Consider the following 65,307-nt stretch of genomic DNA (forward strand, 5'->3'; position numbering starts at 1 on the left):
TTAAGGTCTAGGCCAGTGTTTCCTATAGCTTTGTTTTGGTTTTTTTTCCCCCACAGAACACCATGGTTTTTTTTGTGGTCAAATAAGTTTGGAAAACACAGCAGGGTTCCCTACGGTAAGACTCCTCAGAGCTGCTACTACATTAATGCACTTGGTGAATTGCACAGAGGACCCTCGACATGAAATATTTCCCACCTATTTTACTCTAGAACCCCTTTAACAAAAAGCATCTGAGTCCTATAAAACCTTTTCAGAAATGCTTGCCTGGGTTGTCAAACTTCTCTCCTCAAATTTATCTAAAGTTACCAGCCAGGGCACTGGAAGGAAACAGTAGTTAAGAGCCCAGGCTCTAGAATGCAACCGGATTCAAGTTCTGGCTCCAGCACTTACTGGCCATGACCTTGGATGAGTCACTGAGCGTCCAGCTTCACTTCCGTGCCTGAACATGCGGATTCTAACAGAGCCTCTCATCCAGGGTCCTCAGAAAGACTGAGTGAAAGGAGGCAGGTAGAGTGCCTACCTCACACAAGCACTCGATAAATGTCAGCTGATAGTATTGCCAGTGAGGAGGAAGGTCAAGTGGAAATCTATGTAAAAACAGGACAAAATGCCACAGGTTGGGCTGCACAGAAAGGAGACTCCAAAATGGAGTCTAGAGCGCAGGAGGTTTATTGAGTTCTCCTGAGGTTGACATCTGTGGAAGGGAGGGTGAAGGATTGGAGGGAACGTGGAACTGTGAGAGTGCCCAACAGCAGCCAACTCCAAGGGGAGAGATGCAGAGCTAAAATGACCCTTGGGAATTGTCCCCAGCTGGCTGAGAAGGCTGGGCCTTTAAAACCCCATATGGATCAAATGCTGGATATGGGTCACCCCAGGAAGGCCTCACCTTGGGCACGATGACTCTCTGCAACTCAGGCAGTCCCTCCAGGGGCCACCAAAAGCTGGAACAAGTCCTCCACCTCCTCAGAGGGGCGTCTGAGCAGGCTCACATTGACCTGTGCACAGCACAGCATCCACCGTGCAAAAGAAAAACAAAAATCAAAAACCAAAAGAAAGCAAAAGCTTCCTCTGATCCTCTGGGAAGGAAAAAGGGCAATCTGCAGACATCAACAAAATCTAGTCATTTATTCGTTCATCATTTATTAATGCCTACCATATGCCAGGCCCCAGGGCTTAGGGCTTATGAATCAGGTACTGATTCTATAGCAATAATAATAATAATGTTTTCTCCTGACTTTTTAAGGCATGAAAATAAAGACAGGGAAACACAGAAGGAAGAGCTATCAAATCACTTGAAGCCAGGAAGTATTCTCAGGTGATCAGTCACCTGTCAGCCTGGCATGAAAAGGTGTTAATTTGAATGAAGAAAGGGACATGGCAATTTTTTTCCCCACAGCAATACATCAAGTTGTTCTCCTGGTGACTTAGTGTGCTTGGCAAACTGTGTGCACTGCACAAAATTGAATTTCCAGGTTTGGGGAAGCCTGCGCAGGCTCGAGGTACATGAGGATTTATTGCTTTAGGTACTTAAAATGCCTCCCACTAAATTTGTTGTGACCTCCTCCCCCTGCCCATGACCCCAAGTTAAACACAGCCTGGGGCTGAGCAAAGGTTAACAGCACATCAAATCAAGAAAAAGCAGCCCCAACGAGACAGGTCCCTGTGTGGTGGAGGGACAGAGAAAGTCCTTTGTGTCCCTGGAAGGCTCAGCCGCCTTCCTCTCTTCCCTGGAGGCTCCAGTCCTCAGTGCCCACCCAGCACTCCAGCCTCCTCTCAAACTCTCCATCTTGTCACTTCACCATTCACCCTAGTGGCGCCATGAGCATTGTACTCCTTCGGCATCAGAGGGCTCTCGCTTTTCCCACTGAACATCTCACCTGTTTATGTCGAGTCTTCTCTAAAACCCAGCAAGATAGTCTGCAACTGACATTTCACATTTGCATAGCACGCTACCATTCTCAACCTGCTTCTGGGCCTCACCACCAGCCAAGAGGCAGGAATTGCCAAAACGATCACTCCTACTCCAGAAGTAAGGGCACTGAGGCCCCCAGAGGCACAGTGACTTGCCCAAGGTCACAGAGCAAAAAAAGGCAGGACATAAGCTAGGTCCTCTCTGCCACAAACCAGCCCCACTCACTGCCTCTCAGCCAAAGGGACCAGGCCATGCCTTGGCAATGTGCCTTACACTTAGTAGGACAACTGATACAGGTCATGCCCTGGGGGGATTACCTGGGACTCCACAGTGAGAATGGCCAGCCTCCCAGATGAGGCTCATGTCTACACTACTGTGCAAATGTATTATCCAAATTGAACACAGCTGGGGAAACCAAAGTGGGGATTTTCCCCCCTTTGTGTAACTATCGAGCCAACAGATTAAAATTTTGAAATAAAATAACAGATTTTTTTTTCCTTCACCATCCCAAGTGAATTTAGGGAATTATCATCCTCCAAGCTGGAATGTTTTTGTCAGTTAAATTTCTTGTCTTAAAATTTTCCCAAGCATAATCTTCAGGATGAGTTCTTGGCAGGTATTTATTCTACACGTTCTCTTTCACTCACACAAATACCCGCTGAGCACCTGCCATTGGCGGGGGGCACTGTGCTAAGTGCTGATGGCCAGGCTGGCGGATCCCTGTCCTCCTCGCTGGGTCTCACCCGTTTGGTATGGTTATTAAAGAGATAAGTACAATGCAGGATTTAGAAACATTGCTCTTTGTACCTCTGCTGGTGGGAGTTTAAAACAGTACAACCTTTAGGAAGAGCAATTCTGGCAGTAGCTATGGAAATTTTAAATGTGAGGAACAGGACCCAGCCGATGCAAAAGTAAAACACAGCAAACTATACTAAAACAACAGATACTAATGCAAGGGCAGAAAGTTAGAGGTATGAAAATATTTGTTCCAACATTGTTAGTAATTGCCAAAAAAAAAAAAAAAAGAGGAGGAAGAGGAGGAGAAAGGGAAGAGAGAGGGGAAGGGGAGGGGAGAAGAGAAGGCAAATGATGGTTTTAAAAATTTCGGTACATGGGGCGCCTGAGTGGCTCAGTCGTTAAGCGTCTGCCAGTGGGAAGCCTGCTTCTCCCTCTCCCACTCCCCTTGCTTGTGTTCCCTCTCTGTGTCAAATAAATAAAAATCTTTTTTAAAAATTGCAGTACATTTATACCAGAGATTGCTAAGGAGGCAATAAATATGAGGCATCTATCTGCACTGACTTGAGAAAATGTTCATAAAATATGCTAAGCGAAAACAAGCAAGTTGGAAAGCCATGCATGTGCCATACATAGCTGTGTTTGAGGACGTGCGGAGCTACCAGCACAGCCACGTATGTACGTGGGAGTGTGTACGCATTAAACTCAGAGGAAAACAAAAACAGGAAGTGTACAGACCAAACTGTTCCCGGTGGATCTCTCCACGGGGAGGAACAGGGATGGTTTAAATCGGCAAACTTCTGAACTATTTGCAAAGTAACATGACTTGTCATTTTGAAAACCCAGTTTAACAAAATAAAGAGCACTAGATGCTCTGCCGGAGGAAGAAGAGAGGGCCACTTCTGACCCCCAAGGAGGAGCGAGTCCCCCTCACTGCTGTCATTGCCATCGGCTTGTCCCACCATCTCCGACAAGCCCTCGCAAGACCCCGCGCATCCTGCGATTTCTAACCCCACCTAGTGGCAGACAGGTGCCAGGCAGGAGCCCACACCCGCAGGGAAATCCCGTTTGTAAGAGAAGGGCGATGGGTCGGACTTCGTAGCCGTTGGACTTCGTAGCTAAACGTCGCACAGTGACAAGTGACAAAAGGGGCCCTGGAGAGCCTCACTCACCTCACGGGTCGTTGAGCACAGCAAATGAGCCGAATCTGTGTAGAAACTACGATTCCCAGTCCACACACGCATTTGTGCAAGAAACACAATTTCTTTTACTCAGCTAAGCTTGTATTTTGAGTTCTTATTGTGCCAAGGGTACAGAAACTTCTTTTCAGTCATTATAGTACCCCCTGGGTCCCCATACACACGTTTACCCTCAAATACCGCGGAGATCGTGTCAAAGTTCACGTGGGGTCTCTGGGGGCCAGTGTGCCCGGGAGTGAGGTCAGGTCAGCACAGGATTCCCCCAGAGGCCCCTGTGGTTTCGCGCTGGCTTCTTCAGGCCCAGCACCCTCCCCTTGCTTCTGAGTGGGGCACTCTGTGCACAGCCTGCCCCGCCTCTCCAACAAGACTGGCTGCACCACATTGCTCTCCCGTGAGCCCAGGGAGCAGGACACAGGACATCTCTCTCCCAGACCCACCGCGTACATTGCTCTTATCACCTCTCCACACCACGACACAGCTTTCCAGTCCGAATAGGGCTGGGGGGAGTTGTAAATCCCTCTGTCTTACAACTCTGCCCGAAGTCAGTTGATGGGAGCACAGAAAGCCTAGAAGCTCTGCCTCAACCTTCCCTGAGGCGAGGAAGCTCAGTGCAGCGCAGAGTAGGGCACAATGCAGGGATGGGGAGAAGGAAAAACAGAAGGGGAAAAGAAGAAGCTAAGTGCCATGTGCAAATGTTGTAGCATTATAGTTCAAGGTTTGGTTATTGACATATAATTGTCTAGGTTAGAATCCCCATTTGAGCACTTGCTGGTCAAATAGTGGTCCAACTATTTCACTTTTCTTCAAGGATGATAGTATCTACCTTTGTGGGCCATTGTGGGAATTCAGTGAGATAAAGGGATGCAGATACTGAATTGGTATTTTCCTTCCCACGCCACTTACAAATAAAGGCTGAAATTTGACACTGGTCCATTATAATTCAATGCAGAGTGCTTTACACACCACCTCTGCCTGAAGGTGGAAAATGTCCACTGTCTCAGCATGAAGCTCAGGCTGACATCACTTATTCTTCTGAAAGATAAAAGACAGAGTAGTGTCACCTTCTCTAGCTGAGCCTCCAAAAGAGTTTCCGGGCCAATATCTCTTCAGGAGTTATAACTTTTTCCAAGGCTGAGAGAAGCAATCATTGGAACTTAATAGCAATATCTACTTAAAGCCTCCTGAGGGCTTAATCTCAAAGACTTTGCTCAGAAAAGCCTTCACAGAGATACATCCTATGAAGCCTTGAACCAAGGGACAAGCCTCTCCCTAAAGAGATGAAGGCAATGGTTTTCCCAGCTTCTAGATGCATGGGACTCACTGGGAGAGCTTCCATAGGCCTGGGGTGGTGGACATGAATCTGCATTTCTAACATGTTCCCAGGTAATTCTGATGTGGTTGGTAGGAGACCACTCTCTGAGAACCACTGGATTAATGAGAAACAGAGCTCAATAGAAGGGCCAAACTTATTTTAGAAGACTAAAATTGACAGGGATTTGCACATGTAACTCATTCTCCCTGGGGTAACATTACAGATATCTTACAGGAAAGAGTGCAATGATCTTTAGCACACCTTGCTCAAGAACGAAGGTCTTAAAGTTATTAACACTCATCATTCCCATTTAGAATGGAAAATGTTACAAGGCTAGTACCCAGGAAATTTCAGGCCTCGATGGGAAGAGTTTCTCCCAAATCCTCCCAAATACCACTCCATATAAACCACCCAGACAGGACCACGGAATCCATTTGTCCTATAATTCTACATACACACTTCTTTCTACCCATGCTCTGAAGTTAAAAATTATGCCCCCAGCTCACTCTCATCTCTTCTGTGGATGGGTCCCTTCTTTCAGACTCAGCAGGGCAAGGCAACCACTGAACCACCAGTCATCTGCCAGTTCACAAGAGCCAGCTCATCTAGGAACTTCCCCCCATCCATGGGAGGCGGGGTAGGAGCCATGTGGCCCTACTTTCTACATTTCTGACTAGACCAGGAATTAAGAGATCTGGCCCAAGCCAATCAGATCACTCCTGGGAATCTGAAAACAAGATTCAGAGACAGCTAGTCAGTATCCGAAATTAGCCTGACTGATCATTATGAGGTGGCCAGAATTCACCAGATAGCCTGCGGAGCAGAAGAAACTAATCTACAGGAGATAAAAGAACAAAGTGTGCACAGGTGGAAAGAGAATTGAGAAGCCTGTCCCTGTGGCATTCAAGACCCCAGCTTGTATCTCTTCCCGAGGCCTTCCTCGTCCCCACCCTTGGTTTCCATGACACTTGATATCCTCTACATTATTTTCCCTTTTCTACTTAAGTTAGCTCCAGTCAGAATCACTCACTGATTCAGTCACCAGCTCTTATTGAGCACCCAAGCTGAGTCAGGTGCTGCCCTTGGTTCTGGAGAAATGATGGTGAAACAGCAGACCCATTCCTGATCCCATGGAACTGAGCTGCACTTTCGTGATCTGCAACCCAGGACATTTAGTATAGCCGCTACACTTGCCCCAGTAGAGAGAAATGTGCACACAGGAAGAAAAGTTATCAGAAAATATACCGAGTTTATTGAACAGCTACTATGTGCCAGGCTCCCTGCTAAGTGCTTCACATGCACCTTCTCTCAATGAGGCAGGTACCATTATCATCTGCATTTTGCTCAAGGACTCACAGGATTCACACCTACATGGTCTGAATCATCAGAGCCATGAAGAGACAAGAGGGAGAGAAAGGTCCAGAACAAAAGCAGACACTGAGGGAAGACACATGCACACGCACACATATACAAACCCACATTCACACTCATATACACACCCACACACCGAATTGAGGCCAGCTACATCAGCACAGACTTGAGCATCCTCTTGTTCTTTATCAGGTGCTGGCCTCTCTGCTTCATCTCCACCCTATTAGGAGACAAAAACCAACCCCTCCCTCTTCAGAAATAACCTTGAGGAGTAGTTGGGTTCTGTAATACTTTAATTGGACAAGAGCCTTCCAAATGTGCCCTCCTGAGAACAGCAGGGATGCATTTCCACCTGCCTTTTAGAAAATGTGCCCTCCCTGGATTGCATATGAATGCTCTTAGAGAAATGCCAGAGAATCATTTTTGAATGCTTTCCACCAGCGGGTCAGCACTTACCTGGTGGATGCCTCCCTGGGACCCCATTCAGGATCCCTTTCACTTGTGACCCCATCTGCTCCTTGCAGACCCAGGAGAGCAGGGAGCAGCTCGGACTCAGGTGGGCAGAAGTATGGCTCTCTCTGCCAACAGTCCCTCCCTGCCCAGGGTGGTGAGCAAAGCACTCAAGCCTGGCCAAGGCTTTAGGATCTGCTGAGCCTGGAAAGGACACGGGATACTAAGAGGCAAGAGATGGGGGAAGCCACTGTGTGCACCTCATCTTCCTCCTCTGTAAAGCGGGGATCCTCCAATCTGCCCAGCCTAGAAACAGATACCATTCACTGAGCACAGGCACTGTGCTAAATACAGATGCACATTATTTTAAAAAACCCTAGTACGTACAGATGACTGTCCCATTTTTATAAGTGACAAAACTGAAGTTCCAAAAGATACAGATGCTTAAAAAAAAAAAAAAAAGAGCAGGTTCACACGGCTAGTCCTGGTTCACATAACTCCAAAGGAGAAACTGTAACTTTCCAAATTCCATACTCTTATCCACTAGCTGGCCTCCCTGGACTTGTGTTTAAGCGAATAAAACTGGCTGGTGAAAGAGGAAAGGGCCAAGCCACCGGCTCATCTTTGTCTTCATAATGTGCCAGCATTCGGTCTGATCAGCTGGAACCGGCCTGCCCTACCTCCCCCCACCCCTGCCCACCCCTGAATTATCTCCCCACCCAGCGGCAGACTTCTTGGGACCATTTTCAGAATCCTAAGACAGGAGGCTTAACCCCAGAACACCTCAGCTGCCACCCAGCCCGGCAAGTTCACAGAGCTCTGCAACAAATGTGCTGGTAAATCTATATCCCATCATCGTGGCTAGAGATTTTTAAAAAAAGAAATCTGAGATGTGCTGAGGGAATGGGGAAGTGGGGAGTGATATCAGAGTTTAGGCTTCCAATGTTCTTGAAGGAACAATAGGAAACCTCTGGGGATGCCTGGGTGGCTCAGTCCTTAAGCGTCTGCCTTCAGCTCAGGTCATGATCCCAGGTCCTGGGATGGAGCCCCGCATCAGGCTCCCTGCTCAGTGGGAAGCCTGCTTCTCCCTCTCCCTCTGCTTGTGTTCTCTCTCTGTGTCAAATAAATGAAAAGAAGGGCCACATGCACCCCAATGTTCATAACAGCAACGTCCACAATAGCCAAACTGTGGAAGGAGCTGAGATGCCCTTCACCAGACGAATGGATAAAGAAGATGGGGTCCATATATGCAGTGGAATATTACTCAGCCATCAGAAAGGATGAATGCCCAACTTTCGCATCAACATGGATGGGACTGGAGGAGATTATGCTAATTTTAAAAGTGAAATAAGTCAAGCAGAGAAAGTCAATGATCATATGGTTTCACTTATCTGTGGAACATGAGGAATAGCATGGAGGACATTAGGAGAAGGAAGGGAAAAATGAGGGGGGGAATTGGAGGGAGAGATGAACCATGAGAGACTATGGACTATGGGAAACAGACCGAGGGTTCTAGAGGGGAGGGGGTCGGGGGGATGGGTTAGCCTGGTGATGGGTATTAAGGAGGGCACATACTGCATGGAGCACTGGGTGTTATATGCAAACAATGAATCATGGATCACTACATCAAAAACTAATGATGTACTGTATGGTGACTAATATAACATAATAAAAATTATTATAAATAAATATTAAATAAAAATTTTTTAAAAAGGAAACCTCTGCCTTGAAGCCCCCTAGAGTGGAGCTTTGGGATAAATTTGGGGAAACCTCTTCAAAATCCTTTGTCTCCCATCCTCTGCTGACGAACTTACTCACACCTTCCATTTAGTGTTTCCCGCTTGGCTCTCAGGTAGCTTCAGGGTAAGCCCTCTCTCCACTTGTCTGTCCTGAATTCTCAAGGCTCTCAGAAAAAGAGAACAAAAACAAAAACAGCCAAATACTATCCAGTCCCCTATAGAAAAATGAATCCTCTCTGACACATGTCTCAGAAACAGAAAGATATGCTGTTTTTGGTTTGTTTTTGTTTTTTTGGGTTTTTTTGCTGAATATCTTCTTTATTTTCTTTCCACTTTTTATTGGGACATAATTGATATCCAACACAGTATACATGTAAGGTATACAGCATACTGATTTGACTTACATGCTGTGAAGCGATTACTGCAATAAGCTTAGTTAACATCCATCATCCTACATAGATAGAAAGAGAGACAGAAAAGAGAAAAACGTTTTTTCCCCTGTGATGAGAACTCCTAGGATTTACTCTAACAACTTGCAAATATACCACACAGAGTATTAACTGTAGTCCTCATGTTGTACATTACATTCGTAGTACTTATTTTTCTGATAACCAAAAATTTGCATCTTTGGGCAACCTTCATCCAATTCCTAATCCCAGCAGCTCTCTAGAAAGACATGTTTTTTTTTTAAAGATTTTATTTATTTATTTGAGAGAGAGAGAATGAGAGAGAGAGAGCACGAGAGGGAAGAGGGTCAGAGGGAGAAGCAGACTCCCTGCTGATCTGGGAGCCCAATGTGGGACTCAATCCCAGGACTCCAGGATCATGACCTGAGCCGAAGGCAGTCGCTCAACCAATTGAGCCACCCAGGCTCCCGAAAGACATGCTTTTATCTTATATCAGATAAGGCACATTTTTGGGCGCCTGAGTGTCTCAGTCAGTTAGGCATCTGCCTTCAGCTCAGGTCATGATCCAGGGTCCTGGGATGGAGTCCTGCGTCAGGCTCCCTGCTCAGCAGGGAATCTGCTTCTCCCTCTTCTTCTGCTCCACCCCTCTGCTCCTGCTCTCTCTCTCAAATAAATAAGTAAAATCTTAATATATATATATATATATATATATGGCATGTTTCCAGTTACAGAAGAGAACAATCAACATCTTAGAGCTAACTGTGACTCAGACATCAGCTAGCATCTCTCTGTACTCATCATCCAGAGAAGACAGAATGTAAGCTCTGGTAGGGCAGGCATTTTGCCTTTTTCCCCACTGCTGTATCCTGGAGTAGTGCATTATTACTGTGCATCACATTTATGTCTTCAATAAGTATTTTTGAATAAATATATAAGACTGACTTAACACACACACACACACACACACACACACACACACACACACATACACACATCCTATGAGACAGGCAGACTTATCAAATGGCCCCAGTGCTTCTCACTTCCTAGTATTCTAGCTCTTGAATAATTATGTAAATATGTGAGGTGATGGAAGCGTTAATGAACAAGATGCAGGGAACCTTTCACAATGTACATGAACAGGTTTATCAACTCATCACAATGTACACCTTAAATATCTTACAACTTCATGTGTTAAGTATACCTCAATAAAGCTGAAATTTAAAATTTTTTAAATTTACAGTTTTAACTTATAAAAGTACAGCTTATATTTGCCCTCCCTTTACTGCCTCACTACCCCCACTCCCCTACTGGTGTTCCTTAGAATCAGCTCCTAAATAAACTACGTGCTTTTTAAAATTCTTGTCTCAAGGCCTATTTCTGGGACAGTGCAAATTAAGATAACATCTTTGTTCTTAAAAGTCCTCATGCACTCCACTTCTAGAAAATTCTAACTCCAGCTTTGTGCCATCTCTTGGCTTTATTTCCTCTTCCCCCTCTGTGGCAGAGATGACTAGTTGCTCTCAATATTTGTTCTCCCCTCCTTCCTCACTTACAGAACCCCTGGTTTTCACCTGGGCACATGATCTGAGTACAGACACATTTTGGAGCCACCCTTGCAGTTAGGTGCAGCCATCTTCATTCTGGCCAATGAAATATAAGAGGAAATAGTTTGTGTTCATGGTCCCTGGGAAATGTCCATATGGGGAGGGACATGCTCTCCTCTGCCCTTCCTACTTCCCCCTGGCTAGAATGTGGGTATCATGACTGGATCATGACTGGATCACTGGAATAAGAGGTGACTTTGACATGAGATGGAAGGAGCATAGATCTCTGACAATACCACCTAACTGCAACAATTTACATATGAGAGAAATACCTTTCTACCTTATTTAAATGGCTGTTATTTTTATTTTCTATTACTTGCTGCTAATCCTAATCCAAACTGCTAGCAGCCTCTGAAATCTCATCTCCACACATTTCTATTAAATTTAAATGCAAAGCAGTTTACCCATTTTCTTTGGTGACCCATAACCTTAGAATCTCATGTCTCCCATCAAGTGGCTTTTTCAGGGTATTTCCCTAAAGTAAGATGAGGAACAATGGGTGCCAACTAATAAGATAACATTTCACTACCCTATGCAATCATAATAACTTTACCACTCTACATGAGATTTATTCTAGATACTGTGCCCAGTGCTTACAGGATTAACTCATCTTTAAGAATCCATATTTTCATTTTGTAAAAATAACAACTTAGTATGTCTTTCCTTTATAAGCTATATCTCAGTGTATTGAACGAGTTGATGAAGGAACATTTTCACCATACAAGAATTTCAGTTATTAAACTCTGAAGAAATTTGGAATTGGAATATCACCATTATTGCTCTCCCTAATGAATTATGGATCTAGGAAATAATTTTTCAATGGCTACTAAAATCATAGAAAAGCAAGCAAGCAAGAAAGAAACCACACTTACATACCTCCCAATGGAAGAACACAGCACCTATGAAAGAGTCTTGCAAAAACAAGTCCAATATGAATGTAATCATGCAACCCATTCTTGATTCACAGGAAATACAGGGACAGAAGAACATGTTAAATGACACCACAAAGATGCAATCAACAAAATCCAGAGTGGATAGAAAATAATCTGGTTGGGGCAGAGCAAGACGGCAGAGGAGTGGGAGACCTGGATTTCGTCTGGTCTCAGGAATTCAGCTGGATAGGGATCAAACCATTCTGAACACCTACAAACTCAACAGGAGATCGAAGAAAAGAATAGCAACAACCCTCTGAACAGAAAAGCAACCACTTTCTGGAAGGTAGGACATGCGAAGAAGTGAATCTGAGGCAATTTTCGGGAGGATAGACGGGGGAGGGGGGCCTCCGTCGGCCACTTCTGGCAAATGATAGAGTCACAGAGCACAAAATCAGAACTTTTAGAAGTTGGCCCCGCTGAGGGATGTCGCTCCAATGGCTAAGCGGGGGGTGGAAACCTTGTGGGACAGTGTGGTCTCAGGACCCCCGGGTCACAGAAAGACCAGGGGTGCCTGAGTGTGGCAGAACTCCCAGGTATCGGAGCAGGGAAGCCGGCTGCAGAGACAGAGCTGAAGACCAGGCTCTCAGCTCAGGGTTGCCATAAACTGTGATCCAGGCACAGTCGGGCCACTGTTCTTCCAGCAAGGACCAAACAAGTGGCCGATCTGGGGAGACTCCCCTTCCTCCCCTGGGAGGAACGGCGTGGGAGCGCACCACAGGGATTGGCTGGGTTTGGAGACTCCACACGGGGTTGTGTGCCAGAGATAGAAATCCTCAGTCATGGGCCAGGAGAGCATGGAGTGAGGCCGGAGACGGGGAGATGGGAGTGATCGACAGCTTTTCTCTGGCAGCTCACTAAGGAGTGGGGCCCTGAGTTCTCAGATCCTCTGGGGCAGAGACTGGGAGGCTACCATTTCTACTCTTGTCCTCCAAAGCTGTACGGAAAGCTTGCAGGGAACAAAAGCTCCAGAGAGCAAACCTGAGCAGATTACTTAGCCGGGACTGGCAAGTGTGGGGCAATTCCACCTCCAGCAAAGACATTTGGGAACCACGGCAACAGGCCCCTCCCCCAGAAGATCAACAAGAACTGCCAGCCAAGACCAAGTTTACCAATCAATGAGAACGGCAGAATTCCAGAGCTAGGGGAATACTGCACATAGAATCCATGGCTTTTTTACCATGATTCTTTAGTCTTTCGAAGTTAATTTTTTTTAACTTTCTTTTTCTTTTTTTTTTTGAGTTTTTCTTTTTCCCTTTTCAATCAACATCTTATCAATCCCTTTTTTAAAAAACATGTTTATTTTTCATTTTAGAGTCATATTCTATCCCTTCATAGAAGTTACCGTTATTTTTGGCATATATATAAGTTGTTCTCTCTTTAAAATTTTGAGATACGGTTTCTTCTAACAGATCAAAATATACCCTAAATCTCTAGTGTATGGCTTTGTTCTAGTCTCCAGCATGATTACATTCTCTCCCCTTTTTTTTAAAATCCTCTTCTTTCTTTTTTCAAACAACTTATCTTATCAATTCCTTTTATAAAATTTTTTATAATTTTCATCTTTACAGTCATCTTCCATCCCTTCATTGTATCAACCCTTATTTTTGTACATATATAAGTTTTTCTTTCTTTAAAATTTTGGGAGGCACTTTCTTCTAAAAGACCAAAATGCACCCCAAATCTAGTGTGTGGGACTGATCTATGCACCAGCCTGATCATATTTGATCATATTCTGTTTTTTTTGTTTTGTTTTGTTCTGTTTTTGTTTGTTTTTATTTTTTTTTCTTTTGTTTTCTTTTTCTTCATTCTTCCTTTCCCATTATTTTCCCATGGTTTCAGGTCTTTTCTGATTTGTTTAGAGTATATTTTCTGGGACGTTGTTACCCTGTTGGCATTTTGTTCTCTCATTCATCTATTCTCCACTGGACAAAATGACAGGACAGAAAAATCACCTCAACAAAAAGAATAAGAGGCAGTACCGAATGCCAGGGACCTACTCAATACGGACATTAGTACAATGTCGGACCTAGAGTTCAGAATCATGATTGTAAAGATACTAGCTGGGCTTGAAAAAAGCATGGAAGTTATTAGAGAAACCGTTTCTGGAGAAATAAAAGAACTAAAATCTAACCAAGTCAAAATCTAAAAGGCTATTAATGAGGTACAATCAAAAATGGGGGTGCTAATTGCTAGGATAAATGAGGCAGAAGACAGAATAAGTGATATAGAAGACCAAATGATGGAAAATAAAGAAGTTGAGAAAAAGAGAGATAAACAACTACTGGATCACGAGGGCAGAATTCGAGAGATAAGTGATACCATAAGACAAAACAACATTAGAATAATTGGGATCCCAGAAGAAGAAGAAAGAGAGAGAGGGGCAGAAGGTATATTGGAGCAAATTATAACAGAGAATTCCCTAATGTGGGAAAGGAAACAGACATCAAAATACAGGAGGCACAGAGAACCCCTCTCAAAATCAATAAAAAGAGGTCAAAACCCCAACATCTAATAGTAAAACTTACGACTCTCAGAGACAAAGAGAAAATCCTGAAAGCAGATCAGAAGAAGAGATATGTAACCTACAATGGTAAAAACATTAGATTGGAAACAGACCTATCCACAGAGACCTGGCAGGCCAGAAAGGACTAGCATGATATATTCAGAGCACTAAACAAGAAAAATATGCAGCCAAGAATACTATATCCAGCTAGGCTATCACTGAAAATAGAAGGAGAGATAAAAACCTTCCAGGACACACAAAAATTAAAGGAATTTGCAAACATGAAACCAGCCCTACAAGAAATATTGAAAGGGGTCCTCTAAGCAAAGAGAGAGCCTAAAAGCAACATAGACCAGAAAGGAACACAGACAATATACAGTCACAGTCACCTTACAGGCAATACAATGGCACTAAATTCATATCTTTCAATACTTACCGTGAATGTAAACGGGCTAAATGCCCCAATCAAAAGACACAGGCTATCAGATTGGATTAAAAAGAAAGACCCATCGATATGCTGTCTGCAAGAGACTCATTTTAGACCCAAAGACACCTCCAGATTGAAAGTGAGGGGTGGAAAACAATTTACCATGCTAATGGACACCAAAACAAAGCTGGACTGGCAATCCTTATATTAGACAAATTAGATTTTAAACCAAAGACTATAATAAGAGATGAGGAAGGACACTATATCCTACTTAAAGGGTCTATCCAACAAGAAGATCTAACAATTGTAAATATCTAGGCCCCTAATATGGGAGCAGCCAATTATATAAGCCAGTTAATAACAAAAGCAAAGAAACACATTGACAACAATACAATAATAGTGGGGGATTTTAACACCCCCCTCACAGAAATGGACAAATCATCTAAGCAAAAGATCAACAAGGAATAAAGACTTTAAATGACACACTGGACCAGATGGACTTCACAGATATATTCAGAACATTCCATCCCAAAGCAACGGAATGCACATTCTTCTCTAGTTCCCATGGAACATTCTCCAAAATAGATCACATCCTAGGTCACAAATCAGGTCTCAACCGGTACCAAAAGATTGGGATCATTCCCTGCATATTTTCAGACCACAGTGCTTCGAAACTAGAACTCAATCACAAGAGGAAAGTCAGAAAGAACTCAGATACAACGAGGCTAAAGAGCATCCTACTAAAGAATGAATGGGTCAACCAGGAAATTAAAGAAGAATTTAAAAAATTCATGGAAACCAATGAAAATGAAAACACAACTGTTCAAAATCTTTGGGATGCAGCAAAGGCAGTCCTAAGAGGAAAGTATATAGAAATACAAGCCTTTCTCAAGAAACAAGAAAGGTCTCAAATACACAACCTAACCCTACACCTAAAGGAGCTGGAGAAAGAACAGCAAATAAAGCCTAAACCCAGCAGGAGAAGAGAAATAATAAAGATCAGAGCAGAAATCAATGAACTAGAAACCAAAAGAACAGTAGAACAGATCAATGAAACTAGGAGCTGGTTCTTTGAAAGAATTAACAAGATTGATAAACCCCTGGCCAGACTTATCAAAAAGAAAAGGGAAATGACCCAAATCAACATTATCATGAATGAAGGAGGAAAGATCACAACCAACACCAAAGACATACAAACAATTATAAGAACATATTATGAGCAACTCTATCGCAGCAAATTAGATAATCTGGAAGAAATAGATGCATTCCTAGAGATGTATCAACTACCAAAACTGAACCAGGAAGAAATAGAAAACCTGAACAGACCTATAACCAGCAAGGAAATTGAAGCAGTCATCAAATATCTCCCAACAAACAAAAGCCCAGGGCCAGACGGCTTCCCAGGGGAATTTTACCAAACATTTAAAGAAGAATTAATACCTATTCTTCTGAAACCGTTCCAAAAAATGGAAATAGTGGAAAACTTCCAAACTCGTTTTATGCGGCCACCATTACCTTGATCCCCAAACCAGACAAAGACCCCATCAAAAAGGAGAATTACAGACCAATATCCTTGATGAACACGGATGGAAAAATTCTCACCAAAATACTAGCCAATAGGATCCAACAGTACATTGAAAGGATTATTCACCACGACCAAGTGGGATTTATCCCTGGGTGGCAAGGTTGGTTCAGCATCCACAAATCAATCAATGTCATACAATACATTACAAAAGAAAGAACAAGAATCATATGATGCTCTCAATACATGCAGAAAAAGCATTTGACAAAGTACAGCATCCTTTCTTGATCAAAACTCTTCAGAGTATAGGGATAAAAGCCATGATGAAAAACCTACAGCAAATATCATTCTCAATGGGGAAAAACTGAGAGCTTTCCCCCTAAGGTCAGAAACGGCAGGGATGTCCACTATCACCACTGCTATTCAACATAGTATTAGAAGTCCTAGCCATAGCAATCAGACAACAAAAAGAAATCAAAGGCATCCAGGTCAGCAAAGAAGAAGTCAAACTCTCACTCTTTGCAGATGATATGATACTTTATGTGGAAAACCCAAAAGACTCCACCCCAAAACTGCTAGAACTCATACAGGAATTCAGTAAAGTGGCAGGATATAAAATCAATGCACAGAAATCAGTGGCATTCCTATACACCAACAACAAGACAGAAGAAAAGAAATTAAGGAGTCGATCCTATTTACAATTGCACCCTAAACCATAAGATACCTAGGAATAAATCTAACCAAAGAGGCAAAGGATCTGTGCTCAGAAAACTATAAAGTACTCATGAAAGAAATTGAGGAAGACACAAAGAAATGGAAAAATGTTCCATGCTCATGGATTGGAAGAACAAATATTGTGAGGATGTCAATGCTACCTAGAGCAATCTACACATTCAATGCAATCCCTATTAAAATACTATCCACTTTTTTCAAAGAAATGGAGCCAATAATCCTAAAATTTGTATGGAACCAGAAGAGACCCCGAATAGTGAGAGGAATGTTGAAAAAGAAAAGCAAAGTTGGTGGCATCACAATTCCGCACGTCAAGCTCTATTACAAAGCTGTCATCATCAAGACAGTACGGTACTGGCACAAAAACAGACACATAAATCCGTGGAACAGAATAGAGAGCCCAGAAATAGACCCTCAACTCTATGGTCAACTAATCTTCAACAAAGCAGGAAGGAATGTCCAATGGAAAAAAAGACAGTCTCTTCAACAAATGCTGTTGGGAAAATTGGACAGCCTCATGCAGAAGAATGAAACTGGATCATTTCCTTACACCACACACAAAAGTAGACTCCAAATGGTTGAAAGACCTCAATGTGAGACAGGAGTCCATCAAAATCCGAAAGGAGAACATAGGCAGCAACCTCTTCGACCTCAGCCACAGCAACTTCTTCCTAACAACATCACCACAGGCAAGGGAAGCAAGGGCAAAAATGAACTATTGGAACTTCATCAAGATAAAAAGCTTTCACACAGCAAAAGAAACAGTCCACAAAACCAAAAGACAATCTACAGAATGGGAGAAGATATTTGCAAATGACATAACAGATAAAGGGCTCGTATCCAAAATGTATAAAGAACTTATCAAACTCAACACCCAAAGAACAAATGATCCAATGAAGAAATGGGCAGAAGACGTGAACAGACATTTTTCCAAAGAAGACATCCAAATGGCCAACAGACACATGAAAAAGTGCTCAACGTCACTCAGCATTAGGGAAATCCAAATCAAAACCTCAATGAGATACAACCTCACACCAGCAGAATGGCTAAAATTAACAAGTCAGCAAATGACAGATGTTGGTGAGGATGTGTTGGTGGGAATGCAAGTTGGTGCAGCCACTCTGGAAAACAGTATGGAGGTTCCTCAGAAAGTTGAAAATAGGGCACCTGGGTGGCTCAGTCGTTAAGCGTCTGCCTTCGGCTCAGGTCATGATCCCAGGGTCCTGGGATCAAGTCCCACATCAGGCTCCCTGCTCAGCGGGAGGCCTATTTCTCCCTCTCCCACTCCCCTGCTTGTGTTCCTGCTCTCGCTCTCTCTTTCTGTCAAATTAATAAATAAAATCTTTTTTAAAAAAAAGTTGAAAATAGAGCTACCATATTATCCAGCAATTGCACTACTGGGTATTTACCACAAAGATACAAATGTAGGGATCCGAAGGGGTACATGCACCCCAATGTTTATAGCAGCAATGTCCACAATAGCCAAACTATGGAAAGAGCCAAGATGTCCAACGACAGATGAATGGATAAAGAAGATGTGGTATATATGTACAATGAAATATTATGCAACCATCAAAAGGAATGAAATCTTGCCATTTGCAACAATGTGGATGGAACTGGAGGGTATTATGCTGAGCGAAATGAGTCAATCACAGAAAGACATGTATCATATTTTCTCACTGATATGAGGAATCCTTAATCTCAGGAAACAAACTGAGGGTTGCTGGAGTGGTGGGGGGTGGGAGGGATGGGGTGGCTGGGTCATAGACATTGGGGAGGGTATGTGCTATGGTGAGCACTGTGAATTGAGTAAGACTGTTGAATCACAGACCTGTACCTCTGAAACAAATAATACATTATATGTTAAAAAAAAAAAGAAGAAGAAGATAGCAGGAAGGGAAAAATGAGGGGGTGGGGAATCCGAGCAGGAGATGAACCATGAGAGACTATGCACTCTGAGAAACAAACTGAGGGTTCTAGAGGGGAGGGGGGTGGGGGGATGGGTTAGCCTGGTGATGGGTATTAAAGAGGGCACGTACTGCATGGAGCACTGGGTGTTGTACGCAAACAATGAATCATGGAACACTACATCAAAAACTAATGATGTAATGTATGGTGATTAACAGAACATAATAATAAGGAAAAAAATGGGGTAAGGATGAATAGACATTTCTCCAAAGAAGACATACAAATGGCCAACAGATGTGTGAAAAAATGCTCGATTTCACGTATTATTGGGGAAACGCAAATCAAAACCACAATGAGATATCATCAGCTTACGCCTGTCAAGATAGTTATTATTAAAAAAAAAGATAACAAGGTTGGTAGAGATGTGAAGAGATTGGAACCTTTGTACATTTTGTGGGAATGCAAAATGGTGCAGTCGCTTTGGAAAACAGTATGGAGTTTCCTCAAAATATTAAAATTAGACCATAAGCTCTAGCAATCCCACTTCTGGGTATTTATCCAAAAGAACTGAAATCAGGAGCTCAAAGAGATATTGGCCCTCCTATGTTCACTTGCAGCACTACTGATAATAGCCAAGATAAGGAAACAATCTAAACGTCCATTGACAGAGGAATGGATAAAGAAAATGTGGTATATACACACAATGGTTTATTTGGCCTTAAAAAAAAGTTCTAACACATGCTCCAACATGGATGAAACTTGAAGACGTTATGCTAAGTGAAATAAGCCAGTGACCGAAAGACAAATACTGCACAATTCCACTTAGATGTGGTATCTAAAAGAGTCAAACTCATAGAATCCAAGAGTGAAATGATGGTTGCCAGGGGCTGGGGAAAGGGAGGAATGGGGAGTTAATGCTAATCAACAAGCATAAAGTTTCAGTCAAGTAAGATAAAGAAATTCTAAAAATCTGCTGTACAACATTGTACCTATGGTCGACAATACTGTATTATACTTTTAAAATGTTGTTAAAAGAGCAGATCTCATGTTGTGTTTCTTAGTACAATAAAAAAATGTTTTAAAGATTTTATTTATTTATTCAAGAGTAAGAGCACAGGCACATTTGAAGGGGGGGTGAGGGAGGAGCAGAGGGGGAGGAAGAAGGACAAGCAGACTCCCCTCTGAGCTCAGAGGGGCTCCATTCCAAGACCCTGCAACCATGACCTCAGCCAAAACCAAGAGTTAGACACTTAACCGACTGAGCCACTCAGGCGTTCCACCACAATAAAAATTAAAAATTAAGAAATTATTATTAATAAATAAAAAATAATTTTTTAAAGAAAGGAGCTTTGGAACCAGAAGGCTGAGGAACTTTGGGGGGGTTTCTTCAGATATTTCTTCGTCTTACAAAAAAAGGATAATAGGTCCCACCTCCGCGGAGGTAGGGAGGACTGAATAGTGAGAAATTGCCATAGAGGTCGGCACAGCATTGGCGTTTCCCACGTAGCATTTCCAGGCCAAGGCTCCTCTCCACATCCCCCAGAAATGGCAGACTTCAGGCAAGCACAGCTTCTTCAAAACACCTCATAAAGTGCAGATCTATCAAACCAGGGGCTCTAAGGACCCAGCTGCTCAGTCTGGTCCCCACCTGGAGGGGAGGTACTCGCAATCCCGTTCAAAGTCCCTGAAAGGCTTCTTCCCACCTCTGTTCAAATCAAAACCTGCCCTCAGCCCCCATGGGCTCCTGCAGCTTCATTCCGTTTTACACTCTTTCCCGGTGACTCCGGAGTGAAAAGCTCTAGAAGCTGCTAATCCTTAGTTTGCATATAGACAAAGGAAATGCTTTTAGTTCAGACTAAAATCTCCGAAGAAACAAGCCAGGGGCTGACGTCGGAGAGCAGCCTGACTATCAGCGGGGCGAGCGAGTAAATAGCCTAACAGTATTAATAGAATGAGGAGAACAATAGAAGGCACCATAACTCTCCCACATGCCGAAGAATAAACAAAGCCCCAGACCAAGAGCACCACAGACTGGATGACAGCAGGTTGGAAAATGCTGCCTACAAATCAATCCCCAGTCTTTGTTCTGTTTTCCAAATCATTTAGCACAGGGACATGGGTTACATTGGACCTCTGATAGGAAAGCCACTTCCAAATAGTTTTGACAATTCGTGATGCCGTTTATTGTAGTTTATGACCTCTATGAGGGAAAAGTGTCGAGCTGCTCTTTAAAATGCACCACTTTCCAAAACCTTCATTCATTCAGCAAATATTTACTAGACACTCTGTCGGGCACTGAGCTAGTTCCCAAGTAGACAATACCCAGCAACACAGAAATGCGGGTGCCATCCTCAGGGAAATTAGATTCAAGTGGCAAAGACAGGTAAAACTAGTGGACGAAGAAATAAAATAAATACTAACTGCAGTAAGTTCAAGGAAGGAAAAAAGGGGGAGTTGATGTAGAGAATAATAGTAAAGTCTGAAGAAAGGGGAGGGAACATTTTAGCTAAGCCTCAAAGAACAAGAAAGGAAAGCCCTTAAAAGAGATGCAACATCATGTAATTCCATTTATACAAAATATCCAGAAAGGCAAACCTATAGTTGCAGAGAGTACATTGATGGTTGCCTAGGGCTGAGGGTGGGAATGAGGAGTGAATGTAAATGAGCATAAGGTTTCTTTTTGGAGTGATGGGAAATGTTCTAAAATTAGATTGTGTTGGTGATTGCACAACTCTATAAATACATTTAAATGACTGAATAGTATATTTAAAATGGATGAATTGGATGATATCAAATTATCTAAATAAAGCAATAGATTGATAGGTAAATAGATAATAGAATGAGAGAGAGATTGACAGAGGCAGAGAGACAGAGAATAAAGCCCAGGACACAATCTTTTCCAAGGGTCCCCTGACCAGCCCTCACCAAGCTCTCACAGTGCTTCTCCTGGGTGGGTAAAGACTCTGATCCCTGAATTAAAGCAACTTGAGAGGAGAGAACAGAGATTCTTTTTAACTTATCTTTTGGGTTGCTTTCACTCAAACCAGAGAATACATATTAATTACTAAGAGTGCTACTTAATCTGATCCTATCTAGATTATAACTGTTCCTGATTCTTGGCTCAAATAAAGAAAGAGAAAGGAGGAGAGCAAAAGATTGGAAGATCATCCCAGGGGAGGGAACCACGTGCACTAGAGTTCTCCCACAGGCAGGCACTGGACACGTGTGAGGGACTGGAGGTAGGAGAGGAGGGAGAAGGGAACAGAGAGGCCAGATCACACAGGGCCTCCAGGGCCATGGTAAGGAGCAGGTTGCTTTCAACTCTATTAAATGGACTCACTCTATCAATCGCTCACGTTATTAATGTTTTGATGAAGAAACAAAAGGCAGGGCATGGAGAAGTGCTGCTTTCTTGATGTTTTATAATGTGCTGTCGCACACTTTCTCCCACTTGCTCTGCCTTACAACCCACTCAGAGAAACTGGTTTTATTAACTCCAGTGATTAGATGAAGAAATTGACACACAACTGACAAGTTAAATTGACTTGCCCAGGTTGGCACAGCTATTAACATGGGACCAAGGAATTACCTGTATTTTATGGCCAAATTCTCCCCACTTGCCAAATATCTGGCTTACCAAAATCCAGATGACCAATCTGAACCAGTTATCTATCACAGCATAACGAACCTCCACAAAACTTAGTAGCTTAAAACAACCCTTAATACTGCTCAGGAATCTATGGGATGGCTGGTCGACTTTGCTGACCTACACCAGACTCAGTGATCTTCACTGGACTAGCTCATGTGCCTATGGTCACCTGGCTGGTCAGCTGGGATCCAGTTGGTCTGGGATGACTTCACTCATGTCAGGCAATGGGCTGACCAGTAGCTGGGGCAAAGGAAGAGACTAGGCCACCTATCTTTGATCATACAATAGGCTAGCTCAAGTTTTTTACCTGGCAACAATAATGTTCCAAGAGCAGGTAGAACTATGCCATGTTTCCTGAGGCCTAGGCTTAGAACTGGCACCACCCTCTGTACTGCACTCTACTGGCCAAAGCTAGTGACAAGAACAGCGTAGAATCAAGGGGAAGGGAAATCAATTCTACCTTATGAAAGGAAGAGGTACAAAGATACATTGCAAGGCCATGAATACAGGGAGGAATGAAGGAGTATTGCCATTTTTGCAATCCACTAAAATCTCATTCCCACCAATAGCAAGAAATAAATTTTCCCAAAAGGATTAATGACCAGGAATTATTCCCAGAGTCCCACTGTTCCCTCTGGTCACTGCCAGGTACCCACAGACACCTGTGGTTGTAAGGAAGATAGAAAAGGATTATTACTTCTGTTCATCAGTTTTCCTGCCCCTTCCCACAAATCTTTCTTAGAGAATCTTTTGCAGAGCCTCTGGCCCAACCCCTCCATTCAGGCCATAGCTGACCAGCTGGGCGAAAGATATTGCATTTGTTTTCTGGGGCTGCCATAACAAAGTACCACAGCTGGATGGTTGGAGAACACAGAAAGTTATTCTCTCACAGTTCTGGAAGCTAAAAGTCTGAAATCAAGGTGTCAGCAGGGTGGGTTCCTATTGGGAACTCGGGGGGATCTATTCTTCTCTCCCAGCTTCTGGTGGCATTGCTTGGCATCCCTTGGCTTGTGGCAACATAATTCCAATGTTTGCCTCTCTCCTCACATGACATTCTCCCATGTGTCTATCTCCTCTGCTTTGTCTTATTATAAAGATCCCAGTCATTAGATTAGGGCCCATCTTACTTCAGTAGGACCTCATGTTAATGAATTACATCTGCAAAGACTCTATTTCCAAATATGGTCACATTCTGAGGTTCCAAGTAGACATGCATTTTGAGGGGTACTATTCAACCCAGTACAGGGATTCTCGGTCCCAGGTATTTAGAAACAAGAGTTGGAAATGCCTACTTGCTTTTGTTGATTCTTGAACCGAAAGGACATGTATGGAGCTAGAATGGCCATTTTCTGCCATGCATATGAAAGCAGAGGAAGTCAGTCTGTAGAGAGAAAAAGAACAAAGCAGATCCTGGAGACAACAAACTACAAAGAGCATGCTGAGACGGACATAGAGAAACCGAGACACTTTGCCTTGGTTGCTGAGGGTTCAAGGCCTGGCTCAGTCCTTCATGGGACCAGATTCCACTTCCTGCCCTTGAATTCCAAGAGATACCTCCATATCCTTGCAATAACCTTTCCTCCTTGGTGTAAGTTAGTTTGAATGGATTCTGCTTACTGCAACCAAAAGACTTCCATAAAGCCAGAGGGGACTTCCTTACCCCACCAAGATGCTTCTTGAGGCCAGCCTGGCTGGGGTTGCAACAGGAAGGTGTCAGTCAGGGAGTGGGAAGTCTTGTCCTGTATGTGGCTGCTGTCTCCATTCAGTACCTGGTGGGGGTTCCCAGGCCAGCACACAAAAGCCTCTTTAATCTTGCAGTGCTTAGTGATGTCAGCATCTTTAATGGACATTTTGGCCATGCAGTATCTTATGAACATGTTGTAAGTCCATCTCCTCCAAGGAAGGAGGCAGAATTCAATTTTCCAGCCTCCCTTATGCTCAAGAAAGCTCTGCTGGTCAGACACATGCAAGGCTTCAATTTGAAAATGAACCACATGAGGAATCAAGCTCTACTCCAAATCTATGTTTTAATGGAGTGAAGTAATGAAAGTATCTAGATTAGGGAGCAAGAGTAGCACAGCTTCTGGGGGCCAGTCCCAAACATTATCAGTGAAAGCACCAATATTTATGCTGAGCTCTAGTGCTGTCCTCCTGGAAATGCCTCCACAGTGTGATCTGGGCTTTGTTTCTGAATGAATAGCCAGCCTCAAACTTCATCTCTAGCCTTCCCTGGGATTCTGTGAGCCTCCTACATACTTTAATGAATTCATTTCTTGAATAAACCATCAAACGTGGATTCAGTTGCTGGCAACTAAAAATTCTGACTGAGAAACAATATTTCTGGCATTGTTCCAACCTTTGCCTGAAGGTGGGATTCTTTATCCATCTAGACTATCCTGAGCACCTGCCCTGGATTGTCTCACAGAGCCACAGATACAAGTGACAGGACTGTTCTGACCCCTTTCATTGTTTGCCTTTTGAAAGCAATTTAGAACGCATGGTGGCATCCCCCATCAAACCTGAAAGACATGCTTTTCATAATATGTTATAAAGACATAAATGCAAATAAGCATGATTTCTAGATACTAGAGCTTTAAAGAATGATTTTTCAGAAAACATGTGATCTAGCTCCCATTGTAAAAAATGCAGCCTATCTTTTATGAGAGGCACCAAAACCTTAGTGTAGCTTGCTTGACCACAGCAGTCATAGTCGTTTAAACTCATCTGTTCTCACTGGAAGAAAAATTTTCACATTCCAGTGGCAGATCTCTCTGGTTCTATAAGCAGTGTCTTTCCAGGGCTCTTCCACAGTTCAATCCACTTGTATACATAAAGTAGGTACTTTTTTTTTTTGGTTTTATTATTGTTTTTTATTTTTTTATTTTTTATTGTTATGTTAATCACCATACATTACATCATTAGATTTTGATGTAGAAAGTAGGTACATTTTTTTCTGTGCATTTTACATATCTGATCTTGCCACTCCACTGAGTAAAACTTAAGTCATTCTGTACTGACTTTGGAAAAAAGTCCAAATTCCTCAGCATGATTTGTAAGATTAGCAATGCCTGTCTCTCCATCCCCAAGCCTTGCTATGCTTTGAAACTCTACTCCTTGCCTCTAGCATTCCATTTACAGCCACACTCCACCATTTATGGTTCATTCATTGAATGGAATTTATTGTTCCTTACTTCTGTAGCTTGATTCACATGGCCCATCTGTCTGGCATCACCTTCTAAGCTTTGTCCAAATGATAAACAGTTATCCTTTTATCAACACACCAACACCAATGTCAACTAACTCTAGAGTATCTGCATATTCACATATGGATTTTGTTTTAATCAAAACTCTCGTTTGCAAATAACAAATCACTCAAACTGGCTTTAAAAGGGCAAACAATTTGAACAGACACTTTACAAAGGATTTACAAATGGCCAATAAGTACATGAAAATGTGCTCAATATCATTAGTCATAAGAGAAATGCACATTAAAACCACAATGAGATATCATTTTACATCTATTAGAATAGTTAAAATTACAACAGCTGACAGCAACAAATGTTGGCTAAGATATGGAACAACTGGAACTCTCATACATTGCTGGTGGGAGTGTATAATGGTACATGTACTTTGGAGAACTGATTGCCAGTTCCTTTTAAAAGTAAATATATATCTATCCAATGCCCAGCAGTTCCATCCCTGGATATTTAGTCATGAGAAATGAGAACATATGTCCACAAAAAGACTCATACAAATATATTCATGGCAGTCTTATTCATTATAGTGTAAAATGGAAATAATTCAAATACCCAACAATAGGACAATGATAATCAAACTGTTATATATTCATACAATTGACTACCACTCAGCCATATAAAAGAAGCAAATACTAATATATGCCACATCGTGGATGAATCTCAAAAAACATGTGCAGAGCAAAAAACACTACACCAAAAAAGTAAAAAATGTGTCATTCCATAAACATGAAATTTTAGAACAGGAAAAAAATCATCTATGGTGATAGAAGTCAGAAAGTGTTTGCCAAGGGAGGAGACAGGGGAAGACTAACTGAAAAAGGACACAAGGGATGCCCTTCTTGAGTGATAGAAATGTTCTATATTCTGTTTTGGATGGTGGTTGCCCAAGTTATATATTTGTGGTGACTCACCACACTGAATACTTAATATGCTCATTTTTTAATGTACACTTAATTCCAGATAATCTGGCTTTAAAAATGGATCCTCTCACTAGATCCACACCTGTACATACACACATTCTTCCTGTAATCTTAGCACATTCCCAGACCCAGAAGTTCACATAATCCAGAAGAAGAATTCCCGGACTAAATGACTTCTAAGGGCTTGCCAATAGTTCATATTCTCTGAACTCTCTGAAGAAAAATGTCTTGGATCACAATGCAATCACAAAGTCAACAGGGGAAAAATGAGTCCCCCAAATCCCACTGATTCAAGTTTCACCTGCAGCATACATCAAGAAACACACACATCTTTCTTGAAAGTTAACTGCAAAAGTCAATATCTTAATTCTGGCCCCATGGAGCAAAGGTGGAATCTAGGAACTCATTGTGAAGAACGGACAGACTGGAGATGACTGCATGCAAGAGTAGATATGTCCTAAGACAGAAGGCCTGGTCTGGAGCCTTAGCTATATCACTAAGCAAGCTAGAGAACCCTAGAAAGAATCTTGGCCTACTGTCTCATTTTGAAGCTTCAATGAGCACACTGAGTCCCAGAGAAGGGGAAAGACTGGCTCAACTTCAAACAGCAAGTGGTGGAGCCTGGATTAGAACTCTGTCTTATCAAACCCATTTGTTATGAACTCTGTTGTTTCGTTTGTCCAGTGTTTATTTTCTAGGAATTTCTTCCTCATCCAATTATGCACAGACTGTAGTAGAAGCTGCTATAGCCCTTCAGAGTAACCTACACTACCTGGCCTACAGTTCATGGATCTAGAAGTGGGCATCTAACTCAGGTTTTGCCAATTTGTCATCTCCAGAGGGAAAGAGAGAAAGAGAGGGGAAGGGAAGAGAGAGGAGGGAGAGGGAAGAGAAGGAAGAGGAGAAGAGAAAAAGAAAGATCCCATCTGCTATTAGATGCTTATACTATTCATACAAATTTAGGTGCTATTGACAATGGCCACTGTCTGCCCCATGGACTGGAAAATCCATAAATTAGAGGTGCCCAAGGACTAGGATTGCTTATCAGCCTTCAGATTTTTTCTACAGAGCTTCTGGGAGTTCAGAAATAGTAAAGGAAGTGATTAATCCAGAAAACATAAAAAAGTTAATTGTACTGGTGGCAACTAAGTACTGACATGTGAACTAAAATCAGAATACTACAGGGATGCCTGGGTGGCTCAATCGGTTAAGTGTCTGCCTTCAGCTCAGGTCATGATCCTAGAGTCCTGGGATCGAGCCCCATATCAGGTTCCCTGCTCATCAGGGAGCCTGCTTTTCCCTCTGCCTGCTGTTCCCTCTGCTCTGCTCTCTCTCTCTGACAAACAAATAAATTAAAAATAATAATAATAAAATAAAAAAATAAAAACAGAATACTGCCTCTGAAGCTGAGATTCCTTATTCTAAGGTAAGGATGTGTGAAAGATATGACTGTCCATCATACAGTTATTTATAGTGTTGGCAAAAAGTAGAAATCACCTGCAAGAGAAACAAAAGCAAAAATGGAACTATTGGGACTTCAACAAGATAAAAAGCTTCTGCACAACAAAGGAAAAGTCAACAAAACTAAAAAGCAACCTACAGAATGGGAGAAGATATTTGCAAATAACATATCAGATAAAGGGCTATTATCCAAAATCTATAAAGAACTTATCAAACTCAACACCCAAAAAACAAAAAATCCAGTCGAGAAATGGGCAGAAAACATGAACAGACATTTCTCCAAAGAAGACATCCAAATGGCCAACAGACACACGAAAAGATGCTCAACATCACTCGGCATCAGGGAAATACAAATCAAAACCACAATGAGATACCACCTCATGACTGTCAGAATAGCTAAAATTAACAAGTCCGGAAACGACAGATGTTGGTGAGGATGCAGAGAAAGGGGAACCCTCCTACACTGTTGGTGGGAATGCAAGCTGGTACAGCCACTCTGGAAAACAGTATGGAGGTTCCTCAAAAAGTTAAAAATAGAACTACCTACAACCCAGCAATTGCACTACTAAGTGTTTATCCAAAGGATACAAACAGTGATCCGAAGAGGCACATGCACCCCAATGTTTATAGCAGCAATGTCGACAATAGTCAAAGTATGGAAAGAGACTAGATGTCCATCAACAGATGAATGGATAAAGAGGATGTCCTATATGTGTGTGTGTGTATGTACACACACACACACACACACAATGGAATATTACTCAGCCATCAAAAAGAATGAAATCTTGCCATTTGCAACAATGTGAATGGGATGCTAAGCAAAATAAGTCAGTCAGATAAAGACAAAGATAAAGACAAATACCCCATGTTTTCACTCATATGTGGAATTTAAGAAACGAAACAGAGAACCATAGGGGAATGGAAAGAAAAATAAAATAAGATGAAATCAGAGAAGGAGACAAACCATAAGAAACTCTTAACTAGAGGAAACAAACTGAGGGCTGCTGGTGGGGAGGTGTTTGGGAGGACGGGGTAATTGGGTGATGGACATTACGGAGGGCACTTGATATAATGAGCATTGGGTGTTATGTGCAACTGAAATTCTACCCCTGAAACTAATAGTATACTATATGTTAACTAAATTGAATTTAAATTTAAAAAAAGAAAAAATAAATAAACACAACAAAGTAGAAATCATGTAAATGTCTAAAATAAGAGAGATGTTAAATAAATTTTGATGTAGCCCTGTGATAAAATATTATATAGATATTAAATATCCTGTCCTAGAAGAATATTTAATGATTTGCCCATGCTAAATTTAAACATCATAATCAAAACTGCGTAAAACATAATAATCCCAATTTTGTAAAAATATGGATACCTACTTATATGCATATACATAGAAAAAAAAGACTGGAAGGAGAAACCATGCTAACAAGATATCATCCCTGTTAGCCAGATAATGGTTTTGTTCCAGTTGGTTCCCAGTTAACAGAATTAAGGACAAGGAAAATCAACCTTCTCTACTTCTGCCTAATCTACCCAATTAAATTCAACACACTGAATGTCAGATTTCTTAAAAAGGAAAAGGGACTAATTTACTGGCATTGTAGACAAATAAGAAAGAATTGGCATCAGCCCCATGATTTTTAAGTGCTCTACTCTTGGTCCTTGGGCAGGATGTTTCCAAGATCCTAAGTGTCACCCTCAAGCTAATATGGCCAGCAGTGGTTGCAGTTACTCACCCCCTGTGACTCCAGTTTGCCTTGCTGCTGGGTTCCTGCCAAAGATTCTTGTTCTGGGGAAACCAAAGTGGTTAAGGTGGCCTCGATGTGCCATCTGATCAAATGGATGTGACCGATAGCACCCAGCCTGGCACCTGGGCTTGGTCTTGTCATCGTACCCACCTTGCTCTTATCATCACTGGTCTCCATCTCACTAAATTGTCTCTACAGAGGGAAGGGCAGAGTTTTCATTGATTTTTTTTACTCGTAAACAGAGGTAATAGTCAAAATATCCAACAACCAGATTGGCACATCCATCATCGAATCAGAAGAGATACAGGCAGCAGCTCTAGAGGAGTGTTCTGGAGACCTTTGCTGTGCTCACCATCAACCATTTAGTTGTTAGATCATGGGGAGGACCTGGGAGGTGGTCTTTGAGGAGGACCAGGGCAGCAGGAATCCTGGGAAGGGATCACTTGGGTCTCAGAGCAGCATCTATTACCAACTGGATGGATATAACTTAATATTTTAACGATCACTGTGGCCATACCAGGGTACCGTACCACCCAGAGACTTGGACAGGAGGGGTCCCTGGTCTGGTCCCCACATTTTAGAAGACCTCACATGTCACAAAAAAATATACTCATTAAAGAGCACATGGACACTTTTCATTCACCAGTATTCAACACTAGCAAGCATGGTCCACTCCCTAACACCTGCTCTCAAGACCAACACCATGCAGGCCCCAGGGAAGCAGTTCTGGTCACCTCTTGCCCTAAGGCCTTGAACAAAAGATGACTGAGTCTGAGTGTTTGTGGGTTATGGCTCTGCTGACATCAAAGACAGACAGGAATTTAGAGTGCAAGGGGGATTTGTGCAGAGGGAGGGCTCAGGTTGGAGAAAGACAAAGTAATTAATTTCTTAAATTTTTCCACAAAGATAGCATAAACGTGATGGACTCTTAAATAATGAAGTATGATTTCCCGATAGTGCTGAGTATCCATTTTTTTGCTTCTCTTTGTGTTCCAGTATATTATTCCAGAATATTCACAAATTAGCATGGTATTCATGATATTCAAGCACAGGGTGATCCCGGAATATTTGTCACATTAAGCAATTTATCTATGTGTATTACCGTGAAAAGATGGCCAGAATATATTGAGTTAAAAAGTAGGGTGCAAAACATTAAGTACATTATGTTCTCATGGAGGGGGGTTAAGTTCATTTACCTCGAGATCTGTACATTCATACAGTCATAGCCAATTTCTGGATTTTCGGTCTGGAATTCTCTTTCTGGAAGTCCAGTGAGAGGAGATCTTACTCTATTTCATGCTCTTCTGAAGTGTTTGAATGTTTTTCACTGCTCATAGATTACTTTTTCAATTTAAGAAACTAGTATTTAACAAGCAAGAAATTGCTTATACATGGAGTGAATTTCTTTTCATTGTTGATCTAGATTTCCGAATTTTTCTATTGAACATGCATTATTGGTACATCCTCATTAATTCACTTCTAGTGAATTCAGAAAGTTATAAAAAATACAGTCATCCATCACTTCCCTTAACTAAGGCCCAGTGCCCTTCCACCAGATTTCTGCCCCCACAGCTGAGACTATGTGGGCTTCTGGTTACACTGAGAAGTGAAGCTACTGTGCAGAGTGTGTGTGTGTGTGTGTGTGTGTGTGTGTGACAGACAGATGGACGGACAGATGGACAGAGAGCTGTCGCATTTCCCCTGGATGAGTCAACCCAGGAAAGCAGCAAAGATAACAGCCTGAGAAGAGCGTTTCCTCCTGGTGGGTATTGGGAGAATCTCCTGGTGTTATCCTTCTCTGGAAATCACCAGTCCCAGGCCCCTGGGACAGCGTGGAGACAGCTAACAGGAGTGAGGGAGAGCAAGGACACAGACCCGGCAGCCCATGTGAGGTTCCCATCCACCTTTTGGACTGCAGAGGTCTATTCACACAGTTGCCAGCCTGCTCACCCTCCCAGTGTCTCTGCTCCCCCCTCATCCCAGCACACGCTGCCCGCCCTTGGGCTTTGTGCGCAAGTTGTCCAAAACTCTGAAACCAAAGCAAGGGGGTTTCCACGGTCCTGAGCTTCATACCTACAGTTCCAAATGCCTCAGCCTTCTCTTTAAAAAAAAAAAAAAAAAAAAAAAGCCTATTAGCTCCATTTCATTTCATCTCATTCTAAAATCCACTACTTCATTTGGGGAAACAGGACTCTTTTGATCTCTGATTGCCTAGGCATTCATAATTGATAACCTGCCTTGGGGGAAAAAAAAGTCACCATTAGCTGTTCCATTTGATATGCCCCAGAGCTTTAATTACGGAAGGCCCGCTAGTTGAACAGAACTCTATTCCAATGAGGTGAATCAATAAGGGATGAAGGGGGTGGGGTAGGGAAGAGCAAGAGAAGGAAAGAAAGACAGAGAAATGGGGACAGAGACTAGAGTCCAGCCAACAAGGACAGAGAGAGGGAGGTAGAAAGAGAGAGAGAGGATGCATTCTTCAAACCAACAGCCAAAGCATCACCCAGGAAGGTTTTTAGCACTGTCCTGGTTATTTTCTAAACTCAGGCTTGGTAAAATTCCACTGGCACCTCCCCCAGATGAAAAGAGGAAACAGTGCTCCCTTTTCCTGACAGTGACCTTCCAGCATGCATATTCATTATCTTAAAGGCCTCGGCATCTGGCAACCTTCAGAGTAAGCAATACAGAGGGCGGGAGTCACTGCATGCCTCAAGATGCTTACGATGTGAAAGTCTCTGTATAACACAGATGAGTTTGGGGGAAAGGAAGGTAGTTCTTGCGGTGTGGGGGAGAAACCTGGGAACAAGTTGAAAGGCAATACACTTTACTACCAAAAACTTTGAAGTAATCAGCTCTTCTTAAAAGAATGCTCTGTTAATATGTCATTTATATGTGTCTTGGGTGCAATTTCACTACTCAAGAAATATGTGTATCATGTTCAATCATGTCAGTTCTGGCGGCGGTGGAATGCTTAAGATATCCTTTCTGGAATATTCTATTGCAATACAAAACACTACACACACACACACACACACACACACACACACACACACACACACACACACACACACATACACACTCACATCCAGCGACCACACCCTAAGATAGTTTCATAGGCACCCAAAAGCCCCAAATAGGTGATTGCCCATACCAAACTTTGTGTATAGAGGCTCCATAGGGGAGAAAGTAGGAAAGAAAGACAGCTTGCAGTTCCCTGCTCCAGCATCTACTTAATTCTTATCAATTTGCTTTGAAAAGCCTGACATAGGCACTTTTGAGCCCTAAATGGGGGTGACTGCAGCTCTCTTCAGAAAATTTGATCAGCAAGCTACTTGCTGAATTCAAAGTCCAAAACCCTTAATCATGGGTAACATGTTTTCAAATACTGATACCACCTGGAAATTGTACAGCACTTTATATTTTCAAAGTGCCTTCCTCCACACGGTCCCCCAATGCCAGCAGCCTGGCAGAGCAGGGAGGAGGAGCCCAGGAGAGGCAGTGATGTGCCCCAAGTAGCACATGTGGGAAGTGATGTCCCAAGCATACACTGTGGTTGAATCAAGGATAAAGCCCCAACTCCAGGGATCTTTCGGCAATGTCTGGAAAACCTTCCCCATTACTGAGCTTCATGTTTCGAATGTCCTTACTTTGCTATAATGACACTCACTCACTATCTCTGCGCTCAGGGACTTTGCTGTTCCCTCTGCCCAGAATGCTCTGAATAGCCAATTCTTTTTCACTATTTCAAGATTGACCATTTTTTTCTTAGATTTTATTTATTTATTTGACAGAGAGAGAGAGAGCACACGCAGGGAGAGCAGCAGAGGGAGAGAGAGAAGCAGACTCCCCACTGAGTAGGGAGCCCGATGTGGGGCTCAATCCCAGGACCCTTGAATCATGACCTTAACCGACTGACCCAGACACTTAACCAACTGAGCCACCCAGGTGCCCCTCTTTCTCACTATTCACATCTTGGCTTACATGTCACCTCCTCAGAGAGGTCTTCCCTAACTACCATTTCTAGGAGGCAAGCCTTCACTATCACATCTCTTACTTTATTGTCTACACAGAACTTAGCACTTTCTGAAATTATTTTCTATACTGATGATCTTATTAATCATCTGTTCCCCCCAACAAGAGCTATGAGGACAGGAACCTTGTTTAGCTTGTTCACCATCATATCCCATGTGCCTAGAACAGTGCCTTGTATACAGCAGGGGTCCCAAAGTATTTTCTGAATGACTAAATGATTTCATTAATTCTCCTAAACAACCTTGTAAAACAAACAGGAAAGCATCATTATTCCCATTTTACAAATGAGGAAACTGAGGCCCAGAGTGCTTAAGTGACTTGCCCAAGATCACACAGCTAGAAAGTGACAGAGCTAGGAAAAGAACCTGGGTCTCTGACATCAAGTCCAATGCTGTCTGCGCTATGTAGCTCTTTTTGCCCCAAAAGTTTGGGGAATGAGAAACTCTTATTAATCAAGAATTACTTCATATTCCATTCATTCATTCAACAAGAAATTTAGGCTTTGACTAAGTCTAAGAAGCATATTAAACATTATGGGAGATAAAAGGATATAGACCTCCCTACCTTCAAGGAAATTACCACCTTCTAAGAGAATTAAAATAAGCACACAAATATCAATAAAATAAAATAGAAAGTCTTAAGTACTGTTATGGACTGAACTGTGTCCCCCCCACCCCAAATTCATATGTGGAATCCTGAACCCCCAGCACTTCAGAATGTAACATTATTGGGAGATTGGGCCTTCAAAGTTAAAATGGGGTCTTAGGGTGGGCCCTAATCCCAGAGGACTGGTGTCGTTATAAGAGGAAGAGACACCAGGGATATCTAGGCACAGAGAAAGGGCAGTTGGGGACACTGCTAGAAGGAGAAGGAGGCAAGCCAAGGAAGAGGCCAAGGCAAGCCAAGGCTCTCCTGCAAGCCAAGGAGAAAGGCCTCAGGAGAACTGTGGTATTTTGTTACAGCAGCACAAGCTGACCACTACAAATGTCTTAGTGGAGATAAAGACAAAGCTCAGAGGCCAGTGAGAAGTGCCTGCTAAGAAGTTCTAGTAGCCGGCAGACATTCGCTGGCTCGTGGTGGCATCACTGCAATCTCTGCCTCATGGCCCTCTTCTTGCTGTGTCTCTGCGTCTTTGTGTGGCTTTCTGTTCTCTGTGTCTCACTCTGCTCTCCTTACCAGGACAGCAGTCACTTTGGGTTAACAGCCCACTCTGCTCCCCTATGACCTCATCATAACTGGACGAATTACATTTGCAACAAAACTATGTCCAAAAAACACCGCATTCTGAGCTACTGGTGGTCAGGACTTCAACGTGTCTTTTGGGAGAACACAATTCAACCCATGACAAGTGGTTGGTTCAATCTTACCCAAAAAGACTTTTTTCTAGAACTTTTCTGGGGAACAATAAGAAAGATCAACCTTATCCCCACAAGGTTTGATGTAAAAATTATGTAAACCTAGAGCTGTCAGGGCCTATCATCATTGGAGAGGGACTGGCAAAAAGCAGGGCCTAAGGAAGGAGCAATGGAACAAGTCCTCATGACATTCTCTGAGCCCCTGGATCCAACCATACCTGATGTCAGTCTCTCCAGTTATGCAAATAATCTATCACATACATATTATCTATTACATTCTCTCTGTTCATTGATCCAATATAATTGGGTCACTTAAAACCAATAGTCCTAACTAACAGAGAAAATAGAACCAGTAAGATTTCACAAGTATATGACAGCACTAAAAAGAAAGCCAAAGCTACCTCCAAACCTGAGTAATGGGGAGGAAGTAGAGATGAGGATAGACAAAACAAAGTCTATAGGGAAAGTAGGTTTTGGAGGGAAAATAATGAAGCTAGTTTTGGATCTCACAAGCTTCAGATTCAGGGATGACATGAACAGGTCTATATTCTCTAGGACATAGAAAACATAAGATTAGGAGCCAGGAGAGAAACATTATTACCTGTCATAAATATGATTTGTGCTAACACAGAGGGATAAGTCAGGGTTCAGGGCAGGAAACAGAGGTCTCTCTAGGCATGTCAAGCAGAAAAAGGCATAATGCAGGGAATTACCTCCCCCCACCACGAAAAAAAGGCACTGGAAGGCTAGAAGGGGCAGAAGTCAGGGGGTCCACCAGGGACCACAGAGCTCAAGAACACGCTACCAGAGCTACAATCCAGCATCAGGAACATGTTGCTGCCACTACCCCTTAAAGTCCTGGAGGCTGGTGGCCAGCCATTGGGATACTAAATCCAGTCACCATGGCTTCCACCAACACATCTCTAGCACCTCTACAAGGACAGCTAATGGGTGGAACTCACCTTGCATCCGGAATCCTCGCTGCAAGGAAGGTGGGTCAGCTTTCCAATCTCTCCAGATAGAAGGAAGAAGAAATGGCCATTGAGGAAGAAGTCAAGTCATAGCTTCCGCCACAAGACATCTGTAAATACTATGAGAGACCAGGTGAAGGAAAAATTCATTGCCGGTGTGATCATTACACAGCCTTCCACACGTGCCTTCCACGTTGAGCCTCAATTTCCCCATCTCTAAATGAGACAACTGATCCATGTGGTTTGTAAGGGTCTCTTCAGCCCAGCTCTTTCAGAAGTCTGTGAGAGACACCCTAGCCCTGGCCCAGAGATAAACAGTTTTCTCCCCCAGGAGTATTATCTTCACAGCCAACAGGCCAGCCCCACACATTAGAACATAATCATTAAACACCTAGCAAGAAGTACAACCCCACATACAGTTTAGTAATTCATATTCCAATCCAATTACTGTGAGTTTCATAAACAAGTGCTTATTAGAATATAGTCGTTTCCTCTGAGCAAGCAGGGTTTTTAGAAGGGAAATTACAATGATTATCTTCAAGATACAGGCACAAATAATACAATCATTCCTCCTTTCTCCTTGTTTTTATCATTTCCCTTCCATGCTGTCTTAGATGGGAAGCTTAATGCAGTCGCTTCTCCCACTCTGGGCCCTTATATCCCCTTGGCATAAGGTCCTCCCCATCTCTTCATCAAACTCCTCTGTCCTGGGTCCTAGAGGAGGATTTGCTAAGGGTTCTACTTACTCCTTCCTCATCTCTGACTCACAATTGCATGGGAAGTTGGAGGGAGTTTGGTGGGGAGACACACGGCAGACTGTCAGTGGGGTGACTGTATGGCTTTGGGCATTTGTGAACTTTGGGTCTCGAATTCCCATCTCTAAAATAAGGCGATTGGTTTAGACCAGGAATTCTTAACCTGGGTACATGGGCAAGATCCGAGGAATTTAAGAATAAGCCTAAATTATATGCAGTATGTTGTGTGCATAAGGGACCTCCATGTCCTAATTTCTATTTAGAAAATAATGTGGTCCCAGGGACACCAATTCCATATCAGCTCCATGGCCAGAAAGTGATCGAGCTAAGGCGATCAGTGCTCTCTATTTCCTGGCCAGGATATTGATCCAGAGATGAACCATGTGCTTAAACTTTACAATCATCAAATCTTACAACCTTTGCTGGGAATACTGAAACACAGAAGCTCTTTTCTGCTAGATGAGAACCAGTAAGAATGAAGTTCCAGGAACTCCCACTGGCCATCTTGGAACCCACAGGGTAGCCAGCCCTGGGATGAAGCTGACATTGTAGGAGACTGAGCATAGAAAGAGAAGAAATGAGAGTCTTGGTGAAATTGTTGAATTGCTGGATCAAGCTTCACCTGATATCCCTAAGTTTTAGTTACATGAACCTCCACTATTTAAGCTGTTTTGAATAGGGCTTTCTGTAACTTGACACTAAAAGCAACTTAAATGATAGTACTTTTATATATGAGATGTTCTGAGGGGAGAAGCCATAGTTTCCAGGAGAGCTTCAAAATATTTTTTGATCCTTAAACTAGGAAAATCTCAATACAAGCAAGTAGGAAATTACAATACTCTGAATACTATTAGCATTCTGTAATCTTATGAATCTGTGAAGTTCTAAATCATTGGCTTGATTAATAATGTGATAATGTATAACCCTCGCCATTATAGAAGTAGTTTTATTTTTCTTAATAAAGTTGAGTTTTTCCAATACAAAAGTAATACATGCTTACTACAGAAAATTTATAAACTATGGGGGGAAAATAAAAAGAAAGACAACCACTGTTAACATTTTGGAAATTTCCTCCCAATTTTTTCATTTTCCTATGCATAATCCTAGGGAGGTTTTAATATAGCTGAGTTCAAACTCTATGTACAATTTTGTATCATGCTTTTTTCACTTGACATCATCATGTAATTCCTACATCATTACCAACCCTTTGTAATGTGGCTTCTTAACATCCTGTGGAATGGATATTCTATCATTTATTTTACCAGTCCCCAAGTGTTGGACAAAATGAGGCTCTTTCCAGGTTTTGTTTTTGTTTGTCTCCTTGATTATTTTGCTATTTTATTTCCTTGCGGCCGTAAAAGAAGGAGGCACCAGCAGTGGCCTTCACCATATCAGATCCCATGGGGAAGGAGGGAGGAGCGCCATTTAGATATGGGGGAAGCCTCTGCCTTGCCTTGGATGCAGCTTCTGGGGCCTATAGCAACCCAGTGTTAATCTACCTCCGTCCTTCTCATGACTTCTATTAGGATAGAGCTCTGTTAGCAGTGCTCCTGGCCTCTGTCCACCTGGAGGGTGAGTGCCCACCCTGATTGGCGGGCTTAGGAAGGAGCCCTCACAGGGGGCCAGCATGTCTCTCCATTCCTTCCTGCTACAAGTTTAGTAGGGGTTGGGGGGTCTGGGCAGCTCTGCAATCATCCAGCTATCTATCACAGAGTGCCAAGTCTCATTCTGGGGTTCAGCCATATGAACACCCCTCATTCTCTATAATCAGTTTGATTGGTATAAAGGTGATATTTTGGTCACCTATCTTCTTAGGTTCTACCTTATTTTTCTGTTGGTGTGGGACTCAGGCAGGGAAGGATGCTATTTATCGAACACCTTCAAAACCACTAAGACGATAATATTCTCCACTGTTGCTGAATCTCTTCTCCCCACCCCACAAGTAGGCTGTTGGGGTTTGGGCTTCTGCTTAGTGGACATGGCTCATGGCACAACTTCTTGCCACCTCTGGATCTCAGCAGTCAAGACTATGCTGAGGCAGATACAAAAGATAATAGAATTTTTATTTATAATAGCCGCTAGCATGTATTGAGCAATAATAATGTACTGTGTGCTGTGTTAAATGCTTTACCCAGTTCAGGCTTACAAACCCTATGAGGTAGATATTGTCACCTCTATTTTATAAGCAAGGAAACTGAGGCCCAGAGAGGGTGTGTAGCATCTGGTTCACACTGTCACCAGTGGCCAGGGCAGGATTCACAGTTAGATTAAGGTCCCTGAAAGCCTACGTTCTTAACCTCTCTGCACTGGTGCCAATAGCCCTGTGAGTTCCTCTGAGGAGCGGGAGGAAGGGCAGATGGAGGGAATAAGGACCCCCGCACTCCCACATCACTCAGTCTGGGTAATTCCACCAGACTCAGAGCCCAGCCATAGTCTTTATCTTTCCAGAGGCTACCTCAACAGCATCAATGTGGTTGAAAGGGACTGGGGTGGAGAGGGGGTATTTTTGGCTTCTGTGTTCTTAGGGAAGTTTTGCATAACATAAAACACCATTTTACATTATACAATTCAGTGGCATTTAGTACATTCACAGTGGTGTGCAACCACCACTCTTATTTAGTTCCAGAACATTTTTATCACCCCAAACGGAAACCCTACTAAGCCCTCACTTCCTGTTCCCCTCCCTCTCCCCTTCACCTCTGGTGATCACTGATCTTCTTTCCCTCTCTAGAGATCTACGTATTCTGAATATTTCAGACAAATGAAATCACCTGTAAGAGATTTCTCATGGGTGACAGCAACTCTCACAAGTCAATCATTTCATAGACAGAGAAGTTCTCCAAGCACAGGATGGAATGAATTCACCTTTCACTGCCCACCTTGACTTCCTACTTTGCCCTTGTGCTGCCTCTTGGTTATTCTCTCCTTGACTGGCTACCCACCCTCTCTCCCATCCTCCCCTTCACATTTGCTCTAAAAACCCTTCCCGATCAATGGGCCAGGGATTGTGTCTCCTCTTAAGCAGATAACCTGAGAAATCCAGTGATTTTTGGATTTCTTTTTCCTTTCCTTTTTCTTTTGGCTCAAGAGGGTCAAGACCAAATGGCACTGATTTGGATTGGAGTTTCCCAGTTCAAATAGTGACTTCAATGAGCACATAATTGAACTGTCACCTCCCTCCACCTCCACCCCTACTAGCCCTCACCCTTGGCACAGGAGCCCTGAAAACTGCATACATCCTTATAAGGTATCACCTCTTCTTTCTAGATGAATGCTACTACTTCCATAGTAGCTATGACAGTGAGCAGTGAGACTAATCTCTCATTCCCACCTGTGAATGTTTTTCCCTTCTGGTTGGAGAAGGAAGAGGAGAACTTCAAAGCTACCCAAAATTATATGCCAGAGTGCAGAGTGGGAGAGGCAGAGAAGGAATGACTGATGGAGAGACAGGACCAATGAGGTCAACAGGGGATGGAGGGATTCTGTACTGAAAAAGGACTCCTGGGCGCCTGGGTGGCTCAGTTGGTTAAGCGACTGCCTTCGGCTCAGGTCATGATCCTGGAGTCCCGGGATCGAGTCCCACATCGGGCTCCCTGCTCAGTGGGGAGTCTGCTTCTCCCTCTGACGCTCTTCCCTCTCATGCTCTCTATCTCTCATTCTCTCTCTCTCAAATAAATAAAATCTTTAAAAAAAAAAAAAAAAAAAAGGACTCCTACAACTCTCAGGACCATCCTGCAGAAACATGAATTAACACAGAGCCATCTGGCTGTCTTTGGGAAATATGGGCACAAGACACATCCCTGACAGTATTTTCCTGGTCCTCACCTGACTCAAAGAAAGAAGCATTCACCAAAGGCTTACAAATCCCAACAATTTCCCAAATCTGTTCTATTTTCTCTGTATCTCAGCCCAACAAGAAAATACCTATATTCACATGACAGGGAAGGGGAAGGAGGAACAACGGGGGTATATGAGACACAGCAGCCTTTGCCTTCTGTCCTACCATGACCCCTCCTGTCTTTTCCTAGTGTGCTCTTGGCATTCCGTGATCCTGAATATCCACTCATGATCGTGAAGACTCCAGGCTCTCGTTAATCATGGTACTTGTGTTTACCACCCAAACAGCAAATGCACACGTGCACACATACATAGACACACACACACACACACACACACACACACACACACCTCTAGCATCACTAAGTCACTAGGCAAATATCCAGGCTTATTTGGAAGGATATTCCTCAGTGGCTATATCCATAAATAAGGATCTATAGCTACCAATCCTAATCATAGATGCTAAAATGGGAGCCCAGAATTCTCCCCACTTCCCTGCCTCCAACTGATACCCTCTGTATTAGTGTTCTAGGGCTGCCATAACAGATGACCACAAACTCAGTGGCTTCAAACAACACAAACTGATCGTCTCAGAGTTCTGGAGGCTAGAAGTCCAAAATCAAGGCATTGCCAGGACCATGCTCCCTTCAGAGTCTCTAGGGAAGAACCCTTCTCGGTGTCTTCTAGCTCCTGGGGGTTGACAGTAACCCTTGACATTGCTCGGTTCATGGTAGCATCACTGCAATTTCTGCCTCTGCCTTCACATGGCATTCCCCCGCCATATGTCTGTGTAAAATTTCCCTTTTCGTATAAGGACACCAGGCATTGGATTAGGGCTTGCATTAATCCAGTATGACTGCATTTTAACTCGATGACATCTGCAAAAACCTTATTTCCAAATTCACGGGTACCGGGAGTTACTTGAAGGGATCTTTTGGGGTAACGCAAGTCAACGGGCCACACTCTCTCATAAGGACAAAACCAGAGCCCTGTGGCATGTTAGCAACAAAAAGATCTTCCTATTTTCAGTGCCCGGGGCTCCAAAAGTGTATTATCATCAACATGACAAAACATCAATACTTACCGAGTACTTGACCAAGTGTCAAGCATTATGCTATTTTACATGGATTTTCTTGTTAATCCTCATATTCACCCTGTGAAGTTAAGAACAACTATCAGCCCCATCTCACAAGTGAGCAAACTGAAGCTTTAGAAAGTTAAGTAACTTACCCAAGGAACATAATGATAGATCCAGGATTTGAACCCAGCTTTTCTGATCCCAAAGCCTATCGAAGTTCTTCCATGCTTTACTTTCAGGCAAAGTTGTGTGACTTTGAGCAAATAGGCACCCCTCTCTGGGCTTTAGTATGCTTAGCTGAAGAAAGAACAGTTCCTGCAGGTTTCTAAGGGCTCTTCTTACTATGAGTCCACAGTTCTGCAAGTCTTTTCATCCAGGTAACCAATCACTCTGGCCAGCTGATCTGCATTTGATCAAGATCCGATTCCTGCCCCCTCCCCGCCCCAAGAGCAACCCGAGGCACCACATGGTGTGTTTACACATGATTCAAAGACACAGGACTTCAAATACCTTTCCCAAATCTGACACCAGTCTCCTACAGCCTTATCGGATGCGGTTTCTTTTCCATCCCAGTTTATGCTTCAGGAAGAGCCTAACTGACCCACAGGGAAAGACCAGCTCCACCAACAACACACATCTTAATGGCACTGGGGGAAAAACTCACCTTTCTAATTTGTTTCTTGTCAGCAGTGTGCTTCTAGAACTGAGCGAGAACATCAAGTTCTCAATGTCTTTTGCTGGACTTAAATAAATAGTTCATATTCCAATTCTAGAGAACAGGTTAATGGAAGGGTCTTCCATGTTTCCTGACTCTCCTCTACCCCCTTCCTGGCATGTTTCCTCTACTTTTCAGTCCATTTTCCAACAAGGCCACATTATGTGTAGCTCTAGACATCACAACAGAAGCAAGCAAGGGAAGGGGGTGTGCAATAATGAAAAGATTAGGGTCAGTAAGGGAACTGATGGAAAGATAAAGAACAGCGCTTAGAGCAAGCTGGAGCCAAAATGATCACAAAATCATAAAATGAATCACATTTATTGGATGCTACTATTTTCAGGCACATTTTCTCTTCTAACGCTCTCGGCAATTACGTGGAGCAGCTGTGTTATGATCCCACTTTGCAGATGGAAAAACCAAGGCTCAGCTGGTAAATGAGATTCAGGACCAGGTGTGACTGGTTCCAAAGCCTCTTTCCTCTACAACCCAGGGGCCCGAGGATCACAAAGAATAAAACAGTCACCTCCCTCTTTGTAGAGTTTACATTGCTGTGGGTGGTACAGCTGAGAGCTGCCAACTTCCAAGAGCAGGTACTCTTCTTATTCTTTTCATGGAGGAGGAGACAAGCTTTAATTCTAGTGATGCCAAAAGCAATAAGACTGTCTTAGATGTGGAGTCTCGGGCAGAATCAATGCTTGAGAAGAATGCAGGGGGAAGGGGGGGGAGTGGCCCTAGTCATCCTCAATCCTCTCCCCTCCTGCTCCTGCTGCACAGTCAGAACCAAGGGCTGAATGGTTCTGGCCATCTCCCAAAGCTGCAAGACCTTCCTCCCGGTTGCTGCACCCCACACCTCCTCCCCGCAGAGCAGTCAAGTCACACAGACCTGGATTCAAGCCCAGGCTCTGTATGATGAGGGTGATATTAGTACCTGTACATCTTGAATCCCACCACTTCTGCATCCCTTCACCCTCCAGCCCTGTCAAGTTCAGTCCCCAGCAACAGGCACCTAACTCCTTCCCCTTCTCCCACTCTTGCCCCCTAGAGCCACCTTGTCTGCCCAGCAGACCGTGATCTTTTTAAAATATAAATTTAAAATATAAATGAAATAACATAACTGTCATGCTCAAAACCCTCCTAGTGGCATCTCATCATTCCTAGAATTTAAATAAGTATTTGTCATGGCCTTCAAGGCCCTCCCCTGCCTGCTCTCCCTACACTCTCTCCCTTGATCCCTCCATGGTGCCACATGGGCCTTCTAGCTCCTGAAACGTGCCGAGGTCATTAGTGTCTTTGTGCTAGTTGGTCCCTCTGGCCAACGTGCTCTTCCCCAGAGCTTCACACGCTTCCTCCCTCACTTCGTTCAGGTCTCTGCTCAAATGTCCTTTCTCCAGAGAAGCTTCCTTTACCCTTCCCATTTGAAAAAAAAAAAAAAAAATATATATATATATATATATATATATATAGAGAGAGAGAGAGAGAGAGAGATTAAAAAAAGAAAGAAAAGAGAAAAAAAACAGCTTTCCTATCACATTCTAGGACTTCACTTGCCTCATTTTTCTCCATAATGTTTATTACTACTTGAAATTCTACATGTGTTTAAATTGTTATTGTCGGGGTACCTGGGTGGGTCAGTCGTTAAGCAACTGCCTTCGGCTCAGGTCATGATCCCTGGGTCCTGGGATCGAGCCCCAGGTCGGGCTCCCTGCTCTGCGGGAAGCCTGCTTCTCCCTCTCCCACTCCCCCTGCTTGTGTTCCCTCTCTCGCTGTGTCTCTCTCTGTCAAATAAATAAAATCTTTTAAAAAAATAAAATAAGATAAATAAATTGTTATTGTCTGTCTTCTACACTGGAATATAAGCTCTCTGACAGCAGGAGCCTTACCTATCTTTTTTATCCAATCCTTGTCATACAGTAGGTGCTTAATAAATATTGGTAGGATGAATAAATGAATGAATGAGGCCATATAAGTTTTGGCAAAGACTGCTAGTTGTCCCCAGTATCCATGCTCCCTTTCTTCCTTTCAGTAATTAAAACCCCAGGTTGTAGCTGGACACAATACTGCCCACCTAAAGATGAGGTTTTCCAGACTCTCTTGAAGCTAGATGTGTCTATACGACTAGGTTCTGGACAATTAACATTGCCATAAAAAATACAGGATGCCCAGTTAAATTTGAATGTCAGATAAACAACCAATAATTTTTTTAAAGATTTTATTTATTTATTTGACAGAGACAGACACAGCAAGAGAGGGAACACAAGCAGGGGGAGCAGTAGAGGGAGAAGTAGACTACCTGTGGAGCAGGGAGCCCAATGTGGGGCTCGATCCCAGGACCCTGGCATCATGACCCGAGCTGAAGGCAGACACTTAATGACTGAGCCACCCAGGTGCCCCAACCAATAATTTTTTGATATAAGTATTTCCCAGATTAAAAGTTCAACAATTGTACAGCATTATTTGCAATAGCCAAAATATGCAAGATGTGCAAGTGTCTATCAACAGATGAATGACTAAAGAAAATGTGTCATAGGGGGCGCCTGGGTGGCTTAGCCAGCTGAGTGTCTGCCTTCAGCTCGGGTCAAAATCTCAGGGTCCTGGGATTGAGCCCCACATGGGGCTCCCTGCTCAGCGGGGAGTCTGCTTCTCTCTCTGCCCCTCTCCTTGTTCAAGCTCTCACTCTCCTGCTCTCTCTCTCCCAAATAAATAAAATCTTTAAAAAAAAGATGTGTCATATATATATGTATGTGTCATATATATATGTGTATATATATATATATATATATATATATGCATACTGGAATATTACTTAGCAGTGAAAAAGAATGAAATGAAATCTTGCCATTTGCAATGACATGGATGGAGCTAGAGAGTACAATGCTAAGTGAATAAGTGAGTCAGAGAAAGACAAATATCATATGATTTCACTCCTATGTGGAATTTAAGATATAAAACAAATGAACAAAGTAAAAAAAAAAAAAGAGACAAACCAAGAAACAGACCCTTGACTGAAGAGAACAAACTGTTGGTTACCAGAGGCAGGGTTGGGTGGGGGGGGCCTTTGGGGGAGAGGGTGGGTGAAATAGGTGATGGGGATTAAGAGTATACTTATGATTAGCCCTGAGTAATATATGGAATTGAATCACTATATTGTACACCTGAAACTAATAGAACTATGTTAACGATACTGAAATTAAAACAAAAATTAAATTACAGTTTTTGAAACTCCAATCATTGTTTTAGTGTAGGTACGCCCTATCTAAAAAAAGAAAAAGTTATCAGTTGTGTTAAAATCAAACACAGAGAGAGACCCAACTTGAAAATTCCCTGAGCAAAACCGGTCACACAAGCAAAGATTTATTTAGATTATTTTGCAAGAAAGCGGCGCTAAGTTGACCTGGGTCATTTCTTGCTCATGCCTCTGAAAATCATAAGCAAAACTTAAATTGTTCCCCAAAATGGATATGAGGTAACCACTAACCAATTTTCTGTCATTTAGGAAAATTCTCCCATTGGAACCGATCACTGTGAAGAATAGTCCCAGCCCTGCACAACACAAGCTGTTTTCTGACCCTAAATGTGTCCGCTTCATTCTACATTTTGGTTTCAGTGCTCCTGGTTTGCAAACTGTCTTTTTGGTGGGTGCACAATAAACTTTTACTAGTTACTACTTCGGTGGTTGATTCGCTTTACTTCTGTTTTTTTTTCCTTCTGAGCTTCTGACGATTGTTTATCTGAAATTCAAATTTAACTGTGTGTCCTGTGTTTTTGTTTGCTACATTGCAACGCTATGGCCTATGGAAACATAAGGCAAAGTAATGTCTACAACCCCAAGGTCAGAGCCTTAAAACTAAGGACATGTCTTCACTCACCAGTCCCCTTCCCAGGTAGGAACACCATTCTAAGAGGCGGTGTGAGTCACCTGTGACCCCATGGCCCAGGGTAGCACTCTAGGATGCGGCGGAGCCAGAGAAAGGAAGGAGCCGGGCCCAGGCGCACATGGTGGAACAGGGCCCTTCTACTCCCCAGGTCCCCCGACTAGCTCAGATTTGTAGATGGCAGAAAAACTACCTTCCACCTCACTAAAGACTCTGCTCCCCATTAAAGCAGCTAAACCAATATCCGAACAAACGCAAAATTATAAATGAGTTTTGGTAATTTGGGTGCCTGATACATCAGAGAGCCTCAATCCATGTTTATTTCCTCTTGTCCTCACTAACCGAGTTGCCCCAAATTTCAAGCCATGTTTGGCAGGAGTGTGGCATCTGTGTCCTTCACTGGCAGCTCCTGACGCCCTCCCCGGTGGAGCTGCAGGAATTCAGCTGCAGCAGAGGTGGGGTGCTCTCTTGGCCTCTGAGGAGGATGCTTCAGAGTTCCGTACCATGTCGCTCTGAGCTCTCCAGATGGGGTCATCTCTGGAAACCCAGTGAGAAGAGAAGGAACCCAAGGTCCTTCTGCACTGGGGCTCCCCTGGCTCAGCCACAGTCACAGAGGCCCAGGGCAGGGAGGCGCTTCCATGGCCTCTGAGAAGTTCTTCCCTCCATTGCCCAGAGTGCACTTCCCTGCACCTTGCCGTGGCTGGTCCTCTCCCTCATTCGGCGCTGCTGCAGTGTCACCTCTGAGGAGGCCTTCCCTGACCAATCCCCTGTCACCCTCCAGCTCCTGGTCTGGCCTGGTTTTCCTCTATGGCATCTATCACTTCTAACTTGTTCTTATATACCTCCAGGTTTATTGTCTGCAGAGCCCACTGAAAGGTAAGCTCCCTGAAGGCAGGAGATCCGTGTAATGTTCACTGCTGTCTCTCCAGCATCTCAAACAGTGCCCGGCAGTGAGGAAGGTGCTAGATAAACATTTTTGAATAAATAAACAAATAGAAGATAGATACGGTTTCAGATATGGACACAGACACAGATAAATATATCAGGGTCACCGACAAGTCAGATTTTACCAGTGGCTTCCTTCCAAAGGGTGACCGGAAAAGTGACAAAACCTCCATGTGCACAATGATGCTGATGCTTCACTAGAGAAAACTCGGCCTTTTAGCATAAGGCTTGCCTCCCTGTTGACTTAGGAACCTCTGCCGGGTAGAAGTAGTGTTTCTGCAGAATGTTAGCACTAAAGCAATCTGAAGTTCAAGCTCCTGGTGGGGAAAGGGACCGAGAGAGGGGGTAGGGTGATGTGGACAGTACCAGCTGAGGCCTGCAAAGCACAGCTTACTTTAACAAGCATCTTCTCATCCTTGTTTGTACTTTGCTCTGCACAACAGTTCTACTGGGCAAGTGGTGGCAAGATTGGTGGTGTTATAATTACATTTAAATATAGTTTATTAGCCTCCTGAACTGTGCATTTAAAAATGGGCAAGATGGTAAATTTTATGTTATGTGTATTTTACCACAATTAAAAATAAAAAGTATATATATATACAACTATATATGTGTATATATAGTTATTAACAACAACCTTATTTTGCACATGAATCAAATAAAGCTCAGGGAGGTTGTGACTTATAAAAGTCACACTGCTTGGGACTGGAGAAGCTAGCCTTAACATCAGGACTTCGGAGTCCAGCTCTGGACCTCCTCTCCAAGGGAGATTGAACCTTCACTCCACAAACATGCCAAGAACCAAGAACCAACCTCAAGCTAGAAGACCAGTACCATGAGCTTTCCAAGAAGACTTCTTTTTTTTTTTTTTTTTTAAGATTTATTTATTTATTTGAGACAGAGAGAGTGAGCAGAGGGAGAAGCAGACTTCCTACTGAGTGGCGAGCCTGACACAGGGCTCAATCCTAGGACCTTGAGATCATGACCTGAACCAAAATCAAGAGTCAGATGCTTAACCAACTGAGACACCCAGGTGCCCCTTTCCAAGGAGACTTCAAATATGCTGAGATCCATCATAGCTCGTCACGCCACTCCACTACAGAGGCCTGCCTCTTCCATGATACCATGCTGAGGGTTGGCTGATCCAACAGACAACAGCTCAATACAGATCATGTGTGATTTACTCTCATTTTGTGATGATTAATTTGCTCAGGGACCAAGAGAGTTCAGTGGTTACATTAACATGCAAAGAAAAATTAAACATTTATGCGTCCTTTATCTCTTTGTTTCTAGACGGATAAGTCCTGTCAGTGTCTGCAAGAGATATTCTCATTGACATTGTTTATCTGTTCAACTTGACTCCAAATTACATTTGGGAAACAAGAACTAACACACCACAGTGTTTTTATATGGAAGTGGTGACTACAGGGGGCCAGATATTAAAGAAAAAAATATCTAGCCTGAGATGCTAGTGTAGCATAAACTCAGTGCAATATGACACCAAGAATCAGGCCCAAACAGGTAGGAGCTCAATAAAGTCTTCTTGGAAAACCCCATCTGGGTTCCTTGAGCCCCAGTTTAATATGCAGGATTGTGTGGGGATGCAGAAGGGTTCCATCTCATGAGCCAGCTTTGCTCTGATGTCCACATCACTGTGTTGAAAAAGAGTCAGAGGGGGGTGCCTGGGTGGCTCAGGTCATTAAGCGTCTGCCTTTGGCTCAGGTCATGATCTCCAGGTCCTGGGATCGAGTCCCACATCTGGGCTTCCTGCTCCGGGAGGAGTCTGCTTCTCTCTCTCTCTTTCTCTCTTCCTCTGCCTCTCCCCTCCTGTTCATGTTCTCTCTCTCTCTCTCTCAAATAAATAAATAAAAATATTTTTAAAAAAAAGAGTTGGAGGCCTCGTTAGAAGAATTATAGTTATAGCATGGAGCAAATGGTCAACTGCGTGTCTTCCCATCCTCCGCCAACGCTCCCACTTGACTTAGGTCATGCTTCTCTCATTCAGATGGGCTGCCCTGTGTCCACGCAATATTGGGCTTCTCAAGGTAGGGCAGCAAAAAGTTTCACTTGCATTCAGAGACCTGCAAAGGAGTCTTAGCTCCATCATTTACCACTTCTATGACCTTGGGAAGTGACCTAACATCACTGAGCTTGTCTTCTCATCTCAAAAAAGCAGATAATAATATTGCCCAACGCATAGGACTGTTGTGTGACTTAAATGAGATAACATGTGCAAAGCACCAAGTGCAGAGTCTGGTGGCAATAAGAGTTCAGTGCACGCGTTGATATTAGTAGATGCCCCATGATGCGTGCACTGTGTTAATCACATAGCACACTTTCAGTATTTATTAGCAGTTATCTCAGGGTCATGAGGATAAGGGATTTTTAGTTGATTTTTATTGTATTGTATTAAATACTAGTTAGAACTTATTAAGCACATAATATGTGCTAGCCCCAGTTGCAAGTGTTTTTATGTGTCTTAATTCATCTGATCTTCATACAGTTGGTGGGGGGAGGAGGAACGTGCACCCAGACGATCTGGCTCTGCTACCTGCCCTCTTAACCATGACCCTCACTGCTACTGTCAAGGATCAGCTGTTACTTCTTTTGTAATCAGAAAAATTTTGTAGTCAGAAAAACTATTTTTTAAATGATTTAAGATGTTAAATACACATTTTGTTGAATGGTTATCAACTCCTTTCCAAATCTGTAAGAACCTCAAGACTGAGAGATTGACACTTCTTTTATTTCAGATAAAGTTTTCCTGAGAACTACCCCACAACCCAGCAATTGCACTACTAGGTATTTATCCAAAGGATACAAACATAGTGATCCGAAGGGGCACCTGCACCCCAATGTTTATAGCAGTAATGTCCACAATAGCCAAACTATGGAAAGAGCCCAGATGTTCATCAACAGGTGAATTGATAAAGAAGATGTGGTACACACACACACACACACACACACACACACACACACACACACACACAGAAATATTGCTCAGCCATCAAAAAGAATGAAATCTTGCCATTTGCAACAATGTGGATGGGACTAGAGCGTATTATGCTACACAAAAATAAGTCAGTCAGAGAAAGACAAATACCCCATGATTTCACTCATATGTGGAATTTAAGAAATGAAACAGAGGACCTTAGGGAAACGGAAGGAAAAATAAAATAAGATGAAATCAGAGAAGGAGACAAACCATAAGAGACTCTTAACTATAGGAAACAAACTGAAGGTTGTTGGAGGGGAAGGAGATGGTGGGATGGGGTAACTGGGTGATGGGCATTAAGGAGGGCACGTGATGTAATGAATAACTGGGTGTTATATGCAATTAATGAATCACTAAACTCCACCTCTGAAACTAATAATACTCTATATGTTAATTAAATTTATTTTAAATTTTAAAAAAAAGATGCTATGGAAAATAGAATAGAAGAAATGATGTCTTCCCTTCAGGGCCTTGTACATGTGGAAATTGAATTCTTATTGCTAATAGCTGACATTCATTTAGTGCAGACCGTGTGCCCAGTCACGGTGCTAAAAGCTTTGCCCACATTGTCTCACTTAATCCCCATAACAAATCGATGAGATAGGTACAATTAATATCCCCATCGTGCGGGTGCCTGGGTGGCCCAGTCGTTAAGCATCTGCCTTCAGCTTGGGTCATGATCTCAGGGTCCTGGGATCGAGCCCCGCATCGGGCTCCCTGCGCAGCGGGAAGCCTGCTTCTCCCTCTCCCACTCCCCCTGCTTGTGGTCCCTCTCTTGCTGTGTCTCTCTCTGTCAAATAAATAAATACAATCTAAAAAAAAATCCCCATTGTGCGGAATGAGGAAATTAAGCCTCAGGGTTCCAAGAAGGAAAATCTGCACAGGCTAACTGCCACGTGGCTGCCACAAGCAGTGATTTCTGTCCATTTTTCTTTTCCTCACTATCTTAAAAAGCAGGCCACTTGATAGGTGCTTGAAACATTCCTGGCAAAGTGAATACCAACTTTTTAATACACTCTCGTCACTAGACAGCAGTGCATTTGCCAGACATTAAACTTTACATGGGCACACTTACAGAGCTAGTGAGTTTGAAAGAATCCCACTCTCTGAGTTTATGGACCTCTTCTTACACCCTCCCCAGCAACACCTCTGTTCCCCCCTGCAGCATTTGAAGATGGGCCTGAAATGGAGAAGACACGCCATCTCTCTGCTCTCGCCTGCTAATTCTAAATTTCAAGATGTTCTATTACACCTGATTTATGGCCTGACAGAGCTCATTCTAGCCCACAACCTTGAGCTTATAAAATGCACAGGGGAAAATTTACTAATGACCATGTTCATCTTACTGCATGGTAGGGAATTTTTTTAAGGGAAAAAAGCTCAAGAAGCAGGGACATTTCAAATAGCCAATTATGAATAACAATTGTTTGATAGCCGAGTGCAGTAGATCTTCCAGCTCATTCGGTTTTCATCTAATTAAATCTTTCATTTCCACGGGCAGCGTGTGGTACATGCTTGTGTTTGCTTTTGTCGGCAGGATATAATCAATAGGAGAACTGTGGATGCATTTCAGCATTTATTAGCAGCTCAATTGGAAGTTGTTTTATTTTAATAACATCCTTGCCTTTATTCTGTTCAGGGTAAATCGACAGCTTTGATGAATAACAGATGAAAGAAAACTGGTTTACGTTATCCCATTAAGAGTAAAGAAATCAGAGAATGAAAGGAAGCTGAGAGAGAAATTGAAAAACACTTTAAAGCTGCATTTTCTTTGTTACAAAACAAAAGAAAAACAAACAAAAATGCCTTCCATTCACTTCAAAAGATCATCAAGTCTATTTGATTTCAGCTAAATATACCTCCCAAGACCATGGCGATAAATTCCCTTTCTGAAGCTTTCTACCACTTTTATTTGCAGCTCATAGTTAGTTATTCTTGGTTAATTTCCCCTGGAGCTGCAATATAGATAACACAGGGGAGAACCAGTACAAAATGTCATTTGTTCACCATAAGTGAATCCAAATGCCCAAATGCTCCCATCCTCAAATAGCAGGCACACTGGCAGAGAGGACACCTTAACAACAAACATGGATGCTCCACAATGATGAGGCATTCACAAAAGCCCACTGCACAGCATGATCAACAAAATTTGAACTGATCTGTGGGCCAGAAGACCGCTCTTTGGAAATCCTACCTGGTATCGCCAACCATTCACTTGACAGCACCATGTGAATATCTCTCATCTAAAAATCTGAATGTTTTTCCACAATGAGATACCACTTCACACCCATTACGATAGCAATTTTTGAATAAATAAATAAATAAATAAACAAGTGTTGGCAAGGATGTGGAGAAACTGGAACTCTTGCACACTAGGTGAGAATGTAAAATGGTGCTGTAGCCACTGTAGAAAACAGTTTGGTGGTTTCTCAAAATATTAAATATAAAATTACCATATGATCCACCAATTCCACTTCTGGGTATAAGCCCAAAAGAAGTGAAAGCAGGACTGGAACAGATTTTGTACACTCCTGTTCATAGCAGCAATGTTCATGAGAGCCAAAAGGAAGAAGCAACTCAAATATCCATCAGCGGGTGAATAAATAAATAAAATGTGGTATATACATAAAACAGAATTATTCAGCCTTAGAGAGAAAATTTTGACACATGTTATAGCATGGATGAACCTTGAAGACGGTGTGCAGAGTGACATAAGCCAGTCCCAAAAGGACAAATACTGTATGATTATCTGAGGTTCCTAGAACAGTTGAATTCACAGAAATAGAAAGAAATGGTGGCAGCCAGGAGTCGTGGGGAGGAGAACATGGAGTTTGTGTGTAATGGGTACAGTTTCAGGAGTAAGTTGAAAAAGTTCTGAGATGAATGGTGGTGATGGTGGCACAATATGAATGAATGCCACAGAAATGTACATTTAAAAGTGGTTAGGATGGTAAATTTTGTTACGTGTATTTTGGCACAATAAAGATAAACAATATTTTAACCCTCAAATAAAGTTGTCCTTGGATAGTTCCCACCTGGGCATACAGCACATCCATTTATCCAATCGCTCAAGCCAGAGACACGAGAACCAACCCTCATACCTCCCCAAGCCCTGGTCACCCCCGGTGGAGTCTACTGCCTAAATGAAAGCCCCATCAGTCCACTTGCTGGCATGTCCTGCCATCTCCATGAGTGACTGACTGTCCTTTCTTCCCTGGATTCTCTAATGACCTCCTACCCAGTCTCTGGGATCAGCCCAGGCCCTGCCCCCTCCAGGCCGTTCTCCACCAGCAACCAGACTGAGCTTTTACAGACAGAAACCAGGTTCTGTCGCCGCTCACCCCCAAAGCTCCTGCTGCCACTGAGAACCAAATCAGGGCTCCTCCCCAAGCCTACTGAAGCCCTGAAGCCAGGGGACACCCCCCTCCAAGGTCTCCCTCACTCAGTACTTCTGTGCCTCTCTGTACATAATACATCTCCACTAGCTCCTCAAACTCACGAGCGTCCATCATCAGGCAGGGCCTTTGCCCACGGCACCCCTTTGCCAGGAACATTCTCCCCTCATCGTTTGCCTGGGCAAACACTCCTGTGACTTCAGGCGTCATCATAAACGGCATTCCCTCAAGGGTCCCTCACAGATGTCACATTGCAAAGAGCCCCCTGCTCTCCTCCCATGCCCTTTCTTCTTTGTCCCCATGGCCCTTTTTACACTTCTACATTTGTATAATCCTCCCTACCTGGGGGACTGTGAGATCCCTGAGAGCAGCTCCCATGTGTGTCTTGAGCCGTATTCCCAGCCACTCAGCACGATATCTGGCACACAGTAGGTACTCACTTGTCAGGTGAACGAATAAGTAAAGGAATGCAGGTTCTTTTAGGTCATGCAAACAATGGGAAGCAGAAGGTCTGCCTCTGACCCACACAGCCTCCACGTTTTACTTTCGTAGAGACTCGGGCAGGCCTGTGCACCTGATCTGAAACCCACCCCACCTAGCCGACCCACATACTCGCTTCCAACCACTTGGTGTTGGACAGACACACCCAAAGGCCCTCTGGCAAAAGGGCCTGGCTTTTCCCGGGAAGGGGATGAAGAGTGAAGCTTGTTGCCTGTTGAAGACAAGGTACCTGCTTGAGTTGTTAGTTCTAAGATGATATAAATTCGTTGATAAGTGCCGCCCAGCTGTTCCTGTTCCTTGGTTTTCCAGGTATGCTGCCTGCTCTATTAGTGAAGAAATGCCTTGAAACAACATGACACTGGCCATATAGATGGAATGTGAAACTGGGTCTGCCTTTGTCAAGACCCCCAGAGCAGTCCTGAACCATTACCTCGGTGGCAGTGAGAAAACCTCGGCTCCCACACGGGTCTTCCCCCACTTTGGCAAGCCGTCTTCCCCGAGGTAACACTCCACCAAACAGTAACTTGGATAATGGCCAATGCTACAGTGATTATTATTGTTATTATGGCCTCTATTTTATTCTCATTTAATTAGTAATTATTTTAGATTACATGGCTAAAGCGCTGCTACAATGAGTGTTTCCTGGCAGTCAAGGGCTAATTCTCCATCAAGGTGGAAATATGGACTATTTTGAGTTCAGCCATTGGAAGCTGTACTGATGAACGCCTCTCGGTGCCATATGGCGCAGTCTACACCCAGTGTCTCTTTACAACAATAGTTTCACTTCTAGTACCATTAAGGAGAAATATGTAAAGACTGTTTTCCCTCCGAACAGAGCTCCCGTGCTGGCAGGCCCTGGAGTATCTGGGAGAAGGAAACCCAGCAATCCTGCTGCACCCATCAGAGCTAGCCCCTCTTGGGGGTTCCCTAGGGGGGCCAGGTTTCCAGCTAATGTTTAATTGGCTATAAAACACACACGTCTTCTGTTGGAGTTGACACCTAACAAATCCAGGAACCAACCTGTGGTGATATCTGAAAGCTGCGTAGCTAGAAGGTGGGTGCACACGAAGCGGGCTGTCTCGCACTGTTTTTGCATTTCAAACATCTAGGAGTAGCCCTATTTCCATAAATAAATATGCTGTCTTCAAATCACCGCATCCAGGGGGGAAATAAGATGAGCCTAGAACCATCTTTTTGTGTCATGAAGTATGGAAGTGCCCAATGATGAAGAAATGTCAAGAGGACACAAGAACCAATTTGAAGTGGCTTCCACCGACTGAGTCTGAGAAGTTGTGAGCATTTAAATACATAAAGATTGTAACAGATTAGAACCCCTTGGATAAAGTAGTACCCCATAAATCCAGACTGATAGAAACTGAAGCATAAATAAATGAGAAGAGAAAGCTCTTCTTTACAGCAGAAAGATAAGTAATAAATGCAGGAGAAATGATGGTATTAGAAAATCGCCATTTGGTAACCATCATAGTAATCTATTCATCAAGAAACTTCAATGGATGCCAAACTCTAATGGGTGAGAGGCTTATGCCGCAAGAGATATTTACATAGTTTCAAAGTATCTCCTCACAAGATACTTATGAATCACAAAAAGACTTCATAGTAGAGATACCTGGCAGGCCCCAGCATCATCAGTGATCAAAGTTAAAAATACCAGTAACCAAGTAGACCTCATGTGCCACTGGGTGGGGTGTGATGCAATAAAACACAGTATCTGTGACCTTCCAGCCCAAGCCATTGCCTGAGTCTAACCAAATTGAGGAAGAGTCTACAAAATGACTGGCCTACAATCTTCATCCCTGTCCATGTCATGAAAACACGGAATTACCAGATGAGCCAGCAATTTCACTTCTGTGTAAATACTCAAAAGAAGTGCAAGCGGGAACTCAAACAGATATTTTGTACGCCCGTGTTCACAGCAATCAAGAGCCAGTGGAAGCAACCTAAGTCTCTACTGCTGGGTGAGTGGATAAACAAAATGTGATGTATACACACAACAGGATAGTAATCAGCCTTAAAAAGGAAAGAAATTCTGACATATGCTATAGCATGGATGAACTTTGAAGACATTGTGCTAAATTAAATAAGCCAATCACCAAAAAAGACAAATATTGTATGATTCCATTTACATGAGGTACCTAGAGTGGCCCAATTCATAGACAGAAAGTAGAAGGGTGGTTTCCAGGGGCTGGGAGGAGGGAGAACTGGGGAGTTCGTGTTTAATGGGAACAGAGTTTTGGGTGGGAAGACGAAAAGTTCTGGAAATGGATGGTGATGATGGTTGCACAACAATGTAAACGGACCTAATGCCACAGAAGCATACACTTAAAAATGGTTAAAGTGGTAAGTTTTGTGTTTTATCTATTTCACCAGAATTTAAAAAAAAAAAAGAATTCAAGCTTTGGAGTCAAAGTTGGGTTCCAAGGGCAGGAGGAAATTTTTGAAGGTGATGGATAAGTTTATGGCACTGATAGTAATAGTAGTTTTGCAGGTGTATACTTATCTCCAAACACATCAAGTTGAATACACTAAATGTCTACAGCTTTTTGTATGTCAATCATGGCTCAATAAAGCAGGGTTTTTTTTAGAAATCTGGGTTCAAATTCTGACAGTCACTTACTGTGTGATTGTAGGCAAATTATTTAGTGTCTTTGAATTTCAGATTTCTCATTTGTAAAATAGAGACAAGAATAGGATTGGCATGAGGCAGAGGCTAATACCTTTAGCACAGTGCCTGGCACACGGCAGGCATTTGATAATATTAGTAAGTCTATAAGTGCCCAGAGACATGAGATAACATGCCATCCGTGTTTAAGAGAACTAAAGCTAGTTTGGTGTGGTTGGAGGATGTGCTGACATGGGAAGATGCTAGAATGAAAAGTAGGTCTTTTGTGCCAAGATGTTCTGAGGCCTGTGAGGGGTCACTAGAGGGTTGTAAACAGTGCAGGAAAATATTAGAGAAGGGACAGAGAGGGAAAGGGGTAAATATTAAGCTCAGTTTTAAGAACATGGACATCTGATTATTTCACTCAGTCTGTGGGCTTTCTCTTCTCCATTAATACCAGTAATTAACGCCAGTGGCTTAAGGGAAAAGAAACCATGCCACATTTAACACTCTCACTTTGCACCCCACACCCTATCAGTATGGGGAACTCAGATGTAAAGAAGGAACTAGCCACATTATAAAGTCAATTTAGGCTTATGCATGAACTCCAAAAAGACTGCTCTCTCCTTATCTCCCCCCTTAATCCCTGGGTGGAGGGCACAGGGGCTTCCCACCATGTTCTCCATCTGTTCTCTGCCCCGTGCCAAGCTTTCTTTAGACCCCGAACATCTGTGAGGAGCAGGGCTGGATCAGAAGACAGTTTTGCTCAGGTTACAACCTGCACCATTGGATGACCCATGTCACACAACTCCTTTCATTTCCACATTCTAATGCACTCATTTCCACCACTAACACTTAACGTCATTCTAAACAGTTGCTCTCCGTTAATTTTTCTCTCCATCCATAAGGCTTAAGTTATTATGTGAAAACTCAAAGTAATGAAAGTAGCCAAAAGAACACATTTCTCCTGGCTAAGCTGTATTGTTGACCTGTTTCTGCCTGGCCCTTCAAATGAGATTTATTTTGGGGGCGCCTGGGTGGCTCAGTAGTTAAGTGTCTGTCTGCCTTTGGCTCAGGTCATGATCCCAGGGTCCCGGGATCGAGCCCCACATCGGGCTCCCTGGTCAGCAGGAAGCCTGCTTCTCCCTCTCCCACTCCCCCCTGCTTGTGTTCCCTCTCTCACTGTAACTCTCTCTGTCAAATAAATAAATAAAATCTTTTAAAAAATAAAAAAATGAGATTTATTTTGAATTTAACTTTTTTTCTAATTACCTAGATAATATATATTCCAACCCGAAAATATCAAAAGTATAGAAAAACACAAAAAGTAAAAATAAAAGTTGCCTATAATCTTAATCAGCCCAATGTAATACTCTTAAAATCTTGGTATATATCCTTCTAATTTTTTCTAGTTTTATTTCTATGCATATATTACTTATTCTTTGTTAAATTGGGCTTGTGTACACACTTAAAAACTTACCTTTCAAATAATAGCTCTTACCGGGGCAGGACGAGGGAAGCAGTTGTGAGCTTCCTCTAAAGTTTCCCCGAGATCAGCTTGGCTAAGGGGCTCTAGCCGTAGCCAGATACCAAGGTGGTGCTGATCGGCCAGGGCCTGGGCACCAGTGCCCTTGGCATCGCTGTGAGCTGCCTGTCTTGGTTAGATGGTTCTGGATTAGGATTCTCCCTGGAATACCCCACCATTAGTTTGCATACAGTGTTCAGGGACCTGGGACCTAAAATGCCTATCCATGAGAGCATGTGTATGTTATGGTGAATGCCAAGCATGGAGAAGAATCACAAGAATCTGTCGCAGAAGAAGACAGTGATGATAATGTTGAAGCTACTGCTGAATTTAGATTTGTGCCTAGTGATAAATGGACACTGGAGGCAACGTCCAGGCTTTGCATCCAGCTCCTGAGGATGAAGATTCAGATGATGACCATGGAGAAGAATAGGATACGGAAGCACCTGAACAAGGGCAGGGACACATCCCTACATTTTATACCAATGAAGAAGGACTATCCCATTTAACACACTGGAGAGAGGACAAAATGTGCTTTCTCAGGCTGTGAGCAGCCAGTATAACACGGCTGGAGTCCGGACAGAAGAGTCAGTAAGAGACCCTGAAGATGGCATGGAGGTAGACCCTACACCAACAGTTTCTGGCCAGGTTGAGGATGCAGATGGGGATCACTGAGAAGGATTTATGCTGCTGTGGGATTCTACTCATGAATGTAGGAAAGACCTCGGTGCCTCTTCTTCTGTGGAGTGGATGTTGATGAAAGTCTTTTTCCTTCTCCAAAACTTACCTGAACCCGTTCTTTTTTGAGACAGACTATATTGAGACAAAAAGTTGTCATGAGCAGAAGAAACTATGACCTTTATTAATAAAGGCGAATTAACCAAGAGGGCATCTGTAGTTTATCATCTACCCCAAACTTTCTGTGTATAGGTCCCCTCTCAGGGGGCCTACAGTTCCTACCTTCACTCTATGCATCTTCTGTAACCCGGCAGGCCCACATGCTGAGAATGCCCAGGCGCTTGGAAGTGTAGGTAGACTGGACGGGAAGGAGGGAGGCTGAGTCTAAGATACACCTCTTTACAGCCTAAGGATCCCCCGACCCCTTAAAAAGAAAGACAAAGAGATCTCAGAGAAATCCTGGCCTCTGCTCATTCTCCACAGGGTCTTTTTACTAATTTGGGACCCAGATAAATTCACTCGGGCATCTTTAGGGAGCCTCTTGGGAAACATCCCAGCCACATATTCTACCACTAACACAAGTGCTTCTGAGAGCTCTGCCTCCTTCCACGTCTCACCAGTCTGTTTTGTTATAACCTCTTAGGTTATAGCCTTCAATGGCTAACCTCTTAGGTTGGTTTCCACAACAACAAGTGAAATTGGGATGATGTCCTCAGAGTACTTCAGATGATCATTGTTTTGTCTTTGTAATAGTTTAACAAATAAATTTAGGTTTTCTATAAAAATAAATTAAATTAAATAATACCTTTTATTACATTCCAGAAACTATTCTTGGCACGTCATACATTTTATGTGATTAATAGCATACAGTGAACATATCCTTAATGTCATTCAAAATTATTCAAACACGTGTTTTAATGGCTATATAGCATTGCCCTGTGTGTTATCAGAGCCATGGTATCTGGTGTATAAGCCGCTGCCTGTACCAGCTGTGGGACAGGCATGGGGTAAGAGCTCCCTGGAGTGAGAGGAGCCTTTTCTAAGTTACACAGAGGTGCCATTTTGGCTAGAAAATGCCCAAAAAATAACATAACCTAGCCAGTTCCCCATCACTGGAATGTCTCCAGTCACTTCCAATTATCACTATTATAAATATCTTTGAGCATAACTGGTTAAATGAAAGAATACAAAATTTTTGAGGCTCTTGTTGCTGAACTACTCTACTACCAAATGCTTCAGAGTGCTCTCTTCTCTCAAGCTTCTCAATACCAGATGTTTCTGTTCTCTCTAATCCTAGACAACTGAATGTGTGCCAAGTGCACACTTTTAGTGTGCAACTATTTGATTACTAGAGAGGATGAATATTTTTAAATACTTATTAGAAATATGTATTTCTTCCCTTAAAAATGGCCTATCTGGACACCTGCATGGCTCAGTCAGTTACATGTCTGCCTTCAGCTCAGGTCATGATCCCAGGACTCCTTTCACTTAGCATGATGCTTCTGAGATTCATCCATGGTGTTGCTTACATCAGTAATTCATCCTTTTTACTGATGAGTAGTATTCCGTGACATGGATGGGTCAAGAACTATAGGTCCAATCTTTCACCATTAAGAATGATGGTAGCTATAGGACTTTGGTAGATGTCCTTTATCAGACTGAGGAAGTTCTAGTTTGCTGAGAGTTTTTTATCACAAAAGGATGTTCAATTTTATTAAATGCCTTTCTTGCATCTACTGAGCTCTGCATCTCTGTCTGTCTGCCCTGGGAGTAAGAGACCTCACCACCCTAGAGACTTGAAGGTTTAGTCAACATTCCAGGGAAAATTGTCCAGTGAAATGGACAGGGCCTCGTGCCCCACCTCGCTTTGAATCCTGTGAACAAGTGAATTTGCTGCCCCTCCCCACCCCCGGGAGCCTAAGGCTTTTGATTCCTATGAGAGAAGAATCCAGGGAAGTACATGGCATTTTGTGTCCCCAACAACCATGACTTGCCCCTCCCCTGCCTGCACCTCCGAGGCAGGATCGAGAGAGCACTACTTGTGAGCACCTGGTGGAAGTCTGTGGGAAAGTGTTTCCCGCTGAGGCTGAATTCCTCAGCTTCCTCAGCTACTCCGGGTGTGCACACTAACACACAGGTGGATGCTGACAGGGTTACGCTTCGCTGCTTTCTTACCCCCACGGAGAGTGAGGTGCCTCCGCCTTCTATGAAGCCCACCTCACCTCTGAGGGACTTGGGTCTCTTCTGAATCAGCTGACTCGGTGGCCTCACATCCTCATCTTCCTCCCGGGCTCAACAAAAGTTGTGATTTTGGAGTTTACCTGTCATTTCCTCTTTATTAGGGCAGGAGTGATGTGCTTAACAGGTTTCTTTATCTGAAGCAGAAGCAAAAGAACATTTAAATCCCACCTTTATCCTATACCAAATGTATATACTTGAGCCTGTCTGGGGGAGCTATTTTTATTCTTACACAAGAATCATGCTACTCTGATAATAAATCTTTCTTTCTAGTGGTGTAAGTCACCCTTCAATCTTCCAAAAATTCTTCAGCCTTTTATTAATCTTCCCAGGTGACCTTAGAATTATATTGTCTAGTTAAAAAAAAATACTTTTGACATTTTTATTAGAATTGAAATGGCAGAATTATTGAGTTACGCCATCCAAGAATGTGCTATGCCCTACCATTTATTTAAGTCTTCACATCTCCCAGTGAAGTTTTAGTTTTATTTATATGGGTTCTGCATACTTTTCTTATGTCAAGTTTCTTCCTAGATATTGTTTATTTTAACATCTATCTTAATGCCTTTTTTAAAATTGTATTTTCTAACTGATGATTGTTGATTTAAAAGATAAGCATTGATTGTGTATACTGATTTTGTAACCAAGCCCCTTATTAAACTCCTTGCTTCTAATAATTTTTTGGCTGATTTTCTTGGATTCCCAGGTAGGCAATTATATGCAAGTAATAATTTATCTCTTCCTTTCTGAAGATTTTTCTCTTATTTCATTTTGTCTTACTGCTTTCACTCAACTTCTGGGAAATATTAAATGACTATGGATAGCGGGCATACTAGACTTGTACTTGACTTTGGTGGGAAACACCAGAGTTTCACCATTAAGTATGATGATACCTGGGGCAAATACAGTAAATTTGCTTACTCAACAGCCACTCCACTCCCCTCCTAGATTGCACTTGAGAAAGAAAAGAGCAGCCTTTGACATTCGGCCAGCCATTCAACACTAAGCTATGTTGTTCTCCTGTTGGACATAAACCATCTCACAGAATACCAGCTCAGACGAGGTCACTCTGAGACCATGATTAAATGAGATAAAGCAAGTCCACACCATAATTTTGTCTAAACACAGACAAAAATAAGTTCACTGTGCCACCCACAAAATACCAAACATACCCCTCTCTTGCCTAAAATAAGTGACTGTTAATTCTTTACCAATGGCACCTTTTTTCTCACTCTAGTTTGCCTATATATAAAATTTATTTATTTATTGAGATATTCAATCATAAAATCCCCACACACACACTTTCAGATAGCATCCTACCTAGAGTGATTCTTTGGTTCCTTGGACCCTCCACAAATCTCCCAACCAAAGGCCAAATCCTATATAATAGGTTCTATCTAACACCCTTTTGTTGGGGGGTGGCCATGGTTCCCAAGATGTGTGTTCTCCCTCACTGCAACAAGTTAGGAAAACCCACCTTGTTCAGTTATGGTTGTGTTCACAGTAGTCTCTGGCTAGAGGACGAGGACATGCTTTAAGAGTACAGAAAATTAAAAAGTACTTTTCTAGACACCCTTATAGCTAAGGTTCAAGTCATATGAGATCCCTGCCAATGACTTATACCCATGAGACACTGAGAAAAGAAAGAGAACAATCTGAGGTGGTCAAAGACTGAGAGAGTACATATTCTAGAAAGCACAGTGCACAGACATCTGGACCTTTTAGAGCAGCTACAATGGATCCTGGTATTGAGTCCATAGCATCATGGGTGGTCTTTTCACTAGAACAGTCCTGTTGTGGTAGAGGGAGTTTTTTTGTGGCTGGATCATCCAATATTTCCAATGGATATTTCCAATTGGATCTATCCATTTCAGGAATTTTTTTTTCTTTTCAAAGAACAAAGAAGAGTGTTCCATTATCAAGTAGATTATGTTTAAATTTTCTTGAAAAGAACAAATTTCGAGTTTTAAGGCAGTAGGATTTTTAAAAGTGGTCTATATAATTCTTATTTGGGAGAATCTACTGAGGTATTCTTTGTGATAAGCCTGGAATCAATTTTACAAATTGATTTGTAAATCAAAGCCATCTGATACAGATAAGTACTAGGGTACAAAGTTTGAAATAGGGGCACCAGGGTGGTTCAGTTGTTAAGCATCTGCTTTCGGCTCAGGTCATGATCCCAGGGTATTGAGATTGAGCCGCATATCGGGCTCCCTGCTCAGCGGGAGGCCTGCTTCTCCCTCTCCCACACCCCTGCTTGTGTTCCCTCTCTCACTGTCTCTTTGTCAAATAAACAAATAAAATCTTTAACAAAAAGTTTGAAATATTTTTCACAGCTATTATTATATAACAAACCACCTCAAATCTCAGTAGCTTATATCATAAGACCTTATACTCTTCATGAATCTATAGGTCAGTTGTGGTGGTTTTTTATAGTCTCAACTAGATTCATTCATGCTTCTATAATCAGTTTTTAGTTAGGTAGAGAGCTGTGCTGATGTAGGCTGGGCTCTTGTATGTCTAGTGGTTGGCTGGCTGTAAGCTGGGGGCCACAGCTCTTCCATGGGGTCTCTCATCCTCCAGCAGCTTAGCCTGGCCTTACTGATGTGGCAGAAGCAGAGGTCTAAGAAAGAAAGAGGAAGCACACAAGGCCTAGGCTGAAAACTGCAAACTGTCACTTCTGGCACATTCTATTAGCTAAAGAAGTCACAAAATCAGCCCAAGTTCAAGAGGTCACTTAATAATAAGAGGACCTGCAAAGTCACATTGCAAAGTGCATGGATATAGGGAAAGAGCAAAGAACTGTGGCCAGATAAATAAATTATTCAAATCAGAATTTCTTATCCTGGGGTCCACTATAGATACATGGAATTTATAGATGACCGTCAGGAGGTTTAGAAACCTCTCAAATTGGCTGCTGAATATGTTCCTCAATATGTGTACTCAACAACACTTTAGTTTTATTTAATGCCTTTTCCTTACGTTCCACTTCGTTTGATATTAAAATTGCCATCCCTTACTTTCCAGAGTGGAATTTTTGAGTCTCCTTGGGATGTGAGTGAAAATAATTCATCCAAGTCCTTACTGGACGAACATTAAAAAAAAATTTTACTTGAAGGGAGGGCTCTGGCCCGGGAGCCCACACGAAGTGGTGTAAGGACCTCTGGTGTCACACTGGGAGAGATCGCTCCCCTTCCTGCAGTACATTTGGAAGAGGGTATATTGCCTCTCCAAGGACAAAAGACCCTGCAGGCGCCAGCAAACCGCCTTTCAGCGGCAGCGAACAAAGGTGCGTGCAGAGGTTGAGTAACCTGCTAGCTGCTTTTCGTGGTGCCACAGCATAGAATCCGCGCATGGCGCAGGAGGGGGACTATCTTTTCTGGGACAAAGGGCGCTGGTCAGAGTCAACGAGCCTCTAACCCAGACAAGGAAACAGATCTGAGTGGTGCAGGCTCCTTTAAGATTTGGAGTTTTGAATCCCAGCCACTGGAGATAAACACAGGAGAGTTGGGCACTGGGCACCCTGAGGGCCCTTGCTTTTCTGTGAGGGCTTCCTGAACAGCATTGGGGGAGGGGGCGGTGCGACCCCCTGTCCAGGGACGAGAGAGTAGGGTGGTGTCATTTTACCCCGCTACCAACATGGTGGGACATCAGAGAGCAACAAAGCGGCCCCCAGTGGAGGTGAGAGCCGCTCAAACCCCGCCCTTCTGTGCTTGGCAAGTGCTGGTTTTACTGGGGTAGGATTGACTCAGAGCCAGCCTAGCGGGCCTCTCCCTGAGAAGAGCAACAGGGGCAGCTGCCCATGCCCCAAGTCTACTGGTCATACAGTGCCCTACAGCATCCCCTTCAGTTCTGGTGGAAATGGGACCAGGCTGGATTATTTTTTCTTTCTTTTTTTTCTTCTTCCTTTGGATCAGGCTTATAGTTTTTTGGTGTGTGTTTGTTAGTTTGTTTTTTCATTTCCTTCTCTTTCTTTTTGGAATCAGCCTTCT

At 42.9% G+C, this 65,307-nt stretch overlaps 1 pseudogene; it reads left to right on the forward strand.

Annotated features, from left to right (window-relative positions):
- The first annotated feature begins 36,089 nt into the window (after positions 1-36,089).
- LOC113928500 lies at positions 36,090-59,074 on the forward strand (annotated as a pseudogene).
- The last annotated feature ends 6,233 nt before the right edge of the window (positions 59,075-65,307 follow it).

The sequence above is a fragment of the Zalophus californianus genome, chromosome 5 (assembly GCF_009762305.2).
Source record: "Zalophus californianus isolate mZalCal1 chromosome 5, mZalCal1.pri.v2, whole genome shotgun sequence".
NCBI lineage: Eukaryota > Metazoa > Chordata > Mammalia > Carnivora > Otariidae > Zalophus > Zalophus californianus.